The sequence below is a fragment of the Diadema antillarum genome, unplaced genomic scaffold, assembly GCF_040938485.1.
Source record: "Diadema antillarum isolate AM-2024a unplaced genomic scaffold, OU_Dant_1.0 seq00000512_RagTag, whole genome shotgun sequence".
NCBI classification, from domain to species: domain Eukaryota; kingdom Metazoa; phylum Echinodermata; class Echinoidea; order Diadematoida; family Diadematidae; genus Diadema; species Diadema antillarum.
This window is the reverse complement of record NW_027271466.1, coordinates 3,121,001-3,193,089: the sequence shown is the minus strand read 5'-3', so window position 1 is coordinate 3,193,089 and position 72,089 is coordinate 3,121,001. Positions and strand designations below refer to the sequence as shown.

At 38.1% G+C, this 72,089-nt stretch overlaps 3 protein-coding genes across 3 annotated transcripts in view; 2 read left to right on the top strand and 1 right to left on the bottom strand.

Moving 5' to 3' along the window:
• Window positions 1–8,386: 8,386 nt before the first annotated feature.
• LOC139734179 (retinoschisin-like) lies at window positions 8,387–14,511 on the bottom strand. The gene is made up of 3 exons (XM_071644982.1): window positions 14,415–14,511; window positions 9,435–9,646; window positions 8,387–8,536 (listed from the first exon to the last, which is right to left on the bottom strand). The coding sequence occupies exons 1-3, from the start codon at window positions 14,509–14,511 to the stop codon at window positions 8,387–8,389; spliced, it is 459 nt and encodes a 152-aa protein (XP_071501083.1).
• A 24,597-nt stretch (window positions 14,512–39,108) lies between these two features.
• On the top strand, window positions 39,109–41,415 carry LOC139734177 (uncharacterized). Its single transcript, XM_071644981.1, has 2 exons — window positions 39,109–40,852; window positions 41,287–41,415. Exons 1-2 carry the CDS (start codon window positions 39,203–39,205, stop codon window positions 41,413–41,415), a joined length of 1,779 nt encoding a protein of 592 aa, XP_071501082.1. The 5' UTR covers window positions 39,109–39,202.
• Window positions 41,416–66,259: 24,844 nt separating this feature from the next.
• LOC139734176 (lactadherin-like) overlaps window positions 66,260–72,089 on the top strand; it is a 6,548-nt gene continuing 718 nt past the window's right edge. Inside the window, exons 1-5 of the mRNA XM_071644980.1 lie at window positions 66,260–66,341; window positions 67,093–67,218; window positions 67,588–67,799; window positions 68,287–68,422; window positions 71,789–71,914. Coding sequence (XP_071501081.1) covers window positions 66,260–66,341; window positions 67,093–67,218; window positions 67,588–67,799; window positions 68,287–68,422; window positions 71,789–71,914 — 682 coding nt within the window. The remainder of the gene's footprint in view (window positions 66,342–67,092; window positions 67,219–67,587; window positions 67,800–68,286; window positions 68,423–71,788; window positions 71,915–72,089) is intronic.

Genomic DNA, 72,089 nt, shown 5'->3' with positions numbered 1-72,089 from the left:
TTGCGTCAATATTTCTACGAAAGAATTTTGTGTATAATACATTAACAATGACGATGGAATTACTGATATTCAGATAACAACATTGTTTTTACAGCCTTCCTAAAAGAATACATGGACTTTAAACTTCGAATTTCAGAAGGAAGAGAATTCCAAACATCGGGTCCGGTGTGTCTGACAGATTTCAGAGCCATCACTGTTTTGGGATTATACAAGTGAAACTTATCAGATTGTCTTGTTGGATAAGAATGTATGTCCTTGTTTATTTGAAATAGTGAGTAAAAAGAAGGTGGCAACTAACCATTATGTAAGCGAAACATGAAAAGTGAGTTTTGCAGAAAATTAATGCCATTTACCTTAAGTGTTCTTAATTCAGCGAATAAAGGAACCGAATGGTCTCGATAACCTGAGTTGGTGCATATACGTATAGCTTTCTTTTGCAAAAGTAATATACTATTAATATGGCTTTTTGAAGTTGTCCATACAATGTTGCAATAAGAAATGTATGATAATATCAACGAATTATATAACATAAACAAAATATTCTGAGGGACATAATACTTTAGCTTCTGAAGTATACCAACATTACGAGATACTTTATCAGAAATACATCGTACATGAACGTTCCATTTCATATTTTCATTTATATATATTCCGAGGAATTTAATACTCTCTTTTTGTTCCAATAGTACACCATCCACCATAATATTTAAATGTTGCACTTCATTGTTGTGCTTCTTGTTATAGAAATACATAAAATTTGTCTTTTTCAGATTAAGTGATAATCTATTACTCTTAAGCCACATAGATAATTTCGGTAATTCAGTATTGAGAGTTCTTAAGAGCGAATGAAAATCAGAATTGGAACAAAATACATTAATGTCATCAGCAAGCATGATATATTGCAGTGACTTAGATGAGTTTGAAATATCATTTACATGCACTAGAAATAATAGCGGTCCCAATATGGATCCTTGTGGGACTCCACATTGTATAGGTAATACTTCAGAGTTAACAGATTCCTAGTACACATATTGCTTTCTATTTGACAAGTAATCTTTAAACCGTTCAAGTGGAATGCCACGAATACCATAAGACTGCAATTTACGTATGAGGATAGTGTTGTCAAGAGTGTCGAATGCCTTGCTTAGGTCCATGAAAACACCGATGACATGTTTTTGTTCAGCTAAGGCAGTCGACACTCTATCGTATAATTGGGTTAGTGCCTTATCTGTTGAATGAAATTTCCTGAAACCATACTGGTCTTGGTTTATTGCGTCAAAAAATCCACAATCTGTTATATACAAGCCTTTCTACTACCTTAGAAATATTAGGAAGAATAGAAATAGGACGGTAATTTGATAAAAAAGAAGAGTCATCTGTTTTATATATTGGAATAACTTTAGCAATTTTACATGCATTCGGAAATATACCAGTTGAGAGTGACAAATAAGGGTGTCAGTATACTACCAATAATCTGTTTTAAGAGATAAGTGCTCATTTCATCATGACCAGTTGCTTAACTTAATTTTAATGAGTAAACAGTGTCAAGAATCTCACTATAATGTGTTGGTTCAAAAAATAAGGAATTATTATTTGACGCACCTATACTGCGAAAAGTCAGTTTGTGTGGGATCTATTTTTGAAGCTTGACTAGGACCTATATCAACAAAATACTCATTGAAACAACATGCTACATCCCTAGGGTTAGAGAGTGTTTGACCGTCACGCATAATTTGAAATGTTCACATATTCTTTTGCTTACCAATAACATTATTAATACCTTTCCAAGTGGCTGACATATTTCCAGTAGCATTTTGAAAGGCTTCTGTATAAAACATCACACGGGAAAGCCTTATAATTTTAAATTTTTTAAATTTTAATCATGTTTAAAAGTTCTTTGGGATAAGAAAAACTATTAACGACAATGAAAACTGTTTGCGAATTTGATTGCAATTGTTTACGATTGTTTATTGTTTACGATCACAAACATTCGCCGCTCATTGAGATGCCCCTTTAAATAGATTTTTATCCACGCATAAGCGGTACTTTGTGGTGGACAATTTTGTTTGCCTTCGAAAAGTAAGATACTTGCCTGAATAACACTAGTTAAGAGCGCTTGTAGAGCTTGCACTTTCTAAGCAATGACACGATGATACCAATATAGGGAGAGTGTGTTTCCTTTTCATGATGTTATATATATATATATATATATATATATATATATATACATATATATCATGCTTTTATATACATTGTATATTACACAGAAAATACACAAGTATACACCAGTGGTTATGAATAATGATTATGTTCAATAGCCAAATCTGTAATTAGCATTGGAGTGTACGGGAATAAAAAACATGAAAAAACAATAGCCTATGTCTCTTACGTACCCTGCACAGATGGATTCTTTATGTCGTTCTTTCTAAGACGCTGTAAGGACACCCTTGTTTGTTTATAGAAATGTGCTTCTCGGAAATAAGGACTCGAGACAATGATTATATTAAATATATATATATATATATATATATATATATATATATATATCTTCTTTTGCAGTTTCGCTGGTGTTATACGAATGTACAATAGACCAAAAAATAGACCAAAGTATTTTCTTATTATGCTTATCAAAGCACACTACAGGTATATATATATATATATATATATATATATATATATATATATATATTGGTACTGTGAGATCAACTTGCGTGGAGAATAGTTTACTTCAATAACAAATAATTTCATGACGCAATAAGTTGATATTATTCTGCTAGATATGATGAATTTTTGAATATAGAATAGATGGACTCATTGTATACTCTACAGGCCCGTAGCTAGGGGGGGGGGGGTGCGTCGGGTGCGTACGCACCCCCCCCCCCCCCAAAAAAAAAAAAATCTGAAAGGTCCACTTTTTCATAATAACGGTTTTTAGCAATTCTCAAGATAACAATCCAAATAAATATAAAGACACATTATGCTACGTAAATGTGGAAGAGTACGTTTAACAATGTTAGAAATAATTGTACGAAACCCTTTTGTTGTATGAACCATCGGATCGTCCCCATGCACACAAACACAAATGTTATGTATCAATTTGTGCGAGCTATTATTATATTGGCACTGCATGCCATGGTATGGCCTTTGGCGCGTGTGACCGGTGTTTTTTTTCCACTGGCCGCCCGAGTACGTGCGATTCGTGTATGACATTGAGGTTGACACTTGCATTTTTTCACAGGAACAGAGGTAAGTGGATGAAAATCTAATAGCCTCAAGTTTACATATATGATAAAAATTAAAGAAATTTCCTCGAAATTACTATAATCGAAAACCTTAGACATTTTATATCTACGTCTCACAAAGATATAGTAGGAAAAGCCTGAATATTGCAAGAGCTCCGGAGTAAAAACAGTCAGTGAAAACCCCTATGTATATGATAGAATTGTGAGAGCGTTAGACTGCATTGTGACGCATCGTTATTTAATCTACATTCTTTATTGATATATTTTCATGAATATCTCAGGTAATGAGTCGGATTGGATTACAATTCTCACTTACAGCTTTGTAGAAGTCTGAGTCAACAGTATCACACTGTACTTCAAGACTATTATAGTACAAACGATTTCTTGAGCCTGCACCGTTTCAGGCTCTGTTCTGGATACGGCGGTAGAAACTCATTCTTTTTTGTTGTTTATTTTATCATTATTTACTAATCTCTTTTCTGACTTACAGGTAGCGGATTTCTTTGCAGGCCAAATTCGGAAATGTAGTGTTGATTATTACTTATACATTTTCTCATGTTGTGACAGTTCTATTGGTTCTCATTTTAAAGTGAGCCAAAACCTAAGAACATTTTCACTTATAATTTCCAAAGAGTATTATGCAGGCACGCAAACTCATTTTAGTTGTATTTCATCTAAATGTAATGGGTAAGAGGGTATGAGAGAGAATGGAAAGTGCTGAGCTATGAAGTAAAATGATAAAGTAAAAAGTTTGTCAGATAGTATTACAAAAGAAACTCATTCTTTTTTGTTTGTTTATTTTATCATTATTTACTTATCTCTCTTCTAACTTAATGGTAGTGGATCTCTTTGCAGCCCAAATTCGAAAATGCCTAGAGACAGCTAGTAACCAAATATGCTACTATAATTTAATAAATAAGAAATAACCATTCCAGTATGTATCTTAGTGTGCACAGTAAGACAGATCAAATCAAATAGGAAAACATCTGAGCACTAAGCCTGAGGTCTGAATTTGCACTCACCTTCTTCCAATGGCTAACGGATGTTTAATTTTTGAATTTCACTGACCTCCAAATTTCACAAAGAAAACCTTCTTAGCATGATGGTTAATATGACATTTGACTGATATTGGAGATGTTTGCGAATCGGATCTGCTACCTTTAATATTATTAAATCTAAAATGATTATTTGAAAGTTCGGAAATGCTGGAAATATCCTACCACATGGAGGCAAAATATAAATGGTTCACGTTTACAATTCATTTTGTTTTAAAAATTTTCTTATTTATTTTCGTTTTTGACAAACTCGCATACCAACGGCTGATATACTGTATAGTAAAGTGAATGTTTCATCTTCCAAACAGCATCCAATGGGATGGAAAACTCCAACTGAAAGGTGGACACCGTGACCATACTCGCCAAAGAAAACGCGTAATATGGGTCTTTTTTTCTCGCGGATTAGATGGAAAGTGTGATGTACGAGCGTACATAATCAAAGGGTATCAAAAAGGCCGAAATTTGGGAAAATGGTATATTGTTCAATCATGATGAAGTACTTCTTTAGGGTGCAGGAAACATTTAAGGAATACTTGTTTTTAAGGCCCGAAAAAATCATATGATCATTACTCGTTTAGGGGCCATTTTGAAAGTCCATGTATGAGCATGGTGTCCACCTTTTAATTGTCGCTACCCCTCCCGGGACAGTATCAAAGGACCGTTTTGTTAATTAACGCAATCCCCCCTTCCTTTAAAAATCCTGGCTTCAGGCCTGCTAACGCGGGTATACAATAGAAAAAATAAAAGTTAAAACAACACCAGGAAAATCACTATTCTCAATTTTGCGGCGCGCTACGCGCGCAGAGTCTCGAACACAATTAAACTTTGCAACTTCCTGGCAAAATGAGTTTTTACTATTTCCTAGATGAAATACCGTAACGCGATTGCATGCAACAGACAAAAATACAAATTTCCTCGAGACTTTAAAAACGTCATTAAAACAGTCAAAATTCACAATTTGCGGCGCGCTTCGCGCGCAAATTCTTATACAACTTTTGTATTTCGGTCGTCCAAAGAATATATATATATATATATATATATATATATATATAATTGTGTGTGTGTGTGTGTGTGTGTGTGTGTCATCATTGGTATTGGTACCGAAGGTCCGTTTTTTTAGTGACCGCACCCCCCTTGAAAAATCCTGGCTACGGGCCTGCTCTACCACTTTGAATTTCGTTGCTGTAATGTTTCACGTGTTTCTTAATGTGACACAATCTATGACATTAAAAAAATCATATATTGATATGCAGTGAACACGTTTATTTCCCACGTAAAAAGAAATTGTATGAAACATGAAGCAAAGACATAAAAAGAATAAACAAACGATTGAACTGAAAGAATGTAAATACAATCCAATCACCAAAGAGATTATAAGTAATAACACAATATTTCTTAATGTTTTCGTATCATAGACTTCCCGCCCTTTTGAAATGGCTGCAACCACTTTCTTTCACGAATAGTGGCATAAGCCTGCAAAGTTAATGTTAGACCCTCCTTAGGAAAAAGCAATAACAAATGTTGCCAGTAATTGAAGACTACACTTATACATATCCAATATAATTATATACTTACTCCGTGATAAAGGAGAGAAAAAAAAAATAAAACATTTTCCCAAAGAGTTAGAAAGATATAAGCAGACCTACTCAATAATCAAAGAAGCTCAAACTGAAGTTTAAATCGTGTAAGCAATTCATTTTGAAAACGAGGAAGGGGTCGATGGTGAGGTAAATGTGACATGCTTAAGACGAGTCAATTTTTTTCTTCCCAGGGAACTATAATGTGCATGTGGAAATATCCATGAGCGTGGGATAAGCTCCAACTATAGAACATGACGACCATGTAAAGTATTGTACCTTTTGTTTAACAGAGTGGTTAAAGTCTGATTGATCGACAAAAGTAATCATCATTTGACAACCCGTATCACAGACATGTTCGAATCGATAAACATGCATGCACATTTGAACATATGATTCCTTCATTTTACGTAATTAATCAATTGCGCGTATTTGTTGACTAAAATGTTCACATCAGTTTAAATTTTGAAAGGCACGTCGAAGAATCTCATATAATTAAGTACCAAACAACGTATCATATGACTACTTAAATAACTGGCATGTAGAACAAATGCTTTACAATAAATAGGCATGCACTCATACCATGTTTTCCAGGAGATAATTGTTTTAACGAGTAGCATGTTTATGTTTACAACCAAGTCTGTTGATTATGCAGCGATATTTACCTTCATTGCCTATCACAATGAAAGCCTGTTCAACTCTTGTTATTTCTTCAGGATATGAAATAATAATGTTTTGGGTTAATCGAATTCAGAGTCTACCCATTGACTTTAATGCTTGTCTGTTGTGTTTTATTTGTTTTGTTTGTTTTTGTTGTTGTTGTTGTTGTGTTTTTTCAAATAAGGAAGGAATACACACATATATTTCGAACATAACATTAGTAGACGCAAATGCTATATATACTATAATTATTAAAAAGTATTTCCAGAGAAAATCGTAAAGATAACAATTGACAATAATAATCTGGCTGCAAAACGCTTCATTTAAAATGATATATCATTACGATAAGCAATATATAGACAAAACAAAGAAAAGGAAAGATGTGCGGTAATAGATTTCGGAATTATGTATTTGTAGAAAAGAAAAGCAGGAAACCGCGATCACAAAGCAGCTGCTTGACATGGATTGAGGCCTCGGGGTAAGATTTGAAATTAAGTGAGACTTTAATAAATATGAGGGACGTGTTTACGAGATAAAAATATATAATCAACTTCAAAATATCGTCACAATTGATGTATGAAAAGATGAGAAAAGAAGTAAAGAAAAAACAAAAATTGGTTTTAATTGTATTTGTTTTGACGGCGCTAGTGTCTGAAGTTTGAAAGTGAATAAGTAAATTATCATTATTAGACTTTGCTGAGATGAGTGCTGTGCTGTGCTGTGCAGGACGTGTATAGCAGTTAATGATTCAGGTCGTGTTTCTGCACAGACGGCATTGTACATTCGAAACCTGACGAGAAATACACCCCGTAAAGATACACCATAACTGCGTAGACCTACAAGCGTCAAAGTGCAAGTTCTATCGGGGGAAAAATGGAGTTTTGGAAAATGTGTTTTTGTGTCCTTATATTACGCACTTTGTATTCCCACATCACCAACATATTTTATTGCGATAGGTCTCTATCCGACTTTACTCTCATACCGACCCAAATATTGAGTATTGTTTTTAGGCGGTATAATTTTCAGTAGTATACAGGTAGATATGTAAACCCATCACCGCTATACTAGAATATTCAAGCAAAATATCCCAAACACAAGGCCAAGAGTATTTAGGACGAATATCTCTTAATCTTTACATAATTAGTATTCTCCATGTGACATAAGCATGGATGAAAGTGAACGGGTGTTCCAAAGATGAATATAAAGACGTGTTCAATATGAGTACATCAGTTCCGTAGTCCATTGGATAGTTCCGTCAGATATGTAACCTCGTCAATTCCGGTGATATGCAAGGCAGCTTCATTTTAGATGTCATAGTAGTAGGAAATGAGAAAGAGAAGACGTATAAACTATTGCGAGACCCGGTTGAGACTTATCAAAAACAATCAAAACCAAACTAAAGAAATCACCGAATATTTCTTTCCAGATTTTGAAAATGATTACAATGACTGTAGAATGCTTGATAAAATATTGCAAACTTACAGTATTCTCTGTCCCTGAAGTTTGATCGCTTCATCATAATTTCATGGAAATTAGCTACATCTCATGTATACCATATAAACGAGGCAAATCAGCCCTAGTGTCCTATACCTGGACAAGCTTTTAGCGGTTATACCAGAGTCCTCTAATCGACATTTCGTGATAAAAATGGACCGAAAAACATAACACATTGCAAGACGACGTGCTCTTTTAATGCATCTTATGGCTAATATCCCAGACTTACAGTCTGTAAAGGATATTAATCTTTGAATACTATTATCACTAGTTAGGAATATCATATTTATCATCCTTTTCGCAGGGGCATCTACTATTGTGTATGTCATGGACAAGCACAATCTCTCACTGACCTCTCCTAGCGTTCTAGAGCAGCTCCGAGCAGCTCAAACCGCAAACTGCAGCTACTGTAACAAAATTTTGGAAGAATGCGGACGTAGCGGGCGACTACAGCGGTCGGAAGAAGGTTGGTGACTTCCGTATTTGCGTCGGTGTTTCCTTTGAATAGCTGTCAAATATGAGACGAATTTCACTTCATTATAATACCCATACGCGATTTGCTTGATTTCTTTTGATGTTGATTAGTAAGCATAACGACTATCGTTCACCTAACAGTGTCACTGAGATTCCGAAGAGTGATCATGGAAGTACATTGTATCAATCATTGAACCGTGTAGAGCCTTGCAGGTATAGTGGAGTTGAAAACATCTTAAATAGCTCAAATTTGATGGAGGTTTAACTTGGTCAGCTGGCATTCTAATTAATCGCAATTAATTTTTGGCATTGTATCGGATCCTTCTAACCACAACAAATGGACAATACGGGTTAAAGTTGTGGCTCATCAGGAATTACAATTGTAACGTTAACGAAACTACGCTGACCCCTGACCAGTCCACTCTTGTGGTCATGCTTCTAACTGATGTCTGCACTGTCCACTTATCAATTGGCAAATCCGAAGTCATGGCACTTTTTTTCAAAGAGTTATGATATTTTACTTTCACACTTTTCTCTCATCACTTCCCAGTCGTGGAAATGCCTATCTTTTATTTATCCTTTCTAGGAAACTGCAGCACTACTAGCTAGCTATCCGTAGATTAATTTATTATGTAAAACATCATCATTAAAGGTTTAGTGGCGTTTGGCCTATGAGACTGAGGGGTTCTCGCCCACAATGTAATCACTGCATATTCATGAAGCATACCTGGGTCAGATGCGAATAACAAGAAACAGTTCTATTCAGCGGGTGTTCCTGCCTCTTTCCCCTTAAAGTAACAAAATTGCAATAACGAGATCTGTGACGGATGGACCGACATACGGTCCATCCAAATCAAAATATAGTGTCAGCTGTACCTTTCGGGACGAAGGCATTATCAATCACATATAAAAATGAAAATATTGCTACAAACCTTGGGTTTATCCTTCATCCCAACAACGTCTTCGAAACTCGATGCGCCGTCTCTCTTGTACTGGATGCGGAATCTCTTCACCCACTCTTCGCCGTCAGGGTATCGACCCTGGGTGATAACTCCCTCGATAAGATGGTCAGTCCCAAGGTCTGCCTGTACCCATGGCGAATTATCACTATACTCTGGGCTCCAAGCACCTCTGCGTCCGTCACCTAATACGAATCGACGGTTGTTGGGGGTCCTTATTAATATCTCAGCTGTTACTTGAAACACTTGGAGGATGTGATACAATATAAGCAATTTATTGCCACAAAATACCTCAACTGCGCTTACATGTACAGGGATACGGGATTAGGGAATAAAAATGAGAAAGTATAAGCTTGATTTCTCTTATCTTTTTTCACATCCCATGATTCCCAATTTGAATATAATATCCAGAATCATATCTTAAACGCAAGTATGATTGAGGATGTAAAACACATTTTAAATGGTTATTACGTATGTTGCTTTTATGGTTTCTATTCTTTATTAGGAAGAATGTGTGATAGCGAAATGCCCTATTTCTCCCTCCCCCCCCCCCCCCCGAATGTAAAACACTGGTTGTATGTAATTGACGTATGAGATGCCCGTAAAATAGCTGTAAAGTTATTAGTGCCCTTGAATCGAGTGAAAGTACCCATACTGCGAGAACTGTATGGAATATTTTCATGTTCGTAATTTATCAAGAACAGGAAAAAAATTAAAGCGAACGAATAAGTTGCCCTCTGTTAGTCTTCTTTTCCTTTTTTACGAGGCCTGTTTTAAAATAATAATTCTATTCAATTCAATTCAAAATTTATTTCATTTTTCGATAGAAAAATCTACATTTCATTTCATGTAACAGGCCTGTATGATAGTAACAGAGAAAAAGGTAAACAGAACATTTTAGGATGGAAAGACTACACAATAATTGAGGAAATTAAATATACATCAGTATTAATCTATGACAGGCGACGTATTTTAAATCAATCCTTGATTGCCAGTCCATAGAGGACGCGACGGTGGGGAAGTCAAGTCGACTAAAAATACGTCTAGTAAGAAACCTCCGAATAGAGGCGTGGAACCGGGCGTGGCAATGCAGTTGCCAGTCTCCAATATCGAAGTTTCATTGGCTGAGCACCAATGTCAATCGAAATACATCGCAGAGCCCAAAGGAATTCTAGTCTACTCTCCTAGGTATCATACAGATTGTCTTACAGTAAAAATAGATAAGAAATCGTGAAATTCAGAGGAGTTGACCTTGACCTTTGACCCATGACCCCTACATTCACTACATATTCACTGCCAGTTAATAGTGCGTGTGTAATGTACTAAGTTCCATGAAGATATCTTGAACCATTTGTGAGATATGGAGAAAAAGTGAAATGTTAACATTATCACTTGAACTTTGACCTTTGACCTCGCGACGCAAAACTCTCTCTGGAGAGTCTTCATTTGGTAGTTCATGTACACGCAAAGTTTCAAGAAAATACCTTCAGACATTGCGTAGATATGGGGGAAATAGTGAAATTGTGTGCATTTGACCATGACCTTTTGACCTTTGCCTTTGAGCATGTGTGCCCAAAAATTGATAGGCATAACTTCATCAACTCATACATGTGCATGTCAAGTTTCATTATGATACCTCAAGCGGTTCTTTAGTTACGTTGTTCACAAAATTGATTACGGACGGACTGACTGACAACCCGAAAACAATGCTTTCGGCGATACTTCATGGGGGAGGCATAAAAAAAAAAATCACCATTACCGAGACACAACCCTTTTTTGAACCCAATTCCATTACATAAGGTGACGAAGACAGTTTCGTCAAGAATATTGACACTTTTGTCAGAATTGCACCAATCTCAATATGCGATACACTGTAGTAATAAACTCGATGCCATTTTGTTGTCTACCTGACACGAGATCTATATAATTGGATGTTGCGGTTCTGGACATGCGTTTTAAATACAAGGACAAGTTGTTCATAAAATATTACGGTTACAAAGCCAATTCTACCATAAATATGTTTTGTAAAATGAATTGCACTGTAAGTCGTTATATTACGTTTCTCAATGTGCGATATCTAGAGTTTCTTCAAAGAAATAATCAGTGTAATTGGGTTAGAATTTTTTGATATGAATTTTCCGACGAAATAACTTTCCCAGAATATGGCGAAGTAAAGTAGTAAATTGTCATAGCTCAGAGGATGTAGGGTTCTGAATGAGCAATAACAAAAGATAATCTCCATTCCATAAATCATTTCATTAACGTGTCGAATTGACATTTCCCATTGGGTAGTAGAAGGCCAGTTTTAGACGTTCGAGAGCAGGCGGCAGACGTGGCGAAAGCAGTTTCGCCCTTGAAACATTAATATTAATATCAGATTTACACTCTTCCTAATGGGCGATGGTAGCAAAATAATAATGTCCAATCAACATGAAATTTATGTTACGGATCTGACGTCACCGTTTTTACCGTTCTCTTGTCTTATCTATTTGATTCCTCTGACCCATAACACATGTCTCTTGGTGGAAACTTCTTGATATCGCACATTTAGAAACATGCAATAATTAACTCGTATGACAAGTTAAAGTACTTGAGCACATTCTGGACCAAATCAATTTCGTAATGGTTGTCACCTTTTATTCACAACCTTCTCATGTATTTTAGACTTCTAATCCAACGCATATTTCTCCCAGATAAAACCTCTTGATATTGCACATAAGCAGAGTGGTATAACGAGTTGATACATTACTTAAGCATATTCTTGAGGGAATTATTTTTTTCACCGTTTCCACCCTTTTTGATGCCCTTATTTACAACTTTCTTACGCGCTTAAAGCCCTTAGACCGAAGGACATATCTCATGGAGGAAACTGCGTGATATCGCACATTAACAAGCATGCAGTTCTTAGCAAGGTGGTATGAGTTCTTGCATCTCCCAGCCATATTTAGGCCGGAATGATTTTTTTTTTTTTTTTTTTTTTTGGGGGGGGGAGCCCTTAGGTGGCCTCTTGTAATAATTGTTTCTATTTATACGTCATGCATGGCTCATCAAAATGATGTCATAGATGACTATGGGAGCACACAGCGGAGAAGGAGAAATTGTTCATGTTTCCATTAACAATGCAATAATATTTGCAAATTGTACGACTGTATTTCAGTTCGCCAGTGAGTGTATGGGGTGTTTGTGTATTTTCCACATCTCCCCCCCCCCCCCCCTCTCTCTCTTTCTATCTCTTTCTCTTGTGTATGTGCCTGTTTTCGTTCAATTTTTACTGCGTAATATCATACCTTTTGTTATTGATATTCAATTTAATTCAAATTTTCTTTCATTTTTCGAAGAGAACAAACATTTCTTTTTTTTTTTGGTAAGAGAGAATAAGGCTGCATAATTAAAACTAAGTAAATTGAGAAAAAATATAATTGTGGAACCTTGGAGTAATAATAACAAAATATTACAGCCTTCGGTTTCTAAAAGAAGTCATTTCATTTTCGGAATTTGAACTTTATTTCGTTTTCGGATTAACAATCTTTCAAATACCTTCGACAACGAAAATGAAAGAACACAGTAATAATAAAATCCTGTCAAGAAAAATGGGAAGAGTTTATTTCTGACAGAAGTAAAGAAATAAGCCAGTATCAACGTAATCAACAATAGCTTTCGTCTAAACGAGATGTTTCTGGTGAAAACGGTGCCAGATGCTTCAGTTGAGCCACACGGATCTTGACTGGCGCTTTGGACTCAATCATAGATTTTGCGTGTTGCGCCCCACTTTCCTATAACATGTCGTTTTTGTGCATCATCCACATACTGGTTGGTGTTATTCAATCTAGCTTCACATTTTTCTGCATAGGCATGCATTCCGAATGGACAGATTGAAGAGATGTCCTCATCTACATAATTATTTGTGTGGGAAATGTTAATCAGCATCGACTTCCCTTTACTAGTATACCTGTACCGCCATCATTAAGTCTTCTGTAAGACTGGCGTCTCGTAATTTCGTGATTGCAAAGAATGCACAATATTCCCCCTGGTCTTTGGCTTTTCAGGAATCGTTTAGTGTCGCAGATCCTCTCCTTCCCCTTTCACAGGAAATGTACCACGGACGGGTTTTCCTGTGACAGTGTGATCACACGAAATGCCTGTTTAATGCAGATGGTGCTTGGCAATAGAAATTGTTATCTTGACGGCAGATTTTATTAATGTTTAGCAAATATCTTGATAAATGTAATATGAAAATATAGAGTATTTCAAAGTGAAAAAAAATACCGATGGGAAAACTCATAAATTACACTTTCAAAACTGACTTTCACAGTGAATATCTCGTAACAGTGAGAGGTTTGCATTCGGCAGTAATTTTAGGGTAGTTTCCTCATGCAGAACCCTCATGAATGTTTTCAAATGCATTTAGTTGCATTGACTGCTATCATACCTCAAAATGAATGGGAAAGAATGACAAAATACTACAATAATGTGAAAGAGACAGGGGAATTCTATTTTTACTGAAAGACAATTTTTATTAGACCTGATTATAGGAGAGTAGACTAGGATTCCTTTGGGCTCTGCAAAATGATTTGAGTGACATTGGTGCTCAGCCAATGAAACTTCGATATTGGAGACTGGCAACTGTATTGCCACGCCCGGTTCCACGCCTCTATTCTTACTAGACGTATTTTTAGTCGACTAGACTTCCACACCGTCGCGCCCTCTATTGACTGGCAATCAAGGACAGATTTAGGCTAAAAATACGTCGCCCGCTAGACTACGTCATTGTAAGACAAGGTTCGTGTCGACTTTGTGGGATTTGTACAATAAATATTATTCACTTTAGTAAGAAAATTTTTACACTTTATTAGAGTCAACTTGTGACAAAAAATAAATGAACGTTCGACTGTTTTTAACGGGTGGAGAGGGGAGGGGGTGGAGGAGAGTGTGGTGTATGCGTTGTTCACTTACCGGCTGGCTGATTTAGTCGGGCACGGGTTGCGCAGTCTTTGTACTGGTAACAGGAACTGGCGGATAAGCGGTCGTCAGGAATACGTCCGTCTTCCATTCCCAATTTTTGGGGAATAACCGCGTTTACTGCACCAACATTCATAAAATTGGACACACAGCTATAACAACCTTCACATAAAAGTAAAATTAACAGTAAGGACATCATTTTCATATCATTTGGATTCAAAATTGCGATATTTAGGTATGTAAAGTAGATCTGTCCGGGTTGGATGGTGTGTTTATAAGCATTTGGCTTGGGATTCAGCGCATGCGACTGTTATAGTAAATTGGGTTTCCGGGTCGGTCTTCTGTCGGTGCTGGAGGTGCGTAGCCATAGTGGTATTTTGTTTTATTTGTGTATATGGGGCCTATGGGATTGTGTGTATGTGTGTGCGTGTGTGTGTGGGTGTGTGTGTGTGTGTGTGTGTGTGCATGTGTGTGTGTGTTTGTATGTGAATCATATAGCGGTGCTGGGCATTGATGTAATTCCCTCAGAATGTGAGCATTCCAGTACTTGAGATTTGGCATATCATCTGGCCACTGTTTGTGTGTCAATTTTTGGCTGCGTTTATCAACTTTCCCCGTTTTAAACGACTTTCGAAAGCCCTTTCCGTAGCCCTTTCCATACCCCTTTCCATAGCCCTTTCGAAAGCCTTTTCCATAGCCCTTTCGAAAGCCCTGTCCACTCCCTGTACTATTAATGTGCCGCTTGTTTTCGTCGGCTGCGTTTATCAACTTTCCCCTGTTTAAACGGCTTTCGATAGCCCTTTCGATAGCCCTTTTGAAAGCCCTTTCCATTGACCTCTCGAGAGCCCTTACCAAAGCCCTGACTGCCTGTGCTATTAATGTGCCGCTTGCTTTCTAAGAAGGGACGGCGAAAAGCAATTACCATCATAAAGACATATCTTCCTTTGAGAGGACGAGTCATGATACAATGCCACATGAATCAATTGTCTTCCTATCTGTGAGGCAGCTCCAGTTTCGGCGGCATAAGACATGGGATCAAAGGGAATGAGACTGTTGTTACTCTATTTCTCAAACCTTGTTGGTGAAAGAAACACCTCCTTGTTCCAAGCATATGCGTGCATTACACACAGCTGTATGTATACATCTGTGTACACGTACTCGTGTGCACTTTACGTGGCGCGCGTCTTTTTAGAAACCGGAAACGCATGGTTGCGTAACCGCAGTAGGGCGACCTTAAGGGCTTTTTACACTTGTAAATTTTTGCTTAGCCCCGGATCAACGGTGGGGCTAGGGGGGGGGGGGCCTTAGCCCCACCGTTGGTACGGGATTATCCTTAGCCCACTTTCTGTTTACACTCGTTTTTGCCAAAGTGGGCTAGCCCCACCGATAGTACGGTACTATCTGGCCCTGCAAAATAGCAGGGATTAGCACAGTAAATGCGTTGCCAAGCAAGTGAGTGTAAACAGAACAAAAAAAATAAATAATCCTGGGCTAAGCGACGGAGACGAAGTCCGACCCTCACTGACCAATCAGAAACGAGGTAATCAAGTGCTGCCGGTGCGTGCGTGTACGTGTATAGGACACAGCGTAATCATGAATATTCATGTGGTTTGGAAAGTCCGGGGCTAAGAAATACGAGTGTAAAAAGGTCAGTTTTCTCCTTAGCCCCGGACAAGAGATAGTACGGGACTAATTGGCGAGTATAAAAAGCTGAAAAAAATTGATACGGGACTAACGATAGTCCTGGGTCAGAGAAAGTCCGGGGTTAAGAAACACAAGTGTAAAAAGCCCTGAAAGGGCTTTCAAAACAGCTTTGCGTTTATCAACTTCGAAAGGCTTTTACAAACAGGTTTCTGGTAACCTGTTTAGGAAACCTGTTTGGATCGTCACAAATTTGGGGCTTTCGAAAAGGCTTTCCTAAAGGGCTTTCAAAACAGCTTTGCGTTTATCAACTCGTGAAAATTCCTTGAAAGCTGTTTTGATAACCTGTTTCTGCCGAAAAAGGAGAGCTGAAAAACGCACCCTTTCGTAGAAGGCCTTTCGTAGAAGGATAACCTGTTTCTGCCGAGAAAAGGAGTTGATAAACGTAGCCAATGTGTGCCATGAGTTTTGTCATTAATTTGTCATTGTTGAACAATCTGTTGCCATGAAGGCAGCATTTTCTCTAATTCTGTGTTTTCCCCTATTTTGTTGAAAAACTTACAAATTACTAGCTGATTTGGTTGACTCCACCAAATTTTTATCAGTGGATTCGAAGTTTTGTGCTCGGATGGGGGGGGGGGAGGTATATTAACGTGCAAAGCATTATACGAATGTGTGTGTGTGTGTGTGTGTGTGTGTGTGTGTGTGTGTGTGTGCGTGTTAATATTGAACTCATTTGTCTTGACAATAATCGTATTGAGACAAAGTAGAACGAAATTATCATCGTCAAGACCCCTGAAAAAGTCGTGTACACTATTTGAGTGAAATAAACATTTCCTCCTTTTTTTGGCCATAAATGCATTACCAGTATATATTATAATTAGACTTCACACTAACTTTCTTGGCAACTAAAATCATTAAATTTGAAGTTTTGGTGGCCCAAATGAAAGAGGATATAAAATTTCGTTTTGCAGTCTTTCTGCCAGATTGGGCCAGCGAAAAAGATTTTATTTTACAACTTTGGCGCTCCGAAAATCTCGTTCTCGAATTTTTGTTATGACCAATGACCGAACACATTTAATAAACAATAAAAAGCATATAGAGCGGATAATATTGCGGCCTGAATGTTTACATCGTTGTAACCGGAATTTCGTTATAACCGTGTTCGTTTTGACCAGAGTACCCGGTACAAAACAAATCATGATTCATCATGATTTATTTCCTCTCAATTTAGTATCATTCCATTCCACTGGCGCAAAGAAATTGCAAGAGCAGTTGTAGCAATCGATGAATACCACACAACCGTAAGTTAGCCGTAATAAAGATAATAAAATGAAGCGGATTCAGTAGAATCCAACAAAAGATTGATGAAAACTGCGCAAGAAATGAAGTCATGGACTACAGAGTTTAGCGTAAAGGCCTACATTATTTGACAAAAACGTTGTAGGTAGTAGGTGTTGTAATTACGATTCTGCAAGTTATTGATTTTTGGTCGTCGTTGAAAACTCCTTTTAAGCAGAAATCGACTTTTCAATCGCAATTGAGTATATGAATATAAGAACGACCCAAGTCCATGGAAGATCATTTCGAGTAAACTAAAAAAAACTTCATATCTTTTTTATTTGTCCAATAATATTCTATTTAACTGTGATGGGAAGGCAACATTGTATATACAAATTAGAACATATATTATTATGACAATTAACATTTACATTAATTGTGGAGAGGCCATTTTGTGTGGTGGACTTGGGTCGTTCTTTGATTCATATGGACTTGGGTCGTTCTTTGATTCATATACATGATATTCTGCTATAGAGATGGGAGAAGGATGAGAGAGGGCGTTATTATATGAATGTAAGAATGACCCAAGTCCTTCATTCGTACATTAATATAAGATTTAATTCATTCATTTGAGGCACTTCCGGGGGTAATTAGGATTTATCATTTACACACAAGATGAGGCCATGCATAAGCTACAATTTCCCATGTCAAACTAAATTTGGCCAAAAATTGGACTTGGGTCGTTCTTATATTCATATACTCAATTATTTAAATGATTTTTTTTTTGCCTTGTTCGAACTTTGAAATAGAAAGTGAAATTCTTGCTACTGTCGTGTCAGAATGCGTCTAATATTACATTGCAGTAGGCCCCTATAATGTTGTGAACGTTGTTATATACTACGTCAATCTTGGAGTTGGGAAACAACCACGCGCGCGCGCACACACACACACACACACACACAAGAGATGAGTAAAACTTAAACTTTGGGACAAGGTATAAAAATGCAATAATGAGCGTTTTCAAAAGTGTGAGGGCCCAGCTCCGGGTTTCATGAGCTAACAAGCCCCCCCCCCCCCCTCCCCCCCCCCCCCCCTCCCAAAAAAAAAAGGAAGAAGAAGAAGAAAAAAGGTCCTCAGCTCAGAATGCGTCTAATATTACATTGCAGTAGGCCCCTATAATGTTGTGAACGTTGTTATATACTTCGTCAATCTTCGACCAGTAAAATCCCCTTTTCAATGTTATGGATATTCTGTGATATCTGGAGTTGGGAAACAACCACGCGCGCACACACACACACACACACACACAAGATTTGAGTAAAACTTAAACTTTGGGACAAAAAAAAAAGGTCCTTAGCTCACCTCTCCCCTTCCATTTCCGGGTTTCTTCAGCTGACCAGAAAAAAAAAATCTCTCCCCTTCCATTTCCAGATTTTTCAGCTGAAAAGATCTTAAGTGGAAAAACATAACCATACAGCGCTCACAATTCAAGATTTCTATCTACATGTATTTCTATTTAGTGCCACTTACGTACTTCCGGGTTAAAAAAAGCGTGGAGCCCGAAATGATGACACCGTATGTATTCCTTTGTATGTTGCACAAAAAGTGCGGGGGCCCGAGCCCCACAGCCCCCACGGTTCCGCCGGCCATGTTGCGTGTGTGTGTGGTTTTTTTTTTTTGGTGACAAATTGTTCTATACAATGTGAGCACACTGTATCGAAATACTTACGGGAACGAGAAATCAGCAGTTTCAAGATTTGGTCTCCAAAGTCGCGCAGATATTCTTCGTCTGACTCCTCAGCTGGAAACATATGAACTGAAGAAATTTAAATGCATCAATCAAACACCGTCTGAACTTCAATGATTAAATGCTATATTTGTGATTTGATAAGATTCAGATCATCTAGATACAGAATCTATTGAGTGGTATTTATTCCTATGACTATGGCATGGATTTCACATAATTTTCTTTCTAAAAATAGAATACAATGTACGTTTAGTCATATTATCTAACACTGCCGTCATTTCTGTTACATCTATTTGTATTCTGAGAGATGTAAATAATTTGCATTACTCAAGTTCCGGTTTTACTTTTCAGTTACGCTATCAAGGAAGATAGTTTTAAGAAATACGGTGCCCCATCCCATGCGTAATATGATTTATTCCAGATATTTCTTATCTTAGTACAGTTGAATTTTCACTAAACTTACATCTGACCTCCCTTTTTAAGCCATTACAACTGGTATGATGTTGCCTTCACAATGTGACAATGAAAGGTTAGAACGAGGTAGCCTATACATCGTACTATGCCAGACTGCCATAACTGCAAGTACCCTATGTATGGTTGACCGAGGGGAAAAAAAGAATCGTTTTTCAGATATCAAGATGGCATGAAAGAGACAATAGAAAATGGTTATTATGTGTGTTTGCTCTTTTTAAGGGGGAGTCTTTGTACGTCTAGTCATGATGCTTTTATTGGAATATTTTATGTAAACCTTTTACATGCAAATGCAAACCAACTTTTTTTTCAATACAATCCATATTTACTCATGATTATGAAAAAGACAATAGAAAATAATTATGTTTGTTTGTCTGCTCCTTGGATGGTAAGTCTCTATTTCTACTTCACTCCCACATCGTCCTTGACAGCCATTTTGCTATAGACAAGATGACAGAGCGTTATCTTCCTCCCCATTGTCCCCCTTAAAGGGATCGTATAGTTTTGGTTGAGACCTAATTTCAGGTTTCTAACATTTTTTGGTGAGATGATGAGAAACCTCTTTGAAATATGAAAGAGCATGTGATTCTATGAGGAATTCAACGTTTATTGATGAAAATTGGTTTTGAAATGGCTGAGATATCCAAAAAAGAGTGATTCTAATAAAGTGTGGGACCCACACTTTATTACGATTGCTTTGTTTTACTTTGTTTTTGGATGTTCAGTCATTCCAAACCCGATTTTCATCAAATAAACTTTGAATTCCTCTTAAAATGGTATGCTCTGTACTATATCAAAAGTGTTTTCTTGGTATCTCGCAAAAAGTTAAAAGCCCAATTCTCATCTCCACCAATACTGTACCATCCCTTTAACATTTCTCATGAAGCGAATCTTTGTTTTCTGTGTTATTACTCTAATTGCAAATAAGTTTAGCACAAAGCATAGAAGCATTCACGCATGCTGTTTGCATTTCTAATCACGATGTTTTTATCGGAATTTTTATGTAAACGTTTAACATGCGAATGAATTAGAAACAACCATTCATACAATGATAGTTTTCATATGTCATGACAAAGACAATACAAAATAATTATGAATGTGTGTGCCAGCTCCTGAAGGGGAACACTGTATTTGCACTTCTCGCCCACCTCGTCCTTAACATTTATGTTGGTATAGACAACAGCGGCGGATTGGGGAGGGGGGGGGGGTGGGAGGGGCACACCGGGCGCGCACCCCTCTTTATTTTTTGTTGAAACAAAAGAAATTAAAAGAAAAAAGGGGGCGCGTGCGCCCCCACCCCCACCCCCATTCAGTTTTGCAAAGGCGCCTCCCCTGTACGGGTTTCCTTGATCCGCCCCTGGAAAAGATGATAGAACGCGATTTTCCTTCCCCATCGTAACCCTTACAAATTATTCTCTCATAAAGCGAGACTTGTCTTGTCTTCTCCATTGTTTTCTTTTCTTCTCCTTGTTTTGTTTTTCTCTAATTACAAAGAAGTTTAGCCGGAAACATAGAAACATTCACCCTTTGCTGTTTACATTTTTAATCACGGTGCTCTAAATGGATTTTTTTTATTGTAATCCTTTTACATGCAAATAAATTGCTAACAATGTTTCAACAAAATGCATGTTTACACATGACATGAGAAAGACAATAGAAAATGATGATGTGTGTTTGTCTACTCCTTGGGGGAATTCTGTATTTCTGCATCAACCCTACTCGTCCTTGACATCCATTTTAATATAGACAAGGCAACAGAGCAGGATTTTCCCTCCCCATTGTCACCCTTAACATTTCTCATAAATCGAAACTTTTCTTCTGTTTTCCCCACTAACGAATAACTTTAGCATGCAGGAAACATAGAAGCATTCTCATAATACACTGCAAATTATATGTGTAAAATTTGCTGGGTAATGAGAGTTGTGTAGTTTTCATAAAGCAACGTTGTGTATTTTTCATAAGTTGTGGAGAAAACTGGGTGTGTACGAATTCGTTGTGTATCTGGAAATAATTCAGGTTAATGGTTTTGGGAAGTCGCCACCAAAAGTTTTTTTTTTTTTAAATTTTACATTATAAATATTTAAAGTTGTGTAAAAAAATTGTGATCACGTGATCTATTATAACCAATCAGAATTCTCTTTAGAGTCTACGTTCGATGGATCGAATGATTGATGCGGCACTAGTAGGCGAAGCCCGAGGCGATCAGCTTCAAGAGTGGAGATTTGAGCACTTGAGTCCACCTTTCCAGGGTATTTAAGTAGCATGACTTTTATGGGATCCATGCAGTCTTTTAAAGTAGCCTGTTGGACCCTACTGACACAGATGATGTGAAAATTTAAACGAATTTTTGAATGATCATAATTGCGCCGCAGCCCCTCCGCAGTGCCATACAGACAGCCACTGCGACTGTCAGTGTGCAGAACTTCACATGCGGTACACATTGCGCGACGTGCGTGTATGGAACTTGGTTCAAGTGGAACCTTCTAGTGTATACTCCTACCCCTGGGCCTTTTAACTTATCCGTGAATGCAGTGCAGTGCTTAGTCTATGGGCCAATGTTTAATCACAGAGCTGTTCGTGAGATTAGATCTAGATGTCTATAGCTGTACTGTTCAATCGGGGATAGCTGACAACTGACACAACCTATAGGCCTAAACCGTCGTTGGTTTTAGGTAATAAGTTAGGCCTATACTTAGACAACAATTATACCAGGTCTGCGATAGTCTTTAATCTTGTTCGAATTGGCTGCAGATTTATATGCCTACCTAACTAAAACAGTCAGTCCTATTAAAGACAATGCTCATGTCAATTTGTTTGCACTCCTTTCTCCTTTTCGCGTAGTGCACTACTGAATTCATTCCCTGGCCTAGACCGTAGTATATACTAGTATACAGCTATACGAGTGTGTCCTTATCATCCAGCTACATGTTGTTGCATAATATGAATAGTGGTTGGATATAGCTGCGGCTCAATTATCGTTCAAAAATGTGTTTAAGATTTTGCATCAGACATCTCTGTCAGTGGAGTCCAACAAGTTACATTGTTTCTGCATACTATAAAGAATGGACCTCGTAAAAGTTATGCTACTTGGGCTGGAAATGTGGAATCAATTGCTCAAATCTCCACGCTTGGCGCTCCGAATGTACACAACCAGTAATTTTTACACAACAGTGGCAAAAGCAGTTACACAACTAAATTACATAACCAGTAATTTTTACACAACAGTTGTTTGAAACATTATACACAACTTGTGTGAAAATCGATACACAACACTGTGTAAAATTTACACAACTTGAGTTGTGTACGACTTTACACAACAGTTGTGTGGTTCATATAGTACACATGGGGTTGCGTTAAGTTGTATAAGAATATTTTACACAACTTTACACAACTAATTTGCAGTGTACTGTTTACACTTTTCATAACGCTGCTTTTAATGTCGGAATTGTTATGTACACCCTTCACATGCGAATGAATTACCAATAACATTTTAACACAATCCATGTTTACACATGACAGGAAAAAGACAATAGAAGATAATTATGTATGATTGTCAGCTCCTGAAGGGGAAGACTGTATTTGCACTTCCCGGCCACCTTGTCCTTGACGTCCATTTTGGCATAGACATGATGATAGAGCGTGATCTTCCCTCCCCAATATCACCTTTACCTCTTCTCCTGAAGTAAGACTTCCTTTTTTTTTTCTATTGTATTCTCTTAATACAAATACGTTTAGCAAGAAACATAGAAGCATTTACGCATACCGTTTGCACTTGTAATTACGATGTTTTATTGGACATTTTATGTAAACCTTTAACATGCACATGAACCACCAACAATCCAACACAATTCATTTTTACAAATGGCATGAAAAAGACAATAGGAAAATAATTATGTGAGTTTGTCAGCTCCTTGGAGGGGAAGTCTATGTTTCTACCTTACCCAACCTCGTCCTTGACACCCATTTTGGTGTACAGGATAAAGGAGCGGGATCTTTCCTCCCCATTTTCATCCTTACTCTCTAAAAAAAATCGAGTGAAAATATTCGCTCTAAAAAGAGTGAATACAAAAAAGAGTGAATTTCGAGTGAAATTAGAGTGAATTTTGAGTGAGAATGTTCATTTTCACTCATTTTGGAGTGACGTCAGGGATCACTCCAAAATCTTCGAGTGATCCCTGACGTCACTCCAAAATGAGTGAAAATGAGCATTTTCACTCAAAATTCACTCCAATTTCACTCGAAATTCACTTTTTTTTTGTATTCACTCTTTTTAGAGTGAAAATTTTCACTCGATCTTTTTTAGAGAGTAACATTTCCATGAAGCGAAACTTTTTTTTTGTTTTTTTTTCTATATAACTACAAATACGTTTGGCAAGGAGCCTAAAAGCATAGAAGCATATTGTTTGTATATCTAATTACGATACTGTCATGGGAATTATTCGTATACATGTAAGCCTTTTACATGATAAACACAATGGAAAATAAGTATGTGTGTTTTTTTTTGCTCCTTGGAGGGGAAGTCTGTATTTCTACTTCATCCCACCTTGTCCTTGACATCCATTTTGGTATAAACAAGATGATACAGATCTTCCCAACTGGATCTGCCCTCCCCATTGTCACCCTTAACATTTATCATGAAGCGAGACTTCTTTTGTTTTGTTTTGTTTTCTTTTCTTAATTTCTTTTCTTTCCGTTCTCTTCTTTTCTTTTTTGTCTGTTCTTATCTTTTCTTTTTGTTCTTTCTTTTCTTTTCTTTTCTTTTTCTTTTTTTTAATTACAAATAAGTTTAGCAGGAAGCAATGAATTACAAACAACCTATTTACACAATCAATCTTTTGTCTGCTCCTTGAAGGTGGACGCTGTATTTGCACTTCCCGTTCACCTCGTACTTGACATCCGTTGTGGTGTAGAGCGCGATCTTTCTTCCTTGTTGTCACTCTAAACATTTCTCATGAAGCGAGACTCTTCTATTCTTTTCTTTTCTCTTCTAACAACAACAAAAAAAATGGCAGGAAACATGGAAGTATTTTCATAATACTGTTCACATTTTTCATCACGATGCATTAAATGTCGGAAATTAAATTACACAATTTACCTGTGAATGAATTATCAACTACTTTTCAACGCAATACATATTTCTATTCATAAGAAAGCATATGGTTCTAATTATATTCATATATATATATACGAAAAATTACTTTTCACCCTTCCGATACCCAAATAATAACTTATCATAGCAGTTTATTCGGAAGAAATTTTGGGTGACTCAGAAAGAAAGACATATGTGACCCTGCACCTCAAAACAAACAAAAAGTCGCCAGACACTAATTTTTAATTAAGACCCAATTCTGAAAGAACAGACTTTATGCTTTAAAATGATGTATAACTCAAATGAAATGGACTCTCCTAACCTATCTAAATATTGGAAAGAAAGCACAAACTCAGTAAAAGTGTGAACTGAGAAAAGAGGCTCTGAAGTACAGTGTCTATTCAAGCGCTTAATCTTTACCAAACTGTGCTGACTGTGTGATGAATGGGACAAAAAACAGGAAGTAAACCACCAGAGTAACAACAATAAAGGGATTATCAGATTAAAATGAAATTAAGCGTGCCTCATTAACACATTCTGTCCATAATTAATACCAACTTTCAAAGCAGTAGCACTATCCTTTCAAAAGTTATTAGAGTTGAAAGTGACAAGGTTTTTCAGAAATGAAAAAGGGATTCTAAAGACACACCTAATCACACTATTCTACCAAAAATGTTCGAGATAAACTGCTAAAAAAACACACTTTCCTGCCCGTTTGATGATACCAAATTTTAGCATAATGTTAAAAGAAGACCCGCTCTTTCAGAAAATATGAAAAAGTCAAGTTCGGCTAGGTTGACCCATTTCACTTATTTTTCAGTCCTCACGCAAAATCAGTGTGTGCGACTTTTTGTTCGTTTTGAGGTGCACGGTCACATATATTATGATCGCATGGTCACTTTCGTATAACTCAGTAATGACTCAGGCAGATAAACTAAAAACCTCTACAGGTCACACGATTTGACTGCATAATTCAGCGTTTCGAGAGGTGAAGATTACCCGTCTTTTTACAGTTCAATTCGATCACTGTCTGTCATTTACAAATCGTGTGCACAGATTAGCTTCATTTTTTTTCATGCATTTATTTTTCATTTCAAACAGAAACATGTAAATAATCAGAAATTGAATACATAGATTTTATCATAATACAAAATAAAGGATAAATTTGCAGAAAAATTGTAAGTATACGAAAATGTTGGAAATGGGGAGGAATGCCAAAAAGCTGAGCTTGTAGAGTGCATTCCCCCCATCCGTAATACAAGAAATTATATGATCGATTGACTGATATACAATGAAAATGGATGAAACAAAGAAACTAAGACAAAAAGACCTATAACTAACCTAACTAATCCGAAACAAAACCCCAGTACAAATCCCTATACACTAAGTCGCTGCCATGCCGGAAGAGAGAGGAAAGAAAGAGAGAGAGAGAGAGAGAGAGAGAGAGAGTGTGTGTGTGTGTGTGTGTGTGTGTGTGTGTGTGTGAAGGAGAGAGAGAAACGTATTACGTGGAGCGAAGACAAAAAAAAATAGAAGACTATAACCAATAACCGGACGAGAGGTATTATAGTGGATGGAAGGAGCCGCTTAGCTGTGATTTCAACAGAATATAATGTTAGATTTTACACTACTTTGCAACCAATAAAGGATCAACACAATTTTTCAATTTCATGAAATTAATATACAAAATATCAATTTTCATAATGATGTTTGGATAGATTCTTGTAACTGTTCAAAATGTTCTTTTTTCTCCAGATTACTCTTAAAAGAACTTAAACATTATAAACTTGGGGAAGCCCTTAAACTGTTTAAAGAAAGGTTATTCCAATTTTTATGTCCAGCAAATGTAAATATAGATTGTGTAAACATAGTTCTAGTTAAAGGCTGATGGAATTCATTAGAGTGACGAGTGGGATATTTATGGAACGAGTGGTTTCTCGCAAACATACTGGTGACATACAGTCGGTAACAAATTATTAGAGAGTTTATACATAAATTGGCCAATACAATAATAATAAATATCGGTATCTTTAAAATATCTTTAAGATTGTGTTTTAGAAAACAAAACATTGATGTGAGCTCTCCAAGATACATGACAAATTATTCGAAGAGCTTTTTTCTGGAGACGGGACAGTCTGTCGAGATAGGTTGGATGTGTGTTCCCCTAAGCTATGGTACCATAATTAAAACAAGGTAAAATTAAAGCTGAATATAACATTAAAAGGGTGGGGGTGGGGAAATAATATTCAACTCTATTAATAACACCAATATTTATGTGACAAATACTATCAATATGTGACTTCCAAGAAAGTTTATTATCAATAATCAAACCTAAAATCTTCATTGATGAAACTTCATCTATAACTATATCATCTATATTTATACTGTTGGGGAGACTATTCAAAATATTACTAAATGATATACATTTAGTTTTAAGAAGATTTAAAGACAACTTATTCGACCTTATCCAACATAACATTTTTTTTTTATTAAGAATTTAACAAATCCACCAAAATATAAGGATCTGAATGAGAAAGAAAAACATTAGAGTCATCAGCAAACAGTACAAAAGATAAAATATTAGAAGCATTTGTTATTTCATTTATATACAAAATGAACAAAAGAGGTCCCAGTAAACTACCCTGAGGAACACCACATTTGACAGATTGTTTGCAGGAAATTTGGCCAGATAAAGAAACGTACTGTTTACAATCTGAAAAGTAACTCCTGAACCACTCCAAGGCCCTACCACGTATACCATAGTGACATAATCGATAAAGTAATATTTCATGATCAATGGTATCGAAAGCCTGGAGAGGTCCAGGAAGACACCCACTGTGTGATGAGCCCTATCTACTGCTTTGGCTACTTTTTCAATAAAGGAGAGAATTGCTTGAGAAGTGATATGTCCTTTGCGGAAACCGAATTGTGAATCAGATAAAATAATCATAAAAATCGAGAAATTTAAGGAGTCTAGAATAAACAACTTTTTCTAACAATTTTGAAAACGATGACAGCAATGAAATTGGTCTATAATTACTAAAATCTTCCTTGTTACCTTTCTTGAATATTGGAATTACTTTGGCAATTTTCATTCGTAAAGGAACAACAGCATTACTCAACGACAAATTAAAAATACATGTTAAGGGTTCAACAATATTCTTATTGATATTTTTCAAAATAACACACTAATACAATCAGGTCCCGAACTTCTTTTACTTTCCAAACTCATAATGATATCTTTTACCTCATAACTAATAATCGGATAAAAAAAGAATGAATTTGAATTGATTGATTGAAGAAATTCACAAAATTTCTTTTGACATGTAGGAATTTTATCGGCAAGATCATGTCCAATCTGATAAAAATAAAGTTAAATGCATCTGCAATCGACACAGGGTCTGTTAATTCCTTATCATCAGAAACAACTCTTGTTATACAGGATGTATTATTTTCGTTATTTATAGCACTGTTTATTATTTTCCAAGTCTTACTCACGTCATGCTTAAAAAAAGATATCTGATCCGCGTAATACTTCTTTTTTTCATAACGCAATATTCTTGTAAGAGTATTTTTACACGCAGTATACTTACAATGAGATTGTTGATTGCGTTTAATTTTACCTGCTTAATACAAATTGTTTTTTCGATTTATAAGATAATTAAAAGAGATTTTGTTATCCATAGTGATCTAGGATACTTTGTGTAATCACTTTAACTTCAACCAAAGGAACATATTTTTCTAAAAGAGAATTCAAAATATTCATACAAACATCAAAAAATAGATCCGTATCATCAGTGCTATATACTTCTTCCTAAGTGTCTTCATTCAAATTCTGTAAATTATCCGGTGTAACTTTTCTGAATGCTTCTCTAATGGGACTGATTGGTTTCGTGGTGACTGGGATGGATGTGAAAATTAGGGAAATGGTCTGATATATCGGATAAAATGATATTCGATTTAGGGGTGGGCGAACATTACAAATTATATTATCAATAAGAGAAGCTGTATTATTTGTTACTCGGGTGGGTTTAGTAATAAGTGGTAAACAGGAAGATGAAAACATACTATCAAGTAAATTCTGAAGCATTTGCAGTGTGACATTTAGAAATATCTATATTGAAGTCGCGCATAATAAAACATTCTTTATTAACAAAGATTGGGTTATGGATGAGATCCTGTAAAGCTTTTAATAATAATATTTTCAGGTCTGTATATCAATGTAATCAAAATATTCCTAAACTTTGGGATATTTATTTCAACAACCAAAGATTGTATAGTTTCATTCATAGAATGAAGTTCGGTGTGTACAAAATAATCCAAATGTTGTTTAATATAAAATGCAACCCTTCCTACTACCTTGTTAGTTCTATTATTTGTAATAAAATCATAACCAGAAAGTGCAAAAGAATTAGGGGAATTTTTTGTAAGCCACGTCTCAGTGAGCCCAATAACAGAAAAATCTGGGTAGAATTATGTAACAAAGATTGTAAATGTTCGAAGTTACTATTTAAACTTCTAACATTCAGGTGCATCAATGAAGAATTATCATTCAATATTTCTAAAGACTGAAAATGATTAATCGTTAGATAATCAGAACCTTGATATATAATGTATTTTCTTCATTCCCAATTATCAAAAATGATATTAATGGTATCTGCTGCAAAGCATTCATATACAAATGAGTTGTTTTTACTTTGTTGATCCTTTTGATTGATTCCAAAGGGTCAATCAAATATTGATTCCCTAAAGAATGAAAAGCAAAACTATCTTATATCTGCACCATATCAACAATCAAAATTAAGTATTAAATTTGGAGCGTAGGCCATAGTAACCGCAGAAACTGTGATTAAACCAGCTAATAGTCGAAATCAATTTTGATCTCAATTTTAAGTACACTGTACAATAGGAGACAATATTACATACAAAAACTAAAAGAAAAAAGGTAAACATATGAGCAAAACCCAAACTAATAGAGCCTTGAAGTAGGCCGGGCCCAGCTCCCTCGTCTATAAACACTGCGGAGGACTCCAACGATCTCACCTGGGAATTATACAGGAAACCCCAGCCATTGCCACCCTGCCCCCATCCCACCTAGCACACCCTTTAGAATTTACACACAGCCCCAGCAGAGTCACCCACCAAGGTCACGTGAAGTTATGATGTCTACACACATTTAATAATCTTGTACCTTTCCTTGTCCCTTTTCCCATATGCTCTTGATACATAACAAAAATGTATTGAATATCACAATTTGTTCGAAAAAAAAAAGGATGCTCCAAAAAACTTCATGCAGCATACGGAAACAGTATATCCATATTATGTGGGACCTTCGCCGCGTTTTATCAAAAGATATAATCGATTATGGATTTCCTTACCACACAGGCTGCCTCAGACTTACCATAGAAATCGACTATATAATCAATTATAACTCTTCATAAAACAGGGCCTTGGGTAGCATAAACGCAGCAAAACCAGAACATCTTTAAATATGTTTCAGTGTCAAAAGGGTACCATTAGCATACATCATCTTCAATGACTACATGAGATGACAGTGTGTGCTCTCATTATTCATTCAGCATGTCATCTACGATCGCTATAATTCCACAATATGACTTTTTTTCCCCTATCCCACTCTGCATTACATTTTCAAGAAGTAATTTTACAAGTACCAAAGTTATACAGGCGACACAAAAATATAATTTCTCACAGTACCATTCAGTTATACACACATAATTATGCCCTATCATAAGAAAAGTCAATACTTTATCACTTGCATTCATGAATGCAACCAAGCAGCATTCAAACTTCTTCGTCGTCGTATCCAACCTCTATAGCCACTTAATTGCATGGAGCAAATCACTGCACAAATTGCAAATTCACTCAAAAAATGTTATAATGTACAGTGTATATGTATGTTCTATGAATTTGACCTCTTATCTTGTATACATGCCACAAGATAATGTATCACATAACTGCCAACAACAACAACAACAACAACAAAAACAACAACAACAATAACAATGGTAGTGTAGCTTACCAAATTTTGCAATATTACGGTAAACTTCGCATTGCGCAGCCGACTTACTCTACCGGATACATGTATCGTACATTTATTTACCCACGGGAAATTGCAATTAACAATTCACTTCAATTCATTGATTTCATTAAAGCAAAAAAGCCAATATTTTACGTGCAATAATCACATGTCGAAGAAACCACTGAAAACCCAGTGGCTTGAAGATTAATCAGAATAGGTTTGCCAAGATTGCTGTGTTCAGTGTTATCACATTACAGTGGGGCAACTCCATTATACACATCCGTGCGTACACGTATGAGTGTATTTGCTGCTTTGGTAGAAAATAAACTATCATCGACATTGGGATGTCTCAATTCCAGCTGTTAATCATGCAATTACTGAATTACTTTGGTCTGATGGATTCATAGAATGTGGGGTTTTTTAAGTATTTGATTTATCTTGGAATTGTTTGCTTGCTTTAAATCCTGATAAAATCATGTCTGTCCGAGTCATGAAACGACAAGCCATGGCCAGAATTTCCATTTCTAGCAATTAGATATTACCATTGCCGACACTGGAGATGAATGGGTACTCATTGGTTTACTCTTACTACTGGTTGAAATGACTCAGTTGACACTACAGGATACGCACGATATTTACTGTATTTACACTGTACTCTAACAAAAGTAGGAACAATTAGTTTTAGTAGACAAATGTCTATTGTTTGTAACTATCAAGAACTGCAGAACAAGTTTAGCTAGATCAATATCTGTTCTACTCATAAGTAGACCTACTTAACAACACTTTAGGACATTAAAATTATTTTCATACGGAATTGCCTATTGCACAAGCTCAGGTGTTTTTTTTTTTTTTTTTTTTGTATACAAGTTCCAATAAAATCCCTACTACATAATGTTATATCAACCTACACATTTCATGAATCAAAATATTGGTATATTACACGTGTGCAGGAGTGAATTATACTCTCATTATACTACTGCTTCATGCCATGTCAACCTCTTTTACAAATCGTCAAAGTTACTTTACCAAACTTTTGTTAAGTTTTGGATATGAAAATGATTAAAAGGAAATGAAAAATGAAAATGAATTATGAAAGTAGAACCCAAAGTGAGATTGTAATTAACTACAAATTAATCATGTATACGTAAAAACACTATCAAAATCTGATGTTAAGCAGCGCTTTGCGACAGTGGGAGTTCGAATTTGGAGAGCAGCTACTCAACCACCGCACCAGCCAGCTCGTAATCTTCTGCTGTTCTACGTATTCTGGACGGCCTGTGATGGAGAGGTGGTTACGGGTGCTCGCTACAGCGACTGTATAGCTGCATCATTCGTACGAACTCTCGAGCGATCTCACTTTGGAGTCATATAATGCCGCCAATTCCATACCATTTATGCCTATGCCAATTTAGAGGACAATTTGGCATAGAGAATTAAATTTTCTGTTTTCTCTTTCTTAAGGTATATACACTGCAGTCATCGTCATATATTATTGCAATGGTCTCTATGGATCTATATCTATATATCCATCTCTATATATTTCCAATGGAGATCAGGGTGGTGCATTGTTCATCGTAATCCCTGAATATTAAACGCCATGTATATGATGTTTGCTTTATAACTCACAATCTGATTGGTCAATTCACGTCGTTCACATTCGTTGTTAAATATATTTGAACAAAGTTTCACGAGGTATTTTGCAAATTGCCCACTAAAGTACAAACTGTACAAATCATATCTAGTCAAGAGAATGTTGGTATTCAAAAGTCGTTTGCTGGTTCTAAAACTCTGCGTGAATTTGTACGCTGTTTGGTTCGTGTCCAAAATCATCACTGTTTCCGCACAAATGCTTTTCCGTGTTTCTGTAACTTTAGGACCCAAATTTAGCTCACATTTTTTTAGCTCACAAATTTTAGAAGAAACTTTGAAATCCCGTATGTTAGTATGTTTAAGGTTGCTGGAAACCCACAATTATTTACCTAAAAGCGTATCCGACCTCTAAATGTAGGGAGTGTAATCCCCTACCTGCAGCTGATCTGGCTAAGGGTAGAAACAAGAACATAAGATGTGAAGAGCATGCATACCTGATGTCAGAGATAAGAGGAGAAGAAAACCGACTATGATTTTTCTAGCCATGATGATGAGCACAGCTTGGGCAGCGTGTCGCTCTGAGGATGGAGAACTCGAAGACTGTAAGACACGAAATTACCTTCTCGTCCTATTGGCCCGAAGAACCGTAAACTCTCTGATTCTCCTTGGCGCCGCGGTAGAATTTATATCGACGCAGCCTCTCTCCCAGGGACGAGGTATATATGCACATTCCAGATTTTTCTACTAATAGGTCAAACATACGCATGCGCAGACAGTCACATACACTAATACACACACACACACACACACACACACACAAACACACACACATATATATATATATATATATATATATATATACATACCTACACACACACAAACACACATGCATGCAAATTGTCACACTCACACGCACATTCACAATATGTCATCAGCAGCAGATGAGATTACGTTGTACTCGGGAAAGAAAGAAAAATATTTCAGAACGTTATCCTTTTTAAGGAAGTAAAATGCGTGTCCCATTCTAGGCTGCAGAACGTCCTTTTTTAGTTTGGATTAACAAAATAATAGCTATACCATCAGGGTTCCGTTAATCTATTTGTGTGGTTTAATAGACCTTTATAAGGCATTAGAAGTGGGGACAATATTCTCAGATTATTATCTTTTTGAAAACGTGTAATCATATTTGTCACCACCCTTGAAAGGTTCATTCGTAAGGGTTTTAAAATAATAATACCATTTGCACAATGGGCACCATGCCCCCAAATTAAAGAATCGGGTCATGTTTTAGATATTTTCGAAAATTCTGTAATCTGAAGGGTTTGGGGACTCCTATGGTAGCCGTTTTGACCATTTGAAGAAACAAAAATCAGTCGTTATGCCTATAATCAAAGGGATGCTATAGCAGGCTAGTTGGTGAAAAAACTGTCATCTGATTATGAACCTGAAAAGGTGACAATTCGGTACAAATCTGAACCTCACCCTGTTAGAAAGGACACAGTATCACCAGTGTTCATCGTCGTGTGAAACTCGGTTTGAAGCACAGTTTGAATGACAATGTTAGCGTTTAAACAGTGAGCACACACTGTGAAATACAATGTGTTCACACTGTGATTTACACTGTTATTCGCAGTATGTAAAACACTGTAATTGATACTGATTCACATTGCGTTTCACGTTGTGATCATTCCGGTCATACTCTTAGAAAATGCTTGAAATTGATATTGTGATTTATTCACCACACTGTGAACTATCGCATTGTCAAACTCAGACACACTTTGAAATACTATGCACCAGACGGTGAAACTCATTCACACTGTGATTATTACTTATCACATGTCACATGATGAAATATACTCCACATTGTGAAACATTTCCAGCCACACTGGGTATCCTGTATGCGAACAAACAAAAGTAATCTGAAAACTGCAATATTACTTTGAACGTAATATGTATCCACATATCAGAGGTCGTCCAAGAAAACTTATCATTATTACATTAATTCTTATCATTATTTTGTATAAGTGATCACAATTCTTCATCTGCCTCTCCCCCGGGAGGGGGGGGGGGGGTAGCAAGATGCCCTGGGATGGGGTGGGGAGTGAGAACCAAAGCCCTGAAATCAAGGATTTTTTGTAACCAGAAGTGATGAGATAACATGCATATTGGTGACTGAGAAAAACGGTTTGCCCAACCGTAGATTTACTAAAATGATAAAATCATCGAGCAAATTCATGATTTCAATTTATTTCTTTCCCTTATAAAGTGATGACAGAAATTACACGTAATGAAATCACCGACTCTTCAGTTTTGTTTAAAGTTTGGTGAAAGTGTGTGAAAGATTAATATCTTTAAATGTCTTATGTCCGATTGTATAGCAATATTATTCCCTTCTTACTCTTCATTCATTCATTCATTCATTCATTTATTTTTCATTTCCAACAAAAACATATAAATATATTACAAAAATTGAATACAGTGCATAAATTTCATCATACAAAGTAAAGGATAAATATACAGAAAACGTGTAGGTATAGGAAAATGTTGGAAATGGGGAGGAATGCTAAAAAGCTGAGCTTGTAGGCTGCATTCCCCCCACACGTAATACAAGAAATTATATGATCGATAGACTGATAAGCATTGAAAATGGATGAAACAAAGAAACTAAGACAAAAACACCTATAACCTAACTTATCCGAAACAAAAACCCTGAACAAATCCCTACACTAAGTCCTGTCATGCCGGAAAAGAGAGGAGAGAAACAAAATAGTATGTGTGTGAGTGTGTGTGTTTGTGTATGAGAGAGAGAGAGGGGGGGGGGAAGGAGAGAAAGCAGCTTAATGCGTGGAGTGAAGACAAAAGACAAAAGAAAAATAGAAGGACACGAGAGGTAGTGGATGGATGGAGCCGCTTAGCTGTAATTCCAATAGAATATAAGGTTGGATTTTACACTTCTTTACAACCAATAAAGAATCAACAATTCTTATAACTATTCAAAATATTTTTCTTAAGATTACTCTTAAAAGAACTTAAACTTGGAGATGTCCTCAAACTGTTAGAAAGGTTGTTCCAATATTTAGGTCCAGCAAATGTAAATATAGATTGTGTAAACATAGTTCTAGTTAAAGGCAGATGGAATTCATCTGAGTGACGAGTTGGATATTTATGGAACGAGCGGTTTCTCGCAAACATGCTTGTGAAGACAGACGGCAACAAATTATTAGAAAGTTTATACATAAATTGGCCAAGACAATAATAATAAATATCAGTTATCTTTAAAATCTTGTTTTCAGAAAATAAAACATCGGTGTGGGCTCTCCAAGAAACATGACAAATTATTCGAAGAGCTTTTTTCTGGAGACGGGACAGTCTGTCGAGATATGTTGGATGTGTGTTCCCCCAAGCTATGATGCCATAATTCAAATAAGGTAAAATCAGAGCTGAATATAACATTAAAAGGGTGGGAATAGAAAAATAGTATTTAACACCAATATTTCGAGATATTGTGTGACAAATACTATCAATATGTGACTTCCATGAAATTTATTGTCAATAACCAAACCTAAAAACTTCATTGATACAACTTCGTCTATAACTATATCATCTATTTTTTATATTATTAGGAAGATTATTTAAAGTATTACTAAATAATATACATTTAGTTTTAAGAAGATTTATAGACAACTTATTTGACCTTATCCAACATAACAATTTCTTTAATTCAGAATTTAACAAATCCACCAAAATATGAGGATCTGAATGAGAAAGAAAAACATTAGAGTCATCAGCAAAAAGTACAAAAGATAAAATATTAGAAGCATTTATTATATCTTTTATATACAAAATGAATAAAAGAGGTCCCAGTAAACTACCCTGAGGAACACCACAGGTGACAGATTGGTTGCAGGAGTTTAGACCAGATAAAAAAACGTACTGTTTACGATCAGAGAGGTAACTCCTGAACCACTCCAAGGCCTTGCCACGTATACCATAGTGACATAATTTATGAAGTAATATTTTATGATCAATGGTATCGAAGGCCTTGGAGAGGTCCAGGAAGACACCCACTGTGTGATGAGCCCTATCAACTGCTTTGGCTACTTTTTCAATAAAGGAGAGAATTGCTTGAGAAGTGTTATGTCCTTTGCGGAAACAAAATTGTGAATCAGAAATGATATCATAAAAATCAAGAAATTTAAGGAGTCTAGAATAAACAACTTTTTCTAACAATTTTGAAAACAATGACAACAATGAAATTGGTCTGTAATTACTAATATCTTCCTTATTACCTTTCTTATAAATTGGGATTACTTTAGCAATTTTCATTCGTAGCGGAACAACACCACTGCTTAATGACAAATTAAAAATGTAAGTTAAAGGTTCAACAATATTCTCAGCTATATTTTTCAAAATAACGTTTTCAATACCATCAGGTCCCGAGCTTCTTTTACTTTCCAAACTCATAATGATATCTTTTACTTCATAACTAATAATCGGATCAAAAAAGAATGAATTTGAGTTGGGTAATTTAAGAAATTCATAGATTTTTTTTTGACAAACAGGAGTTTTATAAGCAAGATCATATCCAATCTGCGAAAAGTAAAGGTTAAATGCATCTGCAATCATCACAGGGTCTGTTATTTCCTTGTCACCAGAAACAACTCTTGTAATACAAAACTTATCATTTTCTTTATTTATAGCACTGTTTATTATTTTCCAAGTTTTACTCATGTCATGCTTACAACAGGATATCTGATCCGCGAAATACTTCTTTTTTTCATAACGCAATATTCCTGTGTCACATTGAAAATGCATTTCCAGATTGTTTCATGTACATCACCTATCGGTCATTCAACTAGACAAACATGTTTACGTGTAGGGATAACGAGACAAAAAGTGCGAGTGAGTGAGCGAGAGAGAAAGCGAGAGTGAGAGAGAGAAAGTGCTAGGACAGGTGTAAATGTTTTACAAGTCGCGCCATCGATGACCGAGAGGAGTTCATTTATTTTTGCATGTCAATTAATGTAGAAAGAAAAGACAGGAAATAGCTCCAGTTCCGGGAGAGTGCGGTATAGGTGTTTTCGTTCAAGTCCTTTTAGTTGTATCAAATATTCCAAATGCCTCGAAAAGGAGTGTCGTAGTCGAGTAGCAATTTAACAGTAGAGTTGGATCTTTTCGGGGCAGACACCATTTTGATTTCACCGAGAGAACATTGAGTTAGCTCCGTGATGGCAGAAAACCAACCTGCCACACTCAGGCGCCAGTTGGCAGGATAATTTTGTGTCTAAGCCCAATTTCGTTTGCGGCCAGGAGCCGTCCGTCCACCTTACCGTCAGCCTTTATACTGGCTGATTTGAGTTCAGATTTTGTTTGCTGCCAGAAGGCGTATTCCAACAGCCTTTGCAGCCTTCCAGTAGCCAAGAAGAAGAGGCATTTTGGTTATATTACACCGGTCATTGGTAAGTTAAATTGCGATTTGATTTCGGCTTTGTCGTGTAAAAGGATGTGAATATGTTTCAGGGCACCACATATAGCCCCGGAGAACCCCGTGAATAAGTGATAAAGTATATTATAATGGTGTACAGTTTTTGAAAACGATGCGGTGATGTTTGATAAGCTATGCACTGTTATATTTCCAATGTTTGAAACATTTCATTATGTGAATTTTGTATGTTAATTGGATAATAATGCAGTTCTCAAATTTTCACTGTGATGTCAGGATTTTAAGCTGATAATCTTTTTGTGTGTGTGGTTAGAACACACCCCATTGGCATATGTTGCATTTAAATAATTTTGTAGATGGCGCCGAGGCCGAGGTCGAATCTACTCCCAGGCCGACGCATTCGCAGCAGAGCGACTGTGCCCGCCCCTCACTAGGGAGAACTTTGGACGCCAGCGAATACGGAACGCGGGTCCCTCGCGACACTTTGGAGCTTGAACAGCAACCTCGCATATAAGGACGCTCCACCCACGAATCAGTTCATGTTCTGGAAGCGAACAGTTTGACAATTAATGTGACTCTGTGGACAACGCAGGTGAGCGATGAACCTGGCGGGTGCATGACACCCTGTAGATATGATTGGTTATGACGTGGAAGTGTCGCTGAAGTAGAGAGATGAAGGTCATGTTAAATTGGTAAAAAGATGAAAATAATGTGCACATAATTCGAATATTGGTAGTTATACACTTCATTATAATTGCGGGTTAGCACAGAACCCGGAGGTAAACGGAAGCAGTGTAATTGAAGACAAGTGTTATAACCGCGGTTAACCGTCGTGCGTGCAGGCTGGTCATCTCAGGATCAGCACTACGGTGGTGTGAACCAAATAGTGTTGCGCTTGATAGCAGATAGTGTATTGTCAGGGATAACGAATTGATAGCGAAGCTGGTATAATTATTCTGAACGAGTGTCAAGCCAAAATTACAGGTGGAACCGGACCAAGACAGGGTCCCGTTCACATGGTTGTCGAATATAAGAGTATTGTAATTTAATTTATCTCACTCAGAATTTTGATTTTGCATTTTATGTTGGTCACACCTCCTTGATTTCAGTCCTGTAAATGTTCCACAAATGCTTATATTAAATTGTACATTAAAGTGAATGGCACGAGTGTGATTGAGTATTATTTGAGTCCGCCCATGTGACATTTTCTGGGGGCTTGTCCGGGAGTATAACTCGTGCCATTCGAAGTCACATGGGTATATAAACGGAGAAAACAGTGTAAAGAAAAAGGTTGAGGAAAACTTGTGATTTTTTTGTTTCCTCTACATTTGTATGTATGTACTATCTATAAGTGCTCAGGTAATTCAGAATGGAGCTAGCTAAGTTAACTGAAATTGGAGAAAAGTTCGGATTCAGTGGAGAGGAGCTTAGGCAGTTTGTTACAGACGAGCAAAAGAGACTCAGAGAGGAAAGAGCGGACATGTTAGAGTTAAGGCGACAGGAAAGAGAAACAGCCGAGCTACAATTGGCGATAGCGCGAGAAAAGCAAACCAAAAGCGAATCAAGTTCTAATGGGTGCAAAGCTCGATCTCCAAAATTGCCTCTATTTCACGAAGACAAAGATAACATAGATGCCTATCTACAGCGGTTCGAACGATATGCCAAAAATCAAAACTGGCCAACTACAGACTGGGCACTCAACTTAAGCACACTGCTTACAGGTAAGGCTCTTGATGTTCACTCTAGATTGTCAAGTGCGGAATCCAATGATTATGACACTTTGAAACATGCACTCTTGAAATCCTTTCAGCTCACTGCAGAAGGATTTCGCTCCAAGTTTTTTTCAGGCAAGCCGACAACAGGAGAAACGGCATCCCAGTATGCAAACCGACTAGAGAACTACTTGAACAGGTGGGTAAGCCTCTCTGGTATAGAGCACACTTTCGAGGAGCTGGCAGATCTACTCCTCCGGGAGCAGCTCATCAGTGGGTGTCATCGAGAGCTGGCCATCTTCCTAAAAGAACGGCAGCCCGAGACTTCGAAGGACGTGGTGAAACTAGCTGAGCAGTACTTAGACGCCAGAGGAGGCACCTTCAAACCACCCCCACCGGCACAAAGGAACATCCAGACACACGTGGGACAGATGCCACGGAGCAACACCAGACCTGAAGGTAAAATCCCTCCAAATAACATTTCAGGAAATAGGCCCCCATCTCAACCCAAATGTTACAACTGCCACCAACACGGTCACCTTGCCCGTGATTGTACAAAACAGGGAAACAGAGGCAGAACGTGTTTCATATGCCACAAACCAGGTCACATTGCTAATTATTGTCCTTTCTCCCCCATGAAATCGGCAGGTCTAGTCCTCGCCCAGGATCCAGAGCAAGGAAACCCCCCTACCTCGGAACACAACCTGGCTTCATCGGAACCCGATCAGGTAGAACCAAATCCACACACTCCCTGTCAATGTCCAGCTTGCACTAATACAAAGGTCAAAATTGAGGCTTCTTGTATGATGGTTCGGATGCCACTCAATGCCCCCAAAATAGAATCCACCACAGATCATATCCAGTTCAAATGTGGACACTCCTTGCCGTTGATGAGTGCAGCATGCACCAAAGAACATGTGGTCAGACAAATGCCAGTTACTAACGGACTAGTCAATAACAATCAAATTTCTGTTCTCAAAGACAGCGGCTGCAGCGGAGCTGTCATTAAACAAGATCTTGTCCAGCCAAACCAAATGACAGGTGAAGAAAGTACTTGCGTGCTGATTGATGGCACAGTGAAAACTCTCCCCGTCGCTAGAATAGATGTTGACACTTCCTTCTACGTAGGGAAAGTTAACGCATTGTGCATGAAAACTCCACTCTATGACCTGATTTTAGGTAATCTACCCGGAGTAAGAGAACCAGACAACCCAGATCCTGACTGGACGGCTACACCAATGCCTGTCGGCGCAGTACAGACGAGAGCCCAGGCTCAACGAGACGGTAAGCCATTTCGTCCCCTCAGAACCCCACACCCAATGGAAGACATCGTAACTCCAACAGCTCTCAAAGAGGCACAACAGAAGGATGAAACATTACACCGCCTGCGAGAACTCGCCGATACTCGTTCAGAGAAGGTAAGTCGCAATAACGGTCTCTCTTCCTTCTTTTACAAAGACGGAATGCTGTATCGCTCATTCCACTCTCCCCAAATGGACCCTGACACAACAATCACACAAGTGGTAGTACCAAAACAATACCGCAAACAGGTTATGCAAACAGCCCATGAAAATATACTCGGAGGGCATCAAGGTACCAAAAAGACAACAGAAAAGATACTTACCAATTTCTTTTGGCCCGGTATGAACTCTGACATTACCAGGTACTGTAGATCGTGTGACGTCTGCCAACGTACACTATCAAAAGGTCGTGTAACCAAGGTCCCCCTCGGAAAGATGCCGCTCATCGAAGTCCCCTTCGAACGCATTGCTGTAGACATAGTTGGACCAATACACCCAATGACTGACCAGAAAAATAGGTACATACTTACCGTTATTGATGTTTCTACTAGGTACCCCGAGGCAATCCCACTCCCAAGCATCGAGACAGAAAGAGTTGCAGAAGCCCTAGTGAGCATCTTCACCAGAGTCGGAATCCCCAAGGAAATGCTGACCGATCAAGGGACTCGGTTCACATCTGATCTCATGAAAGAGGTAAGCAAATTACTCTCCATCAAACACTTCACTACATCCCCGTATCACCCTGCCGCGAATGGACTAGTTGAGCGCTTCAATGGCACTCTAAAACAAATGTTGAAACGTATGTGCGCTGAAAACCCAAGAGACTGGGACAGGTACATTACTCCCCTTCTATTCGCAGTGAGAGAAGCACCACAAGAGAGCATGGGGTTCTCCCCGTTCGAGCTTCTTTACGGCCGGAAGGTACGCGGACCCCTCGACATCCTGAGAGAACTCTGGACAGGAGAAGCCGAAACAGGTGAGACCAAGTCTACTTACCACTATGTACTTGATCTCCGAAACAGGATCGACGAAACATGCCGCAACGCCCACACTCAACTTCAGAAATCAGCAAACAGGTATGCAAAATACTACAATCAGAAGGCAAAACACAGGGAGCTACAAGTCGGAGACAAGGTACTCCTACTCCTACCAACTGACAGGAATAAGCTCCTTCTACAATGGAAGGGCCCCTTTGACGTGATCTCCAAAATCAGCTCCATGGACTACAGGATCGACCTCAACGGGGAAACCAAAGGTGTTCCACATCAATCTTCTGAAAAAGTATCATGCTAGAAATGATATTCCCTCTATTTCAGATGCCGAAGCTGCTTGTACCGCCGTGATCGAATGCGAAGAGCAAAATGATGACGAGGAAGAAACGCAGCAACCACTAACTAACACATCTCTCCTACAGCCGTTCCCATTTCAGGCGAAAGAGTCACTTGACGATGTCTCAATTAACTCAGCCCTTTCCTCCCCACAGAAAGAACAGGTCAACGAACTCCTCAACGAGTACAAAGACGTCCTGTCTGATCTTCCCGGTCGAACCACGTTAGGCGAATACCACATCAAACTCAAAGGAAATGAACACCTGAAGAGTAAACCATATCCCATTCCCCACTCTCTTACAGACACAGTCAGAGAAGAGGTAAAAACCATGCTATCGCTCGGAGTAATTGAGCCATCAGAAAGCCCCATTGCCTCCCCCATAGTACTGGTTTAAAAGCCCGGTGGCAGCAACCGGTTTTGTGTAGACTTCAGAAAACTCAATAAAGTGACTGTATTTGATGCTGAACCCATACCAGATCAAGATGAACTCTTCACAAAAGTCGCCCATGCACAGTTCTTCACCAAAATAGATCTCAGCTTCGACGAGAACAAGCATACTCAACCATAGAACGTGAGTGCTTAGCTGTAGTTTGGGCAGTAAAGAAGTTCAAACCATACTTGTACGGCAGACAATTTGTGCTAGAAACAGACCACCACCCACTAGTGTACATGAACAAGGCTAGCCCTGCAAATGGGAGGCTAATGCGGTGGATTCTGGCTTTGCAACCCTACAGATTCCGTGTGGAGGCTATCCGCGGCAGCGAGAACGTTGGCGCAGACCTACTAAGCCGGCTGTAGAGAGAAAGATAGTGTTATAAGTAATTTCTTTTAATTATGAAATGCATTTTTCGAAAGGGGGAGTGAAATGTCACATTGAAAATGCATTTCCAGGTTGTTTCATGTACATCACCTATCGGTCATTCAACTAGACAAACATGTTTACGTGTAGGGACAACGAGACAAAAAGTGCGAGTGAGTGAGCGAGAGAGAAAGCGAGAGTGAGAGAGAGAAAGTTCTAGGACAGGTGTAAATGTTTTACAAGTCGCGCCATCGATGACCGAGAGGAGTTCATTTATTTTTGCATGTCAATTAATGTAGAAAGAAAAGACAGGAAATAGCTCCAGTTCCGGGAGAGTGCGGTATAGGTGTTTTCGTTCAAGTCCTTTTAGTTGTATCAAATATTCCAAATGCCTCAAAAAGGAGTGTCGTAGTCGAGTAGCAACTTAACAGTAGAGTTGGATCTTTTCGGGGCAGACACCATTTTGATTTCACCGAAAGAACATTGAGTTAGCTCCGTGATGGCAGAAAACCAACCTGCCACACTCAGGCGCCAGTTGGCAAGATAATTTTGTGTCTAAGCCCAATTTCGTTTGCGGCCAAGAGCCGTCCGTCCACCTTACCGTCAGCCTTTATACTGGCTGATTTGAGTTCAGATTTTGTTTGCTGCCAGAAGGCGTATTCCAACAGCCTTTGCAGCCTTCCAGTAGCCAAGAAGAAGAGGCATTTTGGTTATATTACACCGGTCATTGGTAAGTTAAATTGCGATTTGATTTCGGCTTTGTCGTGTAAAAGGATGTGAATGTGTTTCAGGGCACCACATATAGCCCCGGAGAACCCCGTGAATAAGTGATAAAGTATATTATAATGGTGTACAGTTTTTGAAAACGATGCGGTGATGTTTGATAAGCTATGCACTGTTATATTTCCAATGTTTGAAACATTTCATTATGCGAATTTTGTATGTTAATTGGATAATAATGCAGTTCTCAAATTTTCACTGTGATGTCAGGATTTTAAGCTGATAATCTTTTTGTGTGTGTGGTTAGAACACACCCCATTGGTATATGTTGCATTTAAATAATTTTGTAGATGGCGCCGAGGCCGAGGTCGAATCTACTCCCAGGCCGACGCATTCGCAGCAGAGCGACTGTGCCCGCCCCTCGCTAGGGAGAACTTTGGACGCCAGCGAATACGGAACGCGGGTCCCTCGCGACACTTTGGAGCTGGAACAGCAACCTCGCATATAAGGACGCTCCACCCACGAATCAGTTCATGTTCTGGAAGCGAACAGTTTGACAATTAATGTGACTCTGTGGACAACGCAGGTGAGCGATGAACCTGGCGGGTGAATGACACCCTGTAGATATGATTGGTTATGACGTGGAAGTGTCGCTGAAGTAGAGAGATGAAGGTCATGTTAAATTGGTAAAAAGATGAAAATAATGTGCACATAATTCGAATATTGGTAGTTATACACTTCATGATAATTGCGGGTTAGCACAGAACCCGGAGGTAAACGGAAGCAGTGTAATTGAAGACAAGTGTTATAACCGCGGTTAACCGTCGTGCGTGCAGGCTGGTCATCTCAGGATCAGCACTACGGTGGTGTGAACCAAATAGTGTTGCGCTTGATAGCAGATAGTGTATTGTCAGGGATAACGAATTGATAGCGAAGCTGGTATAATTATTCTGAACAAGTGTCAAGCCAAAATTACAGGTGGAACCGGACCAAGACAGGGTCCCGTTCACATGGTTGTCGAATATAAGAGTATTGTAATTTAATTTATCTCACTCAGAATTTTGATTTTGCATTTTATGTTGGTCACACCTCCTTGATTTCAGTCCTGTAAATATTCCACATATGCTTATATTAAATTGTACATTAAAGTGAATGGCACGAGTGTGATTGAGTATTATTTGAGTCCGCCCATGTGACATCCTGTAAGAGTGTTTTTATACATAATATATTTACGATGAGATTGTTCAGTACGTTTGATTTTGTCTGCATAATACAAATTGTTTTTCCGGTTTATAGAGCGTAGAAGAGATTTTGTTATCCATGGTGATCTAGGGTACTTTTTGTAATCACGTTTAACTTCTTCCAAAGGAACATTTTTCTCTAAATGAGAATTCAAAATATTCATAAAAACATCAAATGATAAATCCGTATCATGAGTGCTATATACTTCTCTCCAAGTTTCTTCATTCAGACTATTCTTCAAATTCTGTAAGTTATCCGGTGTGACTTTTCTAAATACTTCTCTAGTGGGACTAATTGGTTTCGTGGTGACTGGGATGGATGTAAAAATTGGAAAGTGGTCTGATATATCTGCTAAAATGATATTCGATTTAGGAGTAGGCGTAATATTACAAAATATATTATCAATAAGTGAAGCTGTATTATCTGTCACTCGGGTGGCTTTAGTAATTAGTGGTAAAAAAGAAGCTGAAAACATACTATCAAGTAAATTCTGAGAGGCATTTACTGTGTGGCATTTCAATATATCTGTATTCAAATCGCCCATAACAAAGCATTTTTTATTAACAAAAATTGGGTTATGGATGAGATCTTGTAAGGCTTCTAGAAATAATGCACTGCTGGAGTTTGGAGGTCTATATATCGATGTAATCAAAATATTCCTAGACTTTGGGATATTTATTTCAACAACCAAAGATTCTAAAATTTCATTCATGGAGGTAAGTTCGGTGTGTACAAAATAATCAAAATGTTGTTTAATATAAAATGCAACCCCTCCTCCTACCTTGTTAGTTCTATTATTCGTAATAAAATCATAACCAGAAAATGCAAAAGAATTAGGGGAATATTTAGTAAGCCACGTCTCAGTGAGCCCAATAACAGAAAATAAATTCTGGGTAGGATTTTCTAGTAAAGATTGTAAATGTTCGAAGTTGCTATTTAAACTTCGGACATTTAGATGCATCAATGAAAAACTATCATTCGATATCTCTAAAGACTGAAATTGATTAATCGTTAGATAATCAGAACCTTGATATAATGTATTTTCCTCATTCACATTCAAATTATCAAAGATAGAATTAATGGTCTTGATCTAGTACATTATGTAGTTAATCCGAACTTGAATGGTGTGGATTTACGCTCTTTCTAGGCTACTATAATGATAATAGAAATAACAATAGTAGAAGTAATAATAAATCAAATGATGATATCAATAACAATAATGATAACGATGAATTAATGTTACTGTGCAATATCAAAGCATGTATTCGAATCATTACGCCTATAATTCTCGTTGTAGCCGAATAAAAACAGACAAACAAACAAAATACACAATGAAAAGAAATATTAGTCAGCCTTTATCAGGCACACTGTTAAGACGCCCTCTGTCGGCGCAATATTTCCCATTTTCGCGACGGGGGAGCTTGTCCGTCTTAGCTGCTGAGTGGTGTGGGGTTTTTTTTTTTTTCGGACTCTTCATATCCATGGTTTATCTCGTCACTAAATCAAGGTGTTTATGGGGAAAATACTGACAGCGATCAGTGGTGTTATCAGTCAGAATGCTTATGACGATGAAAGCCATTACCACAATGACAGTATTGATAGTATTTTTATGTCAACTGCGATACCTTTACCCAATTTTATCGTTTAATTATGATATTAAAATTCGTTGATAGTGTTTTGTAAGGAAGATATTACCCCCCCCCCCCCAAAAAAAAAAAAAAAACAACAAACAACAAAACAAACAAACAAACAAACAAACAAACAAACAGAAGGAAATTGTTTGGGTCCTTTGCTCATCCCGGGAACTCTTTTGTGTTTATTAAACAAATGCCAAAATCCCTTAACTTAGTGAATATATTATTGATTCCTTCATTGGAAATACATTAAGAAGGAGTATTAAATCACGTTTCCCTGAAGAATTGACATATGTATACATTTCTTTCTAAGTTTTTACAAATGCAATGACTTAACTCATCCCGCCTTATCGAATATACGTTAAGACTTATAGGTGCTGATTAAGATTGAAATAGAGGCATTTAGAGAAAATTTCCCTGGACCGTGAACATGGGTAAAGAAAAGAACAGAATGGCGGCAATAGCCTCCGATGATTTCAAAATCACTTTGAGAACACCAAATTGAATCATAGTCCTGTATTTTACATGTAGACGAAAAGCGTAGGGGAAGGCGGGTTAAGTAAAGCATAGTGGTAAGACGAGCCACCATCCCTAGCCCAAATATGAATGAGTCAAACACTGCAGTGGTGCCATCTGTTGGTGATTAATGGCATAACCCCTGAAACCATCATATCATTTTCAATACTGACACAAAACATTTTGCTATAGAGAGAAAAATTCCATTGTCGACCACAAAAATAAAAAAGGTGCACGTGAAACACGACGATGAGGGCGATATTTTTCCCATACGCAGCATAGCCATTGCATGAATAATGGTTGCAAAGTCCAGGTATGGTTCTTAATTCTATCATAGACTTTTAAACAATGGATGCACAGTAATTATGAAGAGCTTTCTTCCAAAAAGCGGTAAATCCATTGAAAAATGATGGATTTAGCGCCTTTTGGAAGCAAGTTCTTCATTTATGCAGACACCTTATCAAGTTAAGACTGGGTAAGTAAACAATCAAGACTCTATAGGGAAGTTCAGCGGTCATGGCTCACCTTGGCCATCAGATTTGGCTCATGCCAGATATCATTATGAAGTGATTCACATCGTATTTGATCATTTAGATCATTCTAGAAAAAAAAAACAGCCTTCTTTGATGTAATATACCTTTGACCCCCTGAATGAGTTATATAGGATTGCACAAATGGCAGGAAGTTAATGATATCAAATATCATGCACCTTTCCTTTTTAATATTTCGATTTTGATGAGAAACTTTAATGTTTCACTTGGGCCCTTGCACTCATTGGCATAAACTTGACTCTCTGACTCATTGGCAGTAAAGCTATTACCACTTTCTGAGAAGGGCTATCATTACCATTTATTTTCATTTGATGTCCAACTTCTCTCTCTCTCTCTCTCTCTCTCCCTCTCTTTCTCTCTTAAAGGGACTGTACAGTAGTGGTTGAGGTAGGGATTCATGTTTTGAACATTCGTAAGTGAGATAATGAAAAGCCTCTTATTAAATATGAAAGAGCATGCAATTTTAAGAAGGATTCAACGTTTATTTGATGAAAATTGGTTTTCAAATGGCTGAGATATTCAAAAAAGTGCTAATAATAAAAGGCGACATGCCCCAACTTTATTATAGGTTTTCCCGGCCAATTTCGCACTTTTGTCAGTCCAATTCTTAATTGCTGCATTCAATTTAGCAAAATTTAGCGTAGATGACATGTTCGGTAGTTCAATTTTATGATCTCTTCATTCAAATTCATTTTGGAGCATTCAAATTACCTTTAGCCTCATTCTAATTAACACTTTTTCAATTGAAATTCGTAAAACAAGCACCATTTCGTTCTTCGTTCATTCAATTTAGAATGATAAAGTCACGTGATCACGAACATGCCGCACTCGTTCATTCAAATTCATTTTTGGGCATCCAATTTAACATCTTTTGCAGTCAATTTAGCACGCATGTTTATGCTTTGATTCTTTCTTTATTTTTTTTTTGGTCAAAATAGTTGTTGTTTTGCAAGCGTCATTACATTTTATATTTTCGTACTTATTTCAGAGATTTTGGCAACAGTTTTTTTTTTCCTTCAATGTCCTTAGTGATTCTTCCAGTATCATATGGCCACAACTTATCTGGCCGTTGAGTGCTTTATTCCGAGTGTGTCGGCCAGTTCTAGGAAGTCAAGGTTATGATCATTAAATGTTCCTATAATTCTTTTTCTGTCTTCTTGAGAAATACGTCTGTATCTAACTTGTGCTGTCATGACTGTAAGAAGATGAAGTTAATCTGTAGTATTGGTACATGTAGGCCTAAAATGACATGTATGAAAGAAAAGGGGCGTTACAGAACAACAAACTCGAGTTACATATGGTAAAAAATGATACTTTTACTGCTTAACAGTGCGTGGATGAAACAAAAAAGTCACATAGAAATACGCGTTTAAATGTTATCACCTTTTCAAAAAAAGAAATAACATGACGTTAATTTGAATGAACATGTTAGGAATTTGACTGCCCATACGCGAAATTGAATGACTGAAATACCCCTCTCGGCCAGTGTTGGCGAATTTGAATGACTGAAGAGCACGTGCCAATTTGAATGCTCGTTTTACGAATTCGAAAGGCACATGTGCAAATTTCATTGATCGAAATGCTAAATTGAACGACCAACTTGCAATTTTGAATGACAGAATGTGCAGTGACGAGGATTTTCACTAAATTGAATGAACCTTTTATCAAATGGACTGACAAAAGTGCGAAATTGGCCGGGAAAACCTATAGTATCTCTTTGTTTCACCTTGTTTTTGGATATCTCAGCCATTTCAAAACCGATTTTCATCGAATAAACTTTTGATACCCCTTAGAACTGCATGCTCTTTGACATCTCATAGAGTGGTTTCTGAATATCTCAAAAACGTTAAAGGTAAATCTTCACCTCGACCAGAACTGTACACACGCTTTAAAAGCACATGAAAAATACCAGAATAGTTTGGTCTGTCTTTATTTTCAGTTGAAACTGTACTAAAGTGTACTCTTGTTTCAGTTGTTGTAAAGAACCTTGATGTAACAAAAGCTTGACATATATATCACAGTGATTTTCCTAGTCCCAACATTTAGATTTTTTTTTTTCGTCTTACTTCACTGTTTTGTATTTTCGATATACTGAAGTAATTTTACTGGGTTTAAGGAGTTAGTTATTATCGAGAATCCACTGTCAAGTCATACACATAAAATAGTAACATGAAAGTGGCTCTTTGAATGAACTAATTTTCCTTAGCATAATTGTTGATTTAATATTTCGAGGACTAAATATTTTGGTAATCCTGAACAGAGACCCGCAGCAATAATTTCCCCAATTTTTCAGTCACATAATGTTTGTTTGGTTTTTTTTTTTCAGACAAAACAGTGGTTTTGGAAGTGTATAAAACAATTTAATCACTGCTGCGGCTGCAACATCAACATTAACAATATTTGAGGTTTAGTTGTTTCGGCTAATGGTTACTATTTGCAACATAATTTGCTTAATCAGATATGAAACTGTGACAGGTGGATAGAGCTGATTTTTCATGCAAAGTTGCCCTTTGTAATAAATTCTCCGTTTATGTTAGTTTCAAGATAATAATACTGAATTTGCTCCGAGGTGAATAACCATAAGTAGAAGGGCATCATTTCGTTTGGTGTTGTTGAACTTTACAACATTAACAAACACATTTTAACAAGATTCCGTTGCTGTGATTTATTTGTATCTAAACGGAATTGCACACTATGAAAATAAAGATTTCATCTTCTGCATCATCAACCCAATAGGAGAATGGGATGTGGAGTGACAACATCAGTTCATTATGCTCTTTGAGCTGCATGATTGTATTTATATGAAATAAAGTCTATCTTACATTAAGCATCTTTTTCTGTAATTCTCTTTTGGTGAAATATCTATAAGTTTCGGCATTGTTTAAAAAATCAGGCAGACAAATTCAATGTTGCGTGTTACTTTGCAAACATGGACTCGCAAATAGTGCAGAATGCACACATGCCATCCTGCTCTGCTACTTAACTGCACCAACATTGCAACTGTCAGACTGTCTTGCAATGCTGCCCAGCTACAATGGCGCTTTACAGTCGCTTAGTCAACCTAATGAGGAGACCTTGATGCACAAACATTATTTGACAGACCGAATGAACAAACCTGTCGAAGGCACATGACCATGACTGGAATGAAGCCAAACTTTGGCACGACACCCAACCTCACAAAAGCTTAAAGACCTAATAAAATGGTTTAGGCATTTTTTTCTCAATGATGTAATAATATCAAATGTTAAATTCTAAGTAATTCTATGGTTGTGCGGGTTTTTTTACTGTTCTGAATTTTGTTCTATATTTGTTAACATAATGGATGCAATTTCCTCGGTTTTGGAAAACTTGCTATACTTTCGCCGCATGCGGCGCACTATCACTTCTAAATTGTGATGACGTCTAAGAACGGAGTCGTTCACGACCAGTCTAGTAGCCGTAGCCAGCGAGCTGGCAAGGCTATGCTAGCGCAGCGCAGCGACAGCCGGCCGGCGGCTGCACTGGCTAGCGCTGGCGGGGGAGCGAGCTAGCGAGCGCATAGCAGGTGCTGCGCTGCACTATTGCCATTGGCTAAGCCTTTAGACAAAAGAATATTTAATGAACTGTATCGGATTTAATACTGCCAATAATACAGATTACAACTGTGGTACGCTTGGATATCCATTATTTTCGGCAAACTCGTGAAATAGGCCCTACCACTGCGTGTCTGTACTAATAGTAATACTACGGCGACTCGCTTGTTTCAGCCCCACCGTGTGGCGTTCATCTCGGTAGGTAAGCACGGCGGTGGGGCTGCCTTCCACAGTGAATACTCGTGAATGCGGCGAAAATGACTTCATAATATGGCCCTCGACTAATTTAACGGCCAATTTAACCATAAATACAACCCTACCTAACCCTAAACCCTAGGAGGACCTACCCTTGCTTGCTATAAACGCACGGGTACGGTGCACGCGCACTGCGGTGGGGCCTATTTCACGATAGCCCCACCACCACTGCGTGTCTGTACTAATACTACGGCGACTCGCCTGCTTTATAGGCCTAGACCTACTCGTGAATCCAGCCCCACCGTGGCATTCATCGGTAGATAAGCACGGCGTTTGGGCTTCCTTCCACAACACAGAACTCTTACTGTGTTCCACAGTATGATTTTTAGCGTAAAACAAAAACTACTCGACCAAAATTGACGATAATTCTTGGTATCGTTTTTCTTAGAAAATGGCGCATCTAAATTAATGATAACAAATGTTGCAGAAACTGACTACGGGAAACTGGTTAGGCCTTTTTTTTTTTTTTTTTTTTTGAGCCACGACCCACCCTGTTGATATCCCCCTAACCGTTAGGCGTTAGAGTGTAGCCTCTGTACTACTACCAAAGATTCTGCTATTACTACTCACTAGTCTACTAGACCTAGTGCCGTAGTGGTAATAGCACTACTACTAGTAGTAGTACTAGTAGACTACTACTACTAGTAGACTACTATAACTACTAGTAGACTGTTACTAGATCTACTACTAGACTACTACTGGTAGTTTAACTTGTAAGCGCCGGCCGACGGGCCAGGCCACGGCCGGGACGCTCCCGCTTGCTTGCTGCGGCCGGAGTAGCCGCTCACTTTGTGAGCGAGCTGGGCCTGTTCTTCTAATCTACTTACGTACTAGACAAACAGTTACAACTTACAATGTCAATCATGTAGAATACAGGTTGTATATCCTTTCTAACGTTAAACTATATGGGGGCATACCAGACATACCACTCTGTATTTCCCAGGCGATCGTTTCCGTGAGGTCTATTCTCGGGCTTGGTGCCATGTTCATACGCTCTTGCACTGGCAGCGGGGGAGATGCAGCTGGTTCATATCGGTAAGGTGCAGCCCCACGATAACGTTCTGGTTCATCGGCTGCCTCTCCCTCCCCATCTTCCCCTTCAACTTCATGTGCCTCCTCTTCTTCTCCGCTATCGTCAGAGCTGCAGTCTTCATCATCATCATCAATGTCGAAGTTTACCCATATAGGGGGAGACATTATGCTCGAGGTACCAGGTATCTGTGCAAGCTAACTTAGTGATAATGTACGTGGTATAATGCGTACATGTCGACAGTCAGTGGGTCGACCGGGAGCGCACATCCCGCGGGGCCCGGGCCTGGCCGGGCTAGCGCTAGCTATCGTGTACGCGCGTGTACCAAGCTAGTAATCTGAGTGCTTGTGCTGAGCGGCGTCTGCTAACTGAGCACAACTCCGTGCTTATACGTCATCAATCGGTTCAGGGGTGTTGGTCACGTGACTATCTTTTTCGCAAAAGCTGCAACGGGGTCCTCCAAAAATGTGATATTTGGGGGAGTTTCTAGAAGCGATAAAAACCGGAACGACACTGACAACATATTTACATTGATAATCATGACATATATTTTACATTTCTTTTGCATATCAAAACATTTTGCAAGCATTTTATTAGGTCTTTAAGGGAATGGTACTATAGTTTCGGTGGAGATGGGGCTTCAGGTTTCCAAAGTTTTTTTTTTTGTTTTTTTGTTTTTTTTTTTTTTTAAATGATGATTCTTTGATATAATGAGAAATCTACGGCGAAACATGAAACAACGTGTAATTCTATTCGAATAAGAGGATTAATTCAAAGTTGGAGGAAAATTGGCTCTGTAATGGATGGGATATCCAAAACAAAGCAATTTTCATAAAAGGTGAGACTCATGGATCATTAAGATCGCTTCGCTTTTGGATATCTCAGCCCTTTCAAAGTTATGTTATCAAATAAACGTTGAATTCTTCTAGAATGATATGTCACTGTTATTAATTATTCCTAATCTATAAGAATGTCTTCATGAAGCAAGGCTTGGTTTCACTATGACTGGATGTGAATCAAAGGAGATCTTTAAGCGATACGCATTTTGGGGTCTTCTTGGACAAATGTCAGGGCCTGGAAGAGCTCACAATAATGATCAACAAAGAATTTCTCGTTCCTAGCATTTACTACGCTTTGATTATATTGAACTGTGTGTTTTTATTATCATTACTGTATTTTTGTAATGAACAAAGTGATATGTGTGCTTCCTTGGAAGCACTCGAATCATAGCAGAAAGTTTATGAAACAGAAAAAAAGCTAAACCTTTTCGTGTTTGTACCTAATTTGAGAAAGGGACATTCCAACTGATAGCATCCACTCTTTCACAGACACGGTAGCCTCTAGCATTTATCAAGGAGTGAAACGTAACATTGCATTTTTTTTCAGATGTATACAGAGTAGCCATTCTTAAGCCCGCCGCACACTACACGATCAGACCGGCCGTACGACCTTAAGACCGGAGGTGTTTCGTGTTGGTTTTGAGAGTAAACTTTAAATTTCTATCACTGCTTTGTGTGCAAAAGTCATTCTTAAACAATATAGTAGCTACTGGTCATCTGAAAGAATAAAAGAGTCATAGGTTTGCTATAAAATTAACATAGTATCAAAACTTGGCATTTTCTCTACAACCTTGCTCGTTGCATGTCCAGCGTTAAAAAAAATAATGTATTTCCATAAAAAGTTACATTCATCTAGAAACCAAAGCATGAGTAAGTTGCATTCTCAGAATATTAATATAACAGGGTGCTTAAACCGTGAAGCATGGAAAGAGGTAAACAACCTGTGTTTCTATAAACTAACCAAGGTGTTCATCCAGCATGACCCCCAGCACTTTCATTTTTCTCTGCGTCGGAAATGTTTTTGTCTTTAGTATACAAGCGTTAAAAACAAAGTCTCTTTAATTCGAGTTCTTAAATCTAACGTCACAAACTCGCATTTCTTCGCATCGAGTGCTATTTTTATTTTCAGTCAGCCTTGTATCCACAAAGCTCCCTATTGAAAATATCGACCACACTGCTTGTACTCTTGCCTTTTGCATACATGTTCCTTCGCATACAAAGAAATGTTGCAATCCTTTTGACAAGTAAATAAGCACTAATTTTATGGAAATACCAAAGAACAATGGAACGCCACACTCGATTTGTCGCATTATAGTCGATATGCTAGTCAGGTTCACTCTGTTATTTCGTTGGATTTGTGTGGAGAGTGTCAAAATTATACATTTTTTGGCAACGTTATTGTTCAGGCATATCAGAAAAATAAGTTTCCATCTGTCCTTACCCCCTCCCCCCCCCCCCCCCCCCCCCCGTGTGGTTGCCACATGGCTCCCGCCAAAATATATGCAGTAAAACAGGTTTTCGTTCATATCTCGTCTTTTTTATTTTCATTTTGAATGCTAAGCGAGCCCCTTGTTTTCTGAGCCAAGAATTCCAAGAGTTAAAAATGTATAAGCTTTAATAAACTCACTTGACTGACTTGTTCGTTTGTTTGTTTGTTTGTTTGTTTGTTTGTTTGTTTGTTTGTTTGTTTGTTTGTTTGTTTCTCTGACTGTTTTACAAGTGCTCAGACATGACCCCTTCACTCACGAAGTCAGTGCCCATAAAGAATCAACGTGCTCCTCATGAGAGAAATGGGTTTATTCTTTCAGGGAGCCATCCTTCTTTACACTATCATCTTAATCAACGGAGAAAAGACAGGATTGCTTTCAACTCGACGTAGGTAATGTTGTGTGTAAAGCATTCCGTCCCCAAAACACAAAACACAAAACAAAAAAGTGTGAGAGTCGCAGTCACATCATCTCCACCACCGCTATCATCAGATTGATACTTTTCCTGTGTGTTCTCATCATTCTGACGCTCATCGTCGCACCAGCAAAGATCATTGCAGGATTAGTTCTTTGTTCTGGAAGAATAACAAGCAGAAGAACACTCTGGTTTGTTTGACATCTGACCATCTCAATAACGGCGTTTGAAGCTGGAAGGTCATCTCTTATGGTTGTTTTCAGCTGGCGATCATACTTCTTTTGGCAGCCATTCTGCAGGGCATCCGACTGATGAACCTCAAAACAATGTTAACCTGTCCCCACACTCTCGCTTGGATATGGGTCCTGTAGACATGATACATGCCTTTGGGGATAATGGTACTATTAATACGATGAAAAGACTGAGGCATCTAAAAAGAGTGTCTGATTGGTCATCATTTCTTAACCCATCAAATCCGAGGAAAACTTTGCCGCGACTTTGTCATCATTAAACTGGGACCTCTGACTTTCAGTGCAAAGAGAAACAATTAGATAAAACTGGTTATATCTGAAAGATAGAATACAAAACAAATTTCAGGAGAAAAATCCAAATATTATGTCTTATAGATAAACAAACGTATGTTACCAAAGATGTGTGTACACATTCAAGTGTATGTGCATGTCAAAAGATAATGCAGGAACTACTAAATCAATTCAAACCAAATCAAACCAAATCAAATCAAATCAAAAACATGAGTAAGTAGTACGTTTATTAAAACCCCATTTTAACAGAGCCTTTCAAACTAGATTTACCACAAAAACATCAAGGTAGCGTCCGGCTACTTTTTTTTTTCTAACACTCCCTGTTCTAACAGTCAGTGTAAAATTTTGCTCGGAGCGAATTTTGCCAAATTATTATTATTAAAGGCCGTGTCACACCCTTCCGGGCAAGCCTTGCGTGTGACTTGTCGAGAGCAGTTTTTTGATACCCGCATGTCTCCGCAGAGGGCCCGCACATGACAGTACGTAGCACGTATCTCGCCCGTAGTCGCCCGGAGGGTTTTTTTTTACCCGGTATCATGTTTAGGCCCTGTCACACCTTTCCGGGCAAGATACCCGGGCTTGCTGGGGATTTTCCACCATATACCGGACAATTTCTGAGGGCGGATAGGGATTTGGGCGAGTTTTGCAAATGTGTTTTTGCTGGACGCATGCTACTTAAGTTCTACTTCCGGGTATTTTGTGTGACCTGCGTGTCAGACGCGTGGGAGCTATAGTAGAGCAGTTAAGCCCTCTAAATCATGAGAATTGTGCAAAATTTGACTAAAGCATGAAACTTCCACCAGTGTTAGTACATACCATGAGATTCATCTTAAGATCGGGAGGTAAGTCTGATTTGACCTCTGATGACCTCCAGAGGTCAATGAACTTTAAATATCAGAATATTGATGTTTGGAGTCATTTGTAGATGATAGGCCTATATATCTTGATTGCGCTGCACTAAATATGCATTTGTACTGCAAATCTTCCAATTCCACAGGGCATTGACAGGTTTCTACCTTTGACCTCTGATGACCTTTAGAGGTCAATGACCTCAAAATACCATAATATTGATCTGTATTATATATATAACATACTTTATTTCCATTGCAAATTAAAGCATGTGATGAATATTCCTAGGATACTACCTGCCCACAGGCAGGTAAGTACAAGGAAAGAAATACAGTGGACCCGGTCCATCACACCACAATTGACAGTTACACAAATATATACATGTATACAAGTACATTTACACACAAACATGATACATGAACAGCTGTTTCAGGACGAAAAGAAAAAAAAACCCGCTAAAATGAACTTATATCAGCATACATTTAACCTAAGAAACACCCACACACACACACACACAAACACACACACACACACAAATAACTCTAATCATTCGTTCAATTATACGAATCTACCGAAATTCACTACCAATAGATTGCATTAAATCCACCCAACATAATCATAATTATTTCCCATCCAATATTATAGAATAAACGGGAAAATATACATAATTATAAATACATAATGCAAAAATATAGATCCTATAAATATACATAATTAACAATACAAAGGGGGAAAATCAAAATGGACATAACCGGCCCACAAATAATTACTTTATATAAACATATGATATACATATAATATTCCTCTCACCTCTATGGTATAATTCATAGTGATGACGATGATGATAACGATGGTAATGATGATGGTGATTATGATGATGATGACAATATCGATGAAAATGATGATGATGATGACAATGTTGATGATGATGATGGTGACGATGATGTTGATGATGATTATGATAGTGGCGATGAGGAAGAGGATGAGTCTAAGATGAGTCTAAGATGCCAGCAAAATTTAATGATAAACATGGTTAAGATGTGCAAAACAAACATATCTGTTTTACAATGAAATTGTCTTCATATTCCAAAGAGCACAGACAGGGCTCTAAACCTTTGACCTCTGGTGATCTTTAGAGGATGTACAAAACAATCATATCTGTTTTACAATGAAATTGTCTTCATATATTCAAAAGAGCACAGACAGGGCTCTACCTTTGACCTCTGGTGATCTTTAGAGGATGTACAAAACAAACATATCTGTTTTACAATTTGTAGCCCAAATGGCTACTAGCACATAAAATAAAGAATAGAATAGAATAGAAGAGGATAGAGAGTAAAAGAAAACAGAACACTGCATTCGTTTTCCTACTCACCCTGTGACGTCAATATGCTCAGTATTTTTCTCTTCTTGGAGTTTATGCAACCGTTTATCTTCCTTCCAGTTATTTTTTGTCGAAACCCTCTCTCCCAAGAAAAGTCTATGGTCATAGGAATTTATAAATTAGACATTGGCTACTTTCCCCGCTAGTGGTCAGTTCCAATGGCTCCTCCATCCCCAAAGTCCCGCACCAAATTACGGGGAGTGACATGATGGCGTGTTACTCTGATCCCCAAACATAAATGATCTTCTGAGCTGGAAGGTCGCCCTCCTGCCAGAATTTATCCCTCTGAAGGGATTTTTACACTTGCAAATTTTTACTTGTTCCCGTACCGACGATGGGGCTAAGGGGAGGGGGGGGGGGGGGGGTCGTTACCCCACCAATAAGGAAATAATTTCCACTGAACACCACACCCAAATATAAGACTGAGCCAATGAAATGCTTTAGGGAAAGGAAACTTGTTCGTAAATTACAATAAATTACTTATGATTAAAAAAGAAACATGTTTGAGCCGAGAAATCAGTTAGAGTGGCAAGCTGTAAATGTGATGACCAATCCAATATCTATTTGTATCTGTACCATAATATGGTCGCCGGCTTGGAGAAAGTCGTAAGGAGCTTTTGGGAACTTACACAATAATGACGTTGTCTTCATTATATATATATATATATATATATATATATATATATATATGTGTGTGTGTGTGTGTGTGTGTGTGTGTGTGTGTGTGTGTGTGTATAAGAGAGAAATCGTTCAAGAGGAATGACTTTAATTTACGTTTGAAGACATTTCAAGAGATGCAGTCTGATTTGTTAAGGGCAAATCATTCTACTGTTTGCAGTCTTGTAAACATACTTGTATCTTTGGCAAAACTCTTCGAGTACGTGGACGGTGATAAGTAGGCCCCTTTAATCAAATTATGTATGAACCAAATGGTCTCTTTTGAACATGTATTGTGTTGAAAAGTTCTTGGCAAAATTCCAGGAAAATGTGTACATGAAATTACGCTGTTCAAAGCATGTGATGGGAAATGTAAACAGTATGTGCGAATGCTTCTATGTTTCCTGCTAAACTTATTTGTATAGTGGGGAAAAGGAAAGAAAAGAGAAGTCTCGCTCTACCATGTCTACACCACAACGCCTACGGATATCTAAGCTGGAGGTGGATTGGAATGTCTTGTTTAGAGCACCAACCTAAGTACATATCAATTGGCACGCTATCTTTTGAAGAGAAACAATACTTTGTTTCACATTATTAGTGGGGAAAAGAAAAGAAAAGAAAGTAGGGCTCCCTTCGTGAGAGATGTTGAGATCCCGCTCTACACCACAACGCCTACGGATGTCTAGGCTGGAGGTGGGTTGTAATGTCTTATATAGAGCACCAACAGTAATTGCAAATTGATTGGCACGTTGTCTTTTGAAGAGAAACAATACTTTGTTTCACACACGATGATGGCAGAAAGACAACTGATAATGATCCGCTCGTGTGAAATCAAGCAGAAGTTTTTCAGAACATTTCAAGAGGCATTGGTGAGTTACAGTCTGTGAAAAACAAATTGAAGGCCACCTGCAATACAGCCTTGCATTTTCCGACATCACAACAGCTTCACGTGGAATAATCAACACGTTCCATATTATACTCGTGATGGAGAGGGAAAATAATAAACAACAACATTGCAAGATTGATGAAGACAACAGACGGGAACTGATTCCACGTAAAATACATAAACATGTACATATGCATTTTGATTTCTCCATGCATTTTCCCATATCATTACACACAATCATTGCACATGTAACTTGATATGGTGTTCAGATCACTGTGTGCAGACTGAGTACGATCCGATAATTGAGAACCTTTGCCTGAGAAAGGATTGTAGCCTATCCCGCGAGTCAAAAAGAAGCTTTCTTATCATCTCGTGCATCCTGTACTCTATGTGCAATGCAACCATCATAGAGACAAGCTTGCCTTCACCCAAACTGTTTATTGCCAATGGAAGACTCTGATGATCCCATACAGTGGCTGTGCACCTGGAAGAACGCTGCTTTGACCTCAGGATGTCCAATTTAGTCGTGGTGGAGATCTGTGTGCCGATCCGTGCAATGTAAGCTCAATCGCGTGCTTCACTGAAGACGCAGATGCTGCCCTATCTTGAATCGAGGGTATACATCTAGACCAATTTCAGCAGGATGTTACATTGAATCATCACTTGCTGGCTCCAGAGAGTTTTAACCGGATGATATTACCCGCTGCCATATTACCCTGATTGACACATTGGATGCAAACCGGATGGCGGCCATATTGGAAAAAAAAAATATTTGGACATGGGGGCACAACTCTTGGCCAGGCCCAATTGTTAAGAAGTATCGAGTATAAAGAAGACAATAAGAGCAAATAGTAGTTCCACTCCTATTTGGAAGTGAGGTACCTAAAGATGTCATCAAAAACAAAAAACAAAAATGCCCCAAGTTGCCTGACTTAATGACCTAAACTTAACTGGATGACAATAGCAAGACACAGGATTACTTAATGAGGAATGCATGTTAGGCCTCACAGTATGTCGTTTTCCAGATGGTCCATGACGTCACTGCATGCTCCAGGACCATGAGTCATTCATCGGAACCATACAGCCCACGAGCTCGAAACTATGTAGCATTGCCCATGAGCTTGACACTAAGTTTAGGCAAACCAGGCCCATAAGAGTCCGACACATGGAGGGGGGGGGGGGGGGGGGGGGCGAGGTCCACAAGACCGTTACACTGAATAGATTAAGCTCTCTGAAATACCAAATCTCATACCGTGGGCAAAGTTTTCCTCGAGTGTCGAGCTCGCGGACCGCACTGCTTGTGGGCCTATTATATTTGATGTCGAGCTCATGGACCTTGTTCATCTAGTGTTTAGGTCACAGGATGTATGACTCGTGGGCTGCGTAACTAATGGGCTGTACGACTCTTGAGTTATTTGACTTGTGACGTACACCTGATGAGGTGGGCCTGTTGTTTTCTGGCTAGCATCTTTCACCCTTTCACCCTTTCACCTTTTCATCCAGTTCAAGGGACTTTGCCATATGCCTGTTCACACAGTATTAAGCATCAACCCAAAATATGGTACTCCTCTCCCCACCCTCCATGTTTAAGTGTACAAATTTTGTCCAGTGCAAATTGGATAATGTTGCACATAATTTCATGCAAGTTAGACTGCATAACTAACCCAAACATAAATATTATACAGTATGTCCCCAAAAAATTTTCAATCAGATTTTCGCATTGATAACATCCAATATGATTAAATTGTCTAAATGCTTCTTCAGGGTCTTGAAATATAAGATTTTAGCTCTATTTTGCAGTAAACCCCATTCGATTTGGTTAAGCGGTCACAGAGAAATGTGGATTGTTGTAAAGCATGTCATGAGTCTGATTCTTCCAAGTTTAGCACTTCAATGATCTTGTGTGTGAATACAATAGACAGAACTTGGGGGGGGGGGGGGAAGAGATTCCTGACATCCTCTACACAATTCCTCATTTCTCTTTGACCACTGATTTGATTTGATTTGATTTGACTTATTTATCAGGAGACACTGAAGCAAATCGAATGGGATTTCCTGTAAGATGTGGGCAATGAGTTACAGTTTCATACCCTGAATTTGTATTTAGATTGATTCGATATTTTTAAAGATATCATTGCGGAGGGTCCCGTTGCATTTTTTTTTTTCGGACATACGGTATCTGAGGTCACTGCCATCACTGAAGACACGTAAGCTTCATTTCTGAAGTAATTGACCGCTCACATTCCTCAGACCTCTTTACTATGAACCAATGCTCTGTGGAATATGCATATATACTTTGATTATAACGTCAAGGCGTGATTTGTAAATGATTAAACTTTTAGGATTAAACCAATGAAGCCAAACATCAATATTTGTAATCCTACACAAAATTTGATATTCTAGAAGTCTGACATCACATTGTCCTTAGATGTCAAAGTTGGATATACACAGGGTAATGACCAATGTTCTGTGGAATGAGGAGACACTTCTATTGTAGCATAAATGCTAATAGCATAATGCATGATTGCACACCAGGTATACAATTAACCATTGAATATACGTCAAATATCAATATTCTGATATTTTGAGGTCATTGACCTGTCACAGTCCTCGGAGGTCAAAGGCAGAGACATGTAAATAATTTCCCTTGATCTGAGGAATAGGAAAGCGATTCAGTTGTAACACAGATGAATTTTTAAGACATCGTTATCATGTTTATCATCAACCAATTGCACCAAATAGAAAAATTCTGATGATTTGAGGTCATTGACCTCTGGAGGTCATCAGAGGTCAAAGGTAGAAACCTGTAAAGAATCGGTGGAACATTGAGGCAATTCCACTGAAAAAAACAAACAAACAAGGTTTTAGTACATCCTTGCCATGTTTATCATTAATCAATGACAAAATATCAATATTCTGATATTTTGAGGTAATTGACCTCTGGAGGTCATCAGAGGTCAAAGGTAGAAATCTGTCAGGGTTCTATGGAACATGAAGACAATTCCACTGTAACAAAAAAAAAGTAAGTTTTTAGTACATCATTACCATTTTAACATTTATCAATGACGCAAAATATCTATTTTTATCAAATTTTGAGGTCATTGACCTTTGGAGGTCATCAGAGGTCAATTCAGACTTACATCCCGATCTTAAAATGAATCTTATAACACGTACTAACACTGGTGAAAGTTTCATGCTTTAGTCAAATTTTGCATAATTTTTCGGCTTATCTGCTCTACTACTAGTGAAGAAATTCCTCTGAAGGAAGATTTATTTGGCAGAGGTCCCAAAGAATGTCATAATCCTGGCCGCAGCTGATCCTCAACAAGCACGCGGGTTAACTGCCTGTGACTTGCGGCAGCTACGGGCCTACTACTGGTGTTCTGCGTGGACCTCTGCTCGCAATCCCCACGAGTTACCCGGAAAAGGTTTTGAGCTTGCTCAAAACTTGGCTGCGGGTAAATCGGACTTGCGTGCACAACTACGGGTGGCTACGTACTAGGTACTGTCATTGTGCAGGCCATCTGCGAGGACCTCCGGGTAGCAAAAATCGTTCCCCACGAGTCACAAGCAAGGCTTGCTCGGAAAGGTGTGACGGGCCCTCGAGCATGCTCAAACTTGTTCCAGGTGAGTCGCGGGGATTGCCCGCAGATGTCCACGCAGAACACCAGTAGAAGGGCCGTAGCGGTAGCACCTCGCAGGCATCTCCCACGCAACTTACTATAATCAATGAAGAAATGAAGATACGAAGAATTTTACTAGCGGTTTGAAAAGATGAACATCTTAAAACCATCCCAACTTTGCTCTGCTACCCCCCCCCCCCCTCCTCCCCCAACCCCCGGCACTTTATGTTGCACCATGCTGCCGGGATTGTAGGTGGCTTGTGTATGTGCGCATGTGTGTGGGTGTGTGTGTGCGCGCATGCGCATGCGTATGTAGGACCTAGTAGAAAACTCGGGAATGTGCACATATCCCTGGGAGAGAGGCTGCGTTCATATAAATTCTACCGCGGCGCCAAGGAGAATCAGAGAGTTTGTGATTCTTAGGACCGATAGGACGAGAAGGTCATTTCGTGTCTTACAGTCTTCGAGTTATCCATCCTTAGAGCAGCTCGCTGCCCAAGCTGTGTTCGTCATCATGGCTAGAAGATTCATCGTCGGTGTTCTTCTGCTGTCTTGTCTGACATCTGGTAGGCAAGCTCTTCCCATCTCATTTTCTTTCTTTCTCTCTCTCTCTCTCTCTCTCTCTCTCCTCAAGTCAAGTGGGGAGTACTCCCATTATGGCGAGGTCAGATTCTCATTAACGAGGTAAATACTCGTTTGTAATGTGGGTTCCGAGCAAACCTTAAGATGCTAGCATACGGGAATTCGGAGTTTCTTCTAAATATTGTGAGCTAAATGTCGGACCTAAAATGACAGATAAACAAAGGAGATTTCCGTGCGGCTATAATGAGGATGATTTTGGCCCCAAATCAAACAGCAGGAAAAAAAGCCACACAGTGTAAAAACCAGCAAATTACTGTTGAATAGCTCTCGACCGCGTTCTTCTGTGTATAATCCCTCCGTGCTGAAACAGTTAAGTGACTATACAATATGCATTGCTATGGAGAGCGCCACTTACATTATGTGCTCCTTAGTATAGGTTTTCCCGGTCAATTTCATAATTTTGCCTTTCAAATTCATTAATGTGCATTCAAATTCACACAGGGCACGCACGCGAAAATATTCGGGCATTCAAAATCAGAATCCGAGCGATCAATTTCATTTATGGGCGTTCCATTTCGTTTTCGTGAAATCAAATTCACGATTGGGCATTCAATTTCAAAATGCGAGCACCGACTTTCCTACTTGTGCATTCAAATTCACGCGATAGTCATGTGATAGTCCCAATGAGCTTGTTTGGAGCGTTCAATTTCATTTTTAGGCAATCAAGTTCCTACTTCGTGCAATCAATTTAACGAGGAAAATGTAGTAGACTTTTTAAGAAAGGAAAAAGGGCCAACACAACCAATGAAGGCTTGTATATAGTGTAATTATGATTGTTTACAGGTTCTAAATTGTTTTCTGTTCATGTATTCTTCGTTTTTCATCTCAATAAATTTCAAATTGTATTATCCAATCAGCAGTGCAGCCAAACAACACAACGACAATTTCATCGTATTTCTTGTTGATACTGCATGCTGACAATGCACCAACACCAACCACATAATGACAATTCATCAATTTAAAGACAAACTGACACACAATGATCTCACATAGTCCCGCAAAAGTAAACCAATAAGACAGCAATACACAACAAACAAGACATATAAAATGTTCATGTATCAGTTTCAATATAGTCGAAATTGTTTTTTGTTTTTCCTCGAAGGCGTCACCCAACCCTCCGTACAATGCTCGTCTGTAGGTCTTTCAGTGCCTAATGTTTGTTTGTTTGTTTCATTTTCCATCAAAGAAGATGGCTGGATAACCCATATTCAGCTGCAATAGCTGGTCTTCCATATGGGGTCCAGTTGGATGTAAGCCTTAAACACCCTGCTCTTTGCGATGAGTAAATGAAGTGGGATTTTTACGTGCATGAGTTGTGACTCTCTCACACATGGGACCTCCGTTTTATGTCCAATCCGAGGGACATGTGCCTGTCATTGCCTGTATATTCTTTTTCGCTAAGCGTGAGTTCAAAATTTTTGATGAACAGGTGGACCTCTACTGCAAAATAAATAATCATCATAAATCCCAATATATTCAAAGCCGAATGAAAAACGCATGCATACACGGCCCCAAACTAACTAAATTCAGGACGTCTTTTGAATTGAATGCAGTTATTTGGAACATGGTTGCCTATTCACGAATTTGAATGACCGACGAGATTCCGTCGCCAGCTTGACATGAATTTGAATGCTCATTGATGAAATGCGTGCTCCTCTCTTAAATTTGAATGCTCCGATAGTGAATTTGAATGTTCCGATAGTGAATTTGAATGTTCCGATAGTGAATTTGAATGCTCCGACAGTGAATCTGAATGCACGGATAGTGAATTCGAATGACCGGATTTTGAATTTGATTGCTGATTCAGTGCTGCGAGCGTGGAATGCGTGAAAATCGAATTCTCGGAATAGGAACTTGAATGACAAAAGTATGAAATTGACCGGGAAAACCTATATTAGCCCTCTCTGTGGTAATGAGCTAAATGTGATCAAATGTCTCACACAAACCTATAGAGAGCAAATAAACGTCGGTGGCACACAATGGGTTAAACTTCGTTGTAACGATATTCCCTCAGGTCTCTTTATAATTATGTCGATCATTTTAAAATGTAGGCCATACTCTGTACCATTGATGTAAACATTGCATTCCTTATTGGTCCATGCCTGTGACTATTGATGCAAAGTTCTGCAGAAAAGAAAAGAAAAAAGCAAGTTAGATGTAAGATTGGTGTAAATTCAGCTGTATGCAACACGTAGAATAGATTTTAGTTCGCGTGGAGAGTTGCACCATATTTCATTAAACTTCTTTGGGTATATAGTGTAACCGAGTAAAGTAGAGTAAAGACGAAACGTGATTGAACTTATAATCAATAGTATTTCACGTTTCCAAATAGAAATAGTTTTAAGTGATAAAATGTCTAACATATCTTATTTTTATAGAATGTACAATTTATACTATAATTCTGAAAGTAGACACCTTTCATCACATTCTGTCTCTAGATGATCTAAATCTGATCAATTTAATGATTTGCCGTTTATAGCATTATTTCAATCGTTGCGGAAGTTCAGACAGTGTTTGATATGTTGACCTACATTTAAATTCGTTCAGTCTATATGTATCCTGCTGAGGAGATTGACGAGGAGTACCTTCGCGACTTGGAAGACCAAATCTTGAAACTGCTGAGTTTTCGTTCATGTAAGTACTTACACTGCGTGTTCCCATTTTAAAGAACATTTGTACCCCCCAAGAACACACAATCACAAACCAACGCGCGTACATACACATACATACTCTCGTTATGGCATTATGACATTTGTCCATGAGTTTAGGATTTCGTTGATTCTTGGGGATTTTTTTTCTTTTCATCCATACATGATTTGCATATCTCACTTTTTATATCACCTTTCAAACCAAGCGAAAACTACTCGAAACAATAGCCATCGAAGCATGGATTGTGTTGTTATCATCACTATCATTAAAGAAGATCAAACATCGACTAAAATGTCACTATGCACTCTAATGAAAAGCTTGTGACGTCAACTGACCTCCAGCCCTGCAGCTGAGCTCCCCAGCGGGTTATCGTACAGGATAATTGTGTGTGCCGCTTGCGTTCGCACCCTGTTTGTTTGTTTGTTTGTTTGTTTGTTGCTCTTCTTCTTCTTCTTCTTCTTCTTTTCTCCCATTCATAGCACAGCTACATGGCTCGGTAACATTATCGCTTGAATGGACAGCAGAGCCTCAGAGTCTGCTCTTTCTAAACTAAAAATTCCTTTCTGATGACCTTTTGCTGGTTTTGTATATCAGGGTCACATTGCTCCTTCTAAATGATACTTATATTGTTTCAAATGCAAAAACAGTAACAAGAGAAGACGAAAGTCTTATAAAAACTTACATATTGCCTTCCATACTTGTCATATTGCCTTCCATACTTGTCATATTGCCATAGCTGAGGAGATCCTACCCACCCAGATGGGCATGGAAGATGGGTCAATCACGATAGAGCAGCTGTCTACCAGTTCCTGCTACCAGTACCCCGACTGTGCAGACCGGGCCAGACTGGACCAGGGAGCTGGTAAGAAGGAAATGAGGAAACTTTCATTCATGACACATAAAGTTAACACGTCGACATCGGGCAATTTGTCCATCAACTGCAGTGAAAACAATCCATAGCAAGAATTTCAATTATTCGAAGAAATCAAATTCACCGTTAGTGTCATATTAGTCGGATACCAAAATGGTAGACAATAAAAACAAAAAAAAAATCATGATTCAGGGTGTATCTCTCACCTCTGTAAAAACTCACAAAAGGTGGTAGCTGAGAATTAGTGGTCTACAACTTACAACGGAGTGCAGATTTTAAGTAAATGTTGATGGAGGATTAAATGGATACTTGAGGAATGAGTTCCTATAAACTGAAAATGTGTATGTGCATTTATTTAAGGAAATGGACGTCGAGGTGCATGGTGTGCAGCAAGAAGGGATCCTTCACCATGGATAGAAGTAGACTTTGGAAAAACAAGTCTCGTCTCAGGTATTATCACACAAGGCAGGGCTGACAGTTACCAGCAGTGGGTGACAGCGTTCAGTGTTCAGTACTCAGCCGACTGTGAGGGCGCCCTCTTGGACGTCACGGATCACACTGGATATGCAAAGGTGATTTTGAATCATACTTCACCATCTTTTTGTGGCTTGAAAATCGGTAAAATTACAATGATATCATGTAAATCAATAGATTCTCAGGGATAAACGGACAAAACCATTCACTGAATCTTTGATTACCAATAAATGTTTAACCATTTTGATTTTTTTTAAACTACACTAATTATTTAAATGATTTAGATTTCGCCTGTAAATGAAATATTTTCGGAGATGGGGTCAAAATTCCTTAAATTGTTTACCAAACTTTGTGGCGACATGTCATGTGTATAATTCTCACAAGAGGTTAACGAGAGATTTAATAATTAGCAAGTAGAAGAAAAAAAATACTTTTTGAAAATGTAATATCCAAGTCTAAACAAAAAAAAAATGGGAGGAGTAGTAAGTCTGACAACGTACCTTGGATTGGGGAACACATCCTCTAAAGGTATCTCGCTCACTTTTCAATCGGAGTCAGACTCTGTACCTAATGTACTCATTGCAGATATTCAAGGGAAACAGAGACATGAACACAAAGGTTACCAACATGTTCCCCAAGCCAGTCTGTGCATGCATCGTCCGAATTTTGCCGGTGACCTGGTACAGTCACTGTAGCATGCGATTCGACCTGCTTGGAGACGGTATGCCATCTCACGCAAATAATTTATTTTAATGTCTATAAATAGATGTATATTGCTGTATGTATGTTTTTGTCCCTTTTAATGATAAGAATATTGTGAAGACTCCTGAATAAGCCGTAGGAAGCCGAAAATCTGAGTGGAGTAAACGTAATTTTTCTGGCCAAAGCTGCAATACGTGCATATATATACCGGGTGTCCCAAAAAAAGCGGAACGGTGGATTTTCAGTACCTTGCGTTCTAGAAGTGATATATTTTTTGACATCATTAGAAAGAACATCTTCCGCATAAGACCATGATACCAAAATTATTAAATTTGGTTCTGTACTTTTTATTCTACGCCAATTTCTGTAAATGCAGTCATTTTCAATTTTTTGGGACTTACAAGTGTAAGAGATAATAATTTGGATGCGACACGTGTTCCATACGGCGAATTGTATAAACTCGTTGATCCATGTCAACAAAAGATAACGCTTTCATATTGGGCGCGCGCACACACACACACACAACACACACACTGCTTTTTCCTGGCCAGTGCCCAATGTGAGAGCTGTATCTTTCGTTGACATGGATAACCGAGCTTACACAATATTCACCGTATGGATCGCGTGTTGCACTCAACTTATTATCTCTTAAGTCCCAAAAATCCGGCGAAATTTGAAAATGACTGCATTTTCAGAAATTGGCGTAGAATAAAAAGTACTGAACCAAATTTAATGATTTTGGTATCATTGTCTTCTGCGGAAAATGCTCTTTCTAATGATGTTAAAAAATATATCATTTTTAGAACGCAAAATAGTGAAAATCCACCGTTCCGCTTTTTTGGGGACACCCGGTATATATATATATGAAGACCTGAATATAAGAACGACCCAAGTCCAATTTTTGGCCAAATTCAGTTTAACATGGGAAATTGTATATAGATTATGCATGGACTCATCTTGTGTATAAATGATAAATCCTAATTACCCCCGGAAGTGCATGAAATAAATGAGTTAAATCTTATATGAATGTAAGAATGAAGGACTTGGGTCATTCTTACATTCATATTATAGCGCCCTCTCTCGTCTTTCTCTCATCTCTATAGCAGAATACCATGTATATGAATCAAAGAACGACCCAAGTCCATATGAATCAAAGCACGACCCAAGTCTATCACACAAAATGGCCTCTCCACAATTAATGTAAATGTTAATTGTCATAATAATATATGTTCTAATTTGTATATACAATGTTGCCTTCCCATCACAGTTAAATAGAATATTATTGGACAAATAAAAAAGATATGAAGTTTTTTAAAGTTTACTCGAAATGTTCTTCCATGGATTTGGGTCGTTCTTATATTCATATACAGTACTCATATATATATATATATATATATATATATATATATATATATATATATTTATATATGTGCAACCCCCAAACCCCTAATTGTCTCAAGGGGGCCGACCAATGTTGTACAGAGGCGGGTGAATTTTGGTCTGGTCTGTTAGCTTCTCTCTATACTGGTCGGGGGTTAGCTAATCACATAGACACCAATCATCAACAAATTTCCAAAAATCAGAAAGAGACTTAAATATTACTTCACAACAACAGTGAATACAAAATGCGGGAGAAGGGATAAAATTTATATGGATAATGTCAATGGCTGCGAACAGCATATTTATTCACCGACCTGCCTTCTCGTAGGTCTGAAACAGATATTTAATCACAAACAAATTCCTTTTCTTATTACACAAGGGAACACATCATTCATCACTTAACTCCTCTTATACCTTTGGAGACCGTTTCATATTCTACCATCTTAATCTATGGGAAAGGGTGGGATTTGGTTAATAGGGAAATGATGTTAGTGGGTGTGGCCACTTATCTCGACATCGGCAGGGGCGCGGGGTGAGGTTCTCGTCTGCATGTCGATCGAGCTCGTCCAAGGGCTGGGGCGTCTGTTAACCGGTCTGCTTTCACTGCTTCCTTAAACGATTCGTCACCATCGCCGTTTACGTTGTGGCAATCTGACAGGACGCTTCAACATCTCTGATGACATCAGTCGACTATTTCGAGTTCGTTACACCCCACTTTGGTGTTTAAACCAAAGTTCTGTTCTGTCGTGGTGTACCGTTTCTCGACTTGTTGTTCACCGGTTAACTCATTTACTCTTGGGCAGTCCAAACCGAGATCCTCGTCACATTCACAGCGTCGATAGAGTTTAGTTGATTAATATGGAGGGGAGCATGTTGTACAAGGAAAGGGGATCTCCTAACTCTAACTCTGTGGTCGCCAACTATTCTTGGCCCTTCTCTATCTGCCGGTCTCTCAAATCACGCAGCTCCTCTGTTGTTTCCCCTCTCTTCTGTTTCGTCTCTCTAATAATCTCTTCTGCTCAAACATGGTCTTTTACAACAAATTTAGTGGAAATTAATTTCTTATTGGTCAGATCTTCCATTAGCTCCTCCCATTCGTTTCTGTGGAACTCCGTTTTCTCTGATTCATCTCAATTTCTGGTTAGCTCGCCCACTGTCTTTTAGTTTCTTTATTTCCTTCTTCTCTGTAACTACTGGTCAAGACTTTATTGTTTCTTGGATAACAAAATAATAAACCAAATGAAAGCTAGTGTCCTTATGACATCCAACGTCACCGTCATCGTTGTTCTGAGTTGTTGTCCCTGAATTTGTCTTTGGAATTCCTGTCTGACCTACTGCACTAAAGTACATCAAAATAAAGGAAAAGTTCTGGCTGGAGAACGACCTTCCAGCTCAGAGGGTCATTCATGTTTAGGGATCAGAGGGCAAAAACTCGTCAATTCCCGTAATTTGGATTGGGGCTTTGGGAATGGAGAGTGCGGGGAACTGACCACTATATAGCTGGAGAAAGTAGCCAATGTCAAACTCATAAATTCCTAGGACCAATAACTTTTCTTGGGAGAGGAGAATCGAAAAGAAAAAAAAAGGAAGTCTAGCCAAGTATAAAGGGTTTCATAAACTCCAAGAAGGGGAAAAGACTGACTCATATTGACGTCACCGGGTGACTTGGAAAACAACTGTAGTGCTTTTGTTTTCTTTAACTTTCTATTCTATTCTATTCTATTCTTTTCTTAATTATATGTGCTAGTAGCCTTCTGGGCTACATATGTATATGTATATGTGTGTATATATATATATATATATATATATATATATATATATGTTTATGTATTGATAGTATATGTATATATATATATATATATATATATATATATATATATACCTGCGTGTGTGTGTCTGTGTCTGTATGTCTGGTTCATACATTATTTTGAATCCCCATGAAAATAATTTACCGGAAGTCAGCTTCAACTATTACATGAAATTCTTTCAATGAATGGTCATGCAGTCAACGCGGGTATTCCCCAAAAATTGGGGATGGAAGACGGAAGAATTCCAGATGACCGCTTATCCGCCAGTTCCTGTTACCAGTACACAGACTGCGCATCCCGTGCCCGACTGAATCAGCCAGCCAGTAAGTGACAACGCCTTTACCTCCTTACCCCTCCGCCTCCCCTTCCCCCTTGCGCCAAGACCATTAGAACGGTTAAACCTACCTAATAATATTATGTGTCACGATGTATTGTAATAAATTTCATATTTCAAAATGAATTTAGCACAAATCCCGCTAAATCTGGAGAGTCGACCCG

Excerpts from the sequence above, each read along its gene's own strand:
- LOC139734177 (XM_071644981.1), top strand. The coding sequence starts at position 39,203 with ATGTTAGAGTTAAGGCGACAGGAAAGAGAAACAGCCGAGCTACAATTG. Across the intron at positions 40,853-41,286 it reads CCGATACTCGTTCAGAGAAG|GTACCCCGAGGCAATCCCAC; the intron begins GTAAGTCGCAAT and ends TGTTTCTACTAG.
- LOC139734179 (XM_071644982.1), bottom strand. The coding sequence starts at position 14,511 with ATGGAAGACGGACGTATTCCTGACGACCGCTTATCCGCCAGTTCCTGT. Across the intron at positions 9,647-14,414 it reads CCGACTAAATCAGCCAGCCG|GTGACGGACGCAGAGGTGCT; the intron begins GTAAGTGAACAA and ends GATTCGTATTAG. Across the intron at positions 8,537-9,434 it reads GGATGAAGGATAAACCCAAG|CTATTCAAAGGAAACACCGA; the intron begins GTTTGTAGCAAT and ends CATATTTGACAG.